This window comes from Microchirus variegatus, assembly GCF_963457635.1.
Source record: "Microchirus variegatus genome assembly, chromosome: 22".
Lineage (NCBI taxonomy): Eukaryota > Metazoa > Chordata > Actinopteri > Pleuronectiformes > Soleidae > Microchirus > Microchirus variegatus.
The window spans coordinates 3,972,099-4,044,187 of record NC_139823.1 but is presented as its reverse complement, the minus strand read 5'-3'; the positions used below and the strand labels follow the sequence as shown (position 1 = coordinate 4,044,187).

General features: G+C 40.4%; 5 protein-coding genes across 5 annotated transcripts; all 5 read right to left on the bottom strand.

Moving 5' to 3' along the window:
- Positions 1–31,736: 31,736 nt before the first annotated feature.
- On the bottom strand, positions 31,737–50,459 carry hoxd3a (homeobox D3a). Its single transcript, XM_083909024.1, has 4 exons — positions 50,338–50,459; positions 34,895–34,954; positions 32,659–33,211; positions 31,737–32,505 (listed from the first exon to the last, which is right to left on the bottom strand). Exons 3-4 carry the CDS (start codon positions 33,107–33,109, stop codon positions 31,754–31,756), a joined length of 1,203 nt encoding a protein of 400 aa, XP_083765150.1. The 5' UTR covers positions 33,110–33,211; positions 34,895–34,954; positions 50,338–50,459; the 3' UTR covers positions 31,737–31,753.
- hoxd4a (homeobox D4a) lies at positions 42,302–43,621 on the bottom strand. The gene is made up of 2 exons (XM_083908777.1): positions 43,180–43,621; positions 42,302–42,752 (listed from the first exon to the last, which is right to left on the bottom strand). Exons 1-2 carry the CDS (start codon positions 43,604–43,606, stop codon positions 42,454–42,456), a joined length of 726 nt encoding a protein of 241 aa, XP_083764903.1. The 5' UTR covers positions 43,607–43,621; the 3' UTR covers positions 42,302–42,453.
- A 4,379-nt stretch (positions 50,460–54,838) lies between the features above and the next one.
- Positions 54,839–58,841, bottom strand: hoxd9a (homeobox D9a; the record flags this gene model as incomplete). Its single annotated transcript, XM_083908326.1, is given in 3 exon segments — positions 54,839–57,681; positions 58,186–58,765; positions 58,767–58,841. Coding segments are annotated over 3 exon segments (903 nt in total). The 3' UTR covers positions 54,839–57,433.
- A 1,628-nt stretch (positions 58,842–60,469) lies between these two features.
- hoxd10a (homeobox D10a) lies at positions 60,470–63,039 on the bottom strand. The gene is made up of 2 exons (XM_083908552.1): positions 62,050–63,039; positions 60,470–61,178 (listed from the first exon to the last, which is right to left on the bottom strand). Exons 1-2 carry the CDS (start codon positions 62,831–62,833, stop codon positions 60,904–60,906), a joined length of 1,059 nt encoding a protein of 352 aa, XP_083764678.1. The 5' UTR covers positions 62,834–63,039; the 3' UTR covers positions 60,470–60,903.
- A 3,814-nt stretch (positions 63,040–66,853) lies between these two features.
- On the bottom strand, positions 66,854–68,596 carry hoxd11a (homeobox D11a; the record flags this gene model as incomplete). Its single annotated transcript, XM_083908613.1, is given in 3 exon segments — positions 66,854–67,089; positions 67,769–68,399; positions 68,402–68,596. Coding segments are annotated over 3 exon segments (1,062 nt in total).
- Between the last annotated feature and the right edge of the window lie 3,493 nt (positions 68,597–72,089).

Below are 72,089 nucleotides of genomic sequence, written 5' to 3'. Positions count from 1 at the left end.
TAATGTTTCTTCTTTGAGCACACATTTACTTTTATAAACCTCCATCATTACATAATAATTTTATTGTGACTATTATTAGTTTTTGATTCCTGTAGAATAATTCCCTGCGTGCTGTTTAGTTCCTGTGAATTCCTCTGTGGACTCGAAGTGCATGCTCCATATGCTCTGTGGCTACTGTCAAGGCAGAGTGATTAGGTGGAAGTGGAGTTTATGTAAGCAATGGTGAGCGCAAATCAGCCCCAGATCTCCCCGCAAGATGCTCACACTCACTCAGTGAGCTCGCAGCACTTTACACAGAACATTGAGATATGTGATATTAAGCACACGCCATAAAACCTTGTCCGGACCCATGTGGTTGACAACAAGTAATAGGGAACAGTCAAATATATATTCAAGTTTTCAATGAAAGCCAGTTGAAAGTGTAATGATGTTAAAGCGATGTCAGGGGAGTCCCCGCCTGATGTTTTATTGGCTGTTTATTTTATTGGAGGCTTAGCCATGAATCTAGGTAGCCTTCAGTGATATTGCCACAGTGAGGTTGAGCCCCGCAGTCTGCATGAGAGATTTTATTAGCCAAACATTTGTTTCTCCATGCAAAAAAAAAACACCCCGAACTATGTCTTTCCAGTTCAGTGGTGAAAACAACACACAGCTGTGTCCAGTCCTGAGTGAATATGTTTCTAAAATTGTGCTTTTCGTTATGTTTTATATACATTAAGACGCTACAATTTGCCGAAATGTTGTTACGAGCTTGTCACGTTGAGAAAATTAGTAAAGTAGAAATGAGGAGTTATGGTTAACGCACCAAACATTTGCTATATATATTGAGCATAATTAATTCTTATGGGATAACTGTTCTCTAGCCTGTAATAGGCGAGTTAATATCACAGCCAGTGTGAATACCGGTTTGTGCAATTGTTTAGGAGTGTTTCAAAACCCCCGGGGACTAAATATGCTTTTCCACAATTCAGAATGCTCAATTCCATAAATGTAGATGGGACGTTATAGGCAATTTCTGCTACATTTTCTCAGCTCACTAACTGTTGGCTACACTGCAATATGTAATAACTACGCCAGTAATATTTGGTCTATGGGACTAAATCCATTACAATAAGCATTTGCATAATACAGCAGCGTAGTTGCACAAATGAGGAATATGTAATGATCCAATCTGTGTGGGACAAAATGAACACCGCGAGTAAATACTCGGTGACTTCCACGCGGCTGCACATCTGATGAGAAGAACAAAAGCCATCGCTCTCGTCTTATGAATGACCTTGATCACACAGTCGCAGAGTCCGGTCAGCACTTAACTAATCAATGACCCAAGAGCTACTGTCATGAAGTGCTTTAAATTTGGAAAGCATCAGGTGTGCGTCTTAGAGGTGGTGCCCTTTGGCAGATCAGTGCGGCAGAAACACATAATCAGTAAAGTAAATACTTGTGAGCTGTTTGTGCAAACTGACAGGCCAGTGACGGATGTGGTTGCAAGAGAGTGGGCTGAATGGATGGCACAGATCGGCCCGATGAGGTCAGAAAGCAAAGCTCTCTGTGCATTTGGCTCAGCTGATCTCCAATTAAACAGGGCATTGACATCACACACGGCAGAGCAGGCCGTGTGAGCCACGACTGGATCGTTCGCCAAGACATGTCACGGACACCCTCTTAGGTTTCATCACAAACCCATTATGGTTAAAAAAGAACACAAAGAGGACAAAAGAACTGGTTGCACCTAATTTTGTCTTTATATTCCAACAAAGCCACTGGAAGCACCTTGTAGGTTAATCTCAGCAGTCATCTGCTCTGATGTTGGGTACATGATCTAGTTTCTGTCCAGGTCTGGAGCTGTCAGGCAGCTTCTGTGGCAAAACCCATCCTTTGATATCTAATTTCTGGCCTTAGAATATGAAGCCCCCCCATTCAATATATCCATGACTATTATCTATCAATTAATACATCTGTCTCCATTGTAGGGGTCCACTGCCCCTGCTCGTGGCCTGACCAGGCAGTGAACTCTTGCATTCCTAAAAAACACGGTCATCCAGCCTCTGTAATTTGTCATGTTAGAAGTTGACAGTAAAAGGTCATCCACTCCCATCGCTTTAGGCAAGAAAAAGCACCAGGATGAAAGTGTACGTTCAGATGATGCCTATTGCTGGGTTTTCCCTCTTTGTATAAGACTGTGAAGACACACACACAGACAAACACACACACACACACACACACACAGCTTTATCTAATCTAGGCCACCTATCTGTCTCATACTTTCAAGACTATCTGCAAGCAGAAGCAACAGCAGCTCCATTTTAAAGGCACTCCAGCTCCTATTAACCCACCTATTATATACCTTAAACTTCACCATATAATAAGGGGAGGTCTGTGTGACAATATTAATAATGTGTAGAGGTTGAGGCCTCCCCATATTTACTTCTGTTGTCACATTTAAATCTAATATCTGCAGACAAGAAATTCTAAGAGGCAGAAGATGAAATATAGTCATTCCTCCTGAGAGTAGCTGAGGTAAAGAAGGGACTGTGACACACAACTCTATATTCATAGTCACTGTAGATACCGTATCATGACATATGCCACCTTCTACCAGCTATATATTTTGTGTTGCAGTGTAGTTGCACATTTAGTTTCGAAGCCGACAAGCTATCCATTAAAGCGAGCCACCTCTGACTCCAGTCCAAAGAGAGGGCAGGTCTGCCAACAGCTCATCCATCATGCACAATATCAATCGATTTCCAAACATAAACAGAACAACTTTGATATAAGGGACAGCTGGATCGGTGGGGGGCACGGAAAAAGGAAATGCACTTATAGGAATCATGGGTGAACAGTCCAGCTCCTGTTGGCTGCCCTCTCTCCACAAGACTGGCATGATTTAGTTGGGTCACTCACTTCCTGCAATTATTTCACTTCCAAACACAACACCATCAGCGCCTGAAGCATCATGACACTGTGGCTCGACTCAAATGAGTTCATCTATAGCCGAGCCCGGACAACTCTTAACCCCTGTGGTGAAAACAAGTCGGTTACAAATCTGTGGTAGGCTTGAAACCGCCTTCACAGTCAAGATATAATATATTACTGTATTACACTGTTTACACTATATAATCATTTACAACATTAAGATGGTCATTTTCTGAAATTAACATACAGATTATTAGGTACACCCAGATAAACCTTATGCAGTTAATAACAGCAGAAATAAATCAATAAATAATAATTTTTTAAAAATCCTCCCTTTCACTTTTTGATGAAACTGTGGTAAAGCACATTCACCTGATTATTTTGCAGGATGCAAATTGTGTATATTCACATATTGTTTTGTTCCCCACACTCACATATAATAAGATAATCAGATATCAAATATCGTATAATAATCTGATATTTGCCTTTTGAAAAAAAAACCATGATCATTATTTATTAATCAGCTAATTGCTAATTTTCCACAGTACACAAAATATACATTAGAGAGATAGACCATTAGTGTTGTTAAAATGATTTTTGTATTATTTGTTATCATTAAATTGTAATATTTTATTGAGATGATCATCAGCTGTAAAGATTCCTAAAAATCAGCGCCGGCATCGCCCACAGAGAAACCCTGATCAGTCAACCACTATCAGAAAGCATACGCTAAATGATAGCAACACTTCAATAACCCCCAAATCCTAATTGTGGCTTGTTTTATTATTCATAATAGACGTGACTATGTCTCCAACCAATAATTACCCCTATGCCATCGCTATAGTGCACCAATGAAACAGCATACCTATGCAAAAAAAAACTAATTATGCTGCTAATGGCATGAAGGTTGAAATGGACGTAATGTTTCATACACGATGCAACATATAGAGCGTGTGCATTATGTATGTATGAGGGGACCAGTGTGTGCGACGTAAGCACTCAGGGGCTGTAGCTCAGCCACAGCAGCAGTAATATGTGGAGAAACAGACTCGACTAAGGCTGCTTTTGACATTAAAACCCATTTTATAACACTGATATACCTTCAGGTTCGCACTAAGAAAACACTTTTCATGGTCAGCCTTCTTTTAGTTCCATATTGTCCTTTGGTCAATATGCCCAGCACTGAAGGCAGATATCTTTCATTATTGAAAGACGTTAATGTTTTATTAATTATTCATTGATAATCCTCTTGAACATGATATGGAGCAATTCCGTTAAGCTACATTGAAATATTATCAATTATCGTGTTTTAATTTTTACCCAAGTGGATCCCCTATCTCCACTTACATTACCCTCCTCCATGCAGCATTAGAGAGGGGTCATTAGTGAGGACCAGAGGGAAAGCTGCACGCACAGGAGCAAATGGAAGTCATAAAGCAGCACTACTCATCGCATGGACATTACACATTGACCCTCCCAATCCCTCAGCCACTGCAATTGGCTGACAGAGTGCACCAATGACACGGTAAACCACAGGCTTTTCAAACTCAATTTAGTCTGGCATTAATTATTCCTCTAAGTATTCAATGTCCCCGTTAATATTGAAATTCATAAATGTATAAGGTTAGGGGCGAGCATGTTGTGGTACACTTACCAATGTGATGATACAATTCCCATTTGATGGTAGCTACCTAATTAAGACTAGCGAGCTGTGCAGTGCAGGACTCATATATCTTTGTTATAGCAGACAAACGCTCCCCTTGGTCCACGACCAGAGCAAGTTCAGATATTTTTTTTTGTTGACTAAAACTTCCATTAACTTTCATTTAAAATTCACTATCTACTGTATGGGGAACTACCTTTGTGTCCGTCTATATCTCGATATGCTGGACAAAAATGAATTACCTGCGTTGCTAAATTGAATTTTCTGCAGCACAGCTTCAAATCCTCAGAATGTTTGGTGCCATAAGTGGATTAAATTCTCTCTGGGATGTAAAAATATTCAATACAGCTCGCGATTTGCTCAGTTTCAGTGAAGGAGTGCACTGCTGATGCACTTTAGTCATGTCATCTAAGGTGATAAAAGTTCAGACTTTCTGCCCGAGGGCCTTATTGTTCTTTTGAACCCCTGGCCTTTAGTCCCGAGTTCAGAGGTGCAGACGCTGTTCCATCTCAAACATTAACAGCATTGCCTTGTATGCAGCATGAGAGTCCATCAGTGGAATGGCAAACTTATTTGCAAAATAATTGTAGTAGACAGGCTATGGTTTTGTGCATATTTAGAATAAATCCCAAATTACATGGTTTATAACAGTCTTTGTTTGTGGTGAGTCGGTTTAGGAGAAACAGGCTTTTAGCCAGTCCTCAACACATGCAGCAACCACTGCACAGCTGTTGTTATTTATAGCATCACACATCTGGTTCTTTTTACATGACACTTTTAGAGGAGTTGAACTTGATGACACCAAAGCCTGTGATGAGGTCGGGTGATCTGAGTACAGTCAGATCTACAGTAGATGTCTTCCAGGTGTTCTGAATATTAATCATTCCCTTTTCTTTACTTTGTTGGTTCATTAAGATTTTGTGGCAGTCCAGAAAGCAGCAGATCAGAATCTGATGTAATTCACCCCTGTAATTGGGTTATAAAAACCTGTAAACATCAGTAAGTCACTGAACATGGAGGAAAAAAAAACAGATGCTATTGACTGCAGCATTGTGTTTATAATAGATGACTGTGGAGCTAATATTTATTGATAATAAATGTTGTGTTTGTTCAGCAGCCTGAGTGAATCAAAAACAGAAATCTGACATCAAAGCAAATCTAATGGAAACTAAACGCGTCAATATGATCAACAGTTGCCATATGGTTGAACCAATGAGTGCTTTGTGATCTGACAAACACACACTGGCAGGATGACATCAATTGTTTAGGTCAAAGTTTGGTATAAAGATATGAAGAAACATATCAATAAGTACAATTATAGTCATAAATGATAAACCAGTCAGTTCCACACTATGTTATTGACCCATTAAGCCACAGGACAATGCTTCACTGTATGTGTACATCTAAGTGCAACACTATGTTTGTTAATCTCGGAAAAATCTTAAAATGTTAACAATAATCTTCATATTTTAAGGTTCAAAGAGTAAGAATAATTGACATCTAATAGAATGCAGAATTGTGACAACTCCCTTTCCTGTGTATGTCAGAGAACTATGGTGGCCTTCAAATACCAGAAAAGATGACATTACTCCATGCTTGTGTAAGTAAGCTTTTGCTTCTAAACATGAAATACACACTCCTGCTGTTCACACTGCTGTAGAGACATAGTGGGGCCAAGACGGCAGCCTCTGTAAAGCAAGACCCTTGACTAAAGTACATATAAAAGGCTTGTTATAAGGCCACAAAAAAGCAGTTTTATTTTAAAGCAATTGCACGTAAACCTCTTAAAACTGTCCATTTAACCACTATAGGTGTCACTATAACAAAATATAAACCAGTTGCAGACATCCACTCTAATCTCAACACACAAATATTTTTGCACCACTCATGAGGAGCTCTCCGCTCCATAACTCAACATTCTACTGGTATTAAAATGTCACTTCTTCTGCAACGAATCATTTCATCTCCAGCATATGGGAGGAGTGAGCGACTCGGATAACGTATAAAAGAAAATGGTGAATGCCTTTCCGTCTGCACAGTCTGTCGGGATCCAATTCTGCAATAATGGTGTGGGGCTGGTGACATTCACTGCTGATAGAGGACATCATTTCACAGGAGACCTCACAGAGCAGCTAGACCAGGAAGAATGTGGCCAGATGGAACTGGGCTGAATTGTCAACATTTCCCTGTTGACTAGCCAGCTAAGCAAGTTCTTAAACGCAGGCTGATTTTTACATTCTCACAAGCACACACACATACACATACACCAAAAAAAAAGCAGTAAAACAAAAACTAAAGTTAGTATGCTGACCCTACAGAGTGCCTCGTCTGAGAGCGAGAGGACAAAGGTGAGGATTGGCTGTAATAAAGCCGTATGCCCGCTGTTAAGAAATGAAATGTAAAGCCATCACCGTGATCCATCTTCATTAAACAATTTCCCCTCTCCCTTGCTTGTGAGGGTATCAGTTTCAGGGGGTCAGGTGTTATTTCTCCTCCTCTTGGGTGACGGCATGTGTTTAAATATACTGTAGAGCACAGCACCAGTGCGGTGCAGTGAAGCAGAGGAATGGGAGGCCATTGGTCCCGTGCCGATTGGCTGCCATTCAAGGTTACTCTTGGAGGGTTTCCCATCGCCCCCCTCTAAGTGATACATTGCAATCTGACAAATGCAAACTGTGGCATTTAGGAAAGCACTGGGAGAATGACTACTGTTGTGCTGCTAATATGGGCTCCTCGTTGCCAGACCGGATTGTTGGGCAGGCAGCTCTACCAGCCTGATGTCCATTACACAGCCAAATCATTTCATAACCGCACTGCACTGCACTTTTATCTTCTTCTTTTTTTTAAGATACTGTCCCTAAATGTTATAAACTGTTGTATGACAAGGCAATTACCTAGAAATGCAGGTAGTGCATTATAAATGCATTGGGAACCACAGTAAAACATTATAAGAAACACAAACCTGTGCAGACGCTGTGTGCTTGGGAGTAATGTGTTATTGATGAAAACGAACTTTAACATCTTTGCAACACATTGAGTTTGACTGCACACTTCCGGGTTGTGTATGGTGAGGATAAAAGTACTTTTTGTGCTATAGGTAAACAAAAGTGTGAGTGCAATGATCAGATGTTGTTTTGACAAAGTAATGATGATTTATGCTCTTTTTCCTCTGATCTACATCAGTGTGGCTTCTCTATATTTGCTGATTCACGGGGAAAACACAGTAGGACAGATCAGATGAATTGCCTTTTTCTCAAAGTCGCGTTTGTCTAAATAAGAACTCTGTGATCAATCTTCAGTCTCTCAGTTAAGTTTACCGCTATGACTGGCTCCTCGTCGTCTGAGTAATTGCTAGGCATTTTCAGATAGCTGATTGCCTCCTCACTTCGGGGCAAATCTGTTATAATTTGAGTAAGCAGGTGTACATCTCACTGCCTGGTGCATGCAGCCAAAGTAAACAGTGGAGATGAGACGTGTACATTCCTGAACTGCAGTATGCACACATTTGTCACAATACAGTAGAAATTATATGGAAGGAAATCATGTTGCATTATGCTGCAGAAAGACAAAAAAAGCAAGGGAAGTGGAGGACTTGTGGGAGAAATTTCTCTTTCGGTTCCCAAATGCACCGAGCTGTTCCCCGTGTATGGTTGCGAGGCAAACATTAATTATACCACTCACAGGAATTGCTCCGCTACCATTGTCACCGAATTACCGCCTTTCGCTACAGATCAGCTTCGTCTTCTTTAATGTGCCATTTAATGCAGTTTCTTCTAATCCAGTTCATAGATAGAGGTGAAGAGAATTGGTGCTGCGTGTGTGTTTTATGCAAATTGCCAGATGAGGTGATTAATTTATAATGGGTTTGAGTGCAATTGAAGACAGCGGGAACTGATCAAGGGCAAGGACATTATAGAATGGTACAGGCTGCATAGGGGTGGCTCTGCTTGTTCTGCACTGTGCCACAGCATGACAGTATCTCATTACATCGAGACGGAACACCTCCCCCATTGATAATGGGCATTTTTCATGAGGAGGTAACATTTTGGTCTCTTGTTGTATTTGCCTGTTCTGGGCCACACATCATTCTCTGTCCAACTAAATCATCTGTCGATCCAGCTTCATGCTCTATAATGCTCAATGTTAAAAGTCCGATTTTAGTCGAGCTAGTTTTAGGTCGGACTAACATACCTGGATAATGAGATTCATAGTCCGATTACTACTGCACGTATATGGTTAGTCGGACTGGAGTCGGATTTGGTGTTCTGCACATGCACCAAAATTTTGATCCATCGATCTAGACAACGTATAGACTGTGGAGGCAGCGTCTTTCTTCAGACAACACAGCAACCACAAGAACCATGCTAGATCTGATTTGTATCATGATTAATATGTACAGTAGGTGCAAAACATACAGAACCACAGCATGATCCATCTCACCGTCCATCTCACCATAACTTATAGAGAGATATAGCGCCACCTACGGACTCAGGAGTACACAGCCAATAAATCGATTCTTTGCACGTAAAAGTACTGATTGTACATGGTGTACTGTTCAAGCAGTACCAAAGCCTAAGCCACTTGGAGACCTTCTCATTTGCTATGGATGCTAAGTGAAATACAGAAACACACAGCTCACTAAAATGTGTTTAGCTCTTTGAAACCACACACATGGATGCACAGTATGTAGACAAACTGACATCGTCACTCAGGGTTTCTCACCCATCCTCTCACACACATGCTGTCAGTGGAAATGCAATGAGTACAAATTCCTTGCCTGAGGAAATACAACTGGAAACTCTGTTTGTATATGTTTGATGCCTTCACTGCTGTGAACTATTGAACAGGCCTGGGCAGATTTAATGTCTGTTGTGATTTCAGCTGTTCTCTGATGAAGTATAATGTGGTTTCTGAACCATTTACTTGTCTAATCTGTCAGATGATTATACCACAACAGAATATTCAGTTTTTGCTGCTACAGTCTGTAAATCTTTCTACAATTAGTCAAACAGTCAATAGTGTATTAGTATGTACATTAATGGCACTGTTGAATGTGCATATTACAAACTAAAGCACTGGTGGGGTCTTCCTGTGTCTTTAAAAAAAACTTGGGTTACCTGTAGTCTGATGGCTATCTGTGCCTACTGCACCTCATGAGCTCATTACGTTAAATATTTAAATAAGGTGGGATGATGGCATTTTCATGAATATAATGTCAGCCAATAATGTGTCTCTGCCATATATTTGCTATAAATACTGGACAGTCCTGATGTTGTGCACACATTTAAAAAGGCCATCTCAAAAGCTCTACATTTTAAAATCATGATGTGATTCATTCTGCTATCCTCCCGGGTTGCTGTTTGGAGTAAACACGTGTCATATATTTTTACTGAGAAGAGCAGGAGCCCTGAACAGCTCAAGATGCTCGGCAGAGAGACACAAAGCAGCAGTGGCACCGCTCATACCTTCAGGTGACAGAGTGCTGATGATTATAGCAAGGACAATGCCCTGCATGTGTCAAACAATTGGCAAATAATTTATGTCATTTTTTCCATTGTTATTTCCATGGAGGGCACTAACCGTGTTGCCAATATCAAACCTCCTGCAGAGGAGAGGCAAAAAAAAAAGGGTATAAGCTACAAAAGACTGATGGAGGGAGAGAGGAAGAGGGAGCGAGAGGAGTGGAATGGGGGAGGGGAATAAGTGCCAGGCTCAGCTTTTTCCTGACTGAAGATGCACAGCCATCTGTGAGGAGACAAACACACGTATGGCCATCATTTGTCCAACATCTTACGTGATGTGAAGGCTTTTCACTCGCCATGCCAACCTGTGTGGCAGATGATGTATGTGTTTCTTCAGTCCCGTGATTACTAGCATGGAGCTGCAGAGCAATGCTCTTCACCTCATCAGTTCCACAGGCTGCGCTCCAAGGTGGGTGAGGGATTCGCTGCAAGATGGCTTCTGACACACAGCACAACCAAGGCGTAGCAGCATGAATATTATACAGTGCATTTCGCCACAGCCACCCACTGTGAACAGATCAATCGAGGTGGATGAGGTGAATTAGAATTTTAATTCAGTGCCTAGGTGCAGTAATTAAAAAGAATGATTATATTTTTCCTAAATGTATGAAAAAGTGGATTATCCATTGGGGTGGTGCTTGCTGCTTGGTGGTATAAATAGTGTACAAAGTCTTTAAGAGCTTTGATGGATACGTAAAGTAACACCAGAAATAATAATTCAAAAATGTAGATTTTTTCTTTTATTCATCATAATATTTTTCAGAGCAGTGGTAGATTATATGTATATGCTCTCAAAAGTAATGCTTTGTTTATCTTACATGCTGGGCTTGATGTACATGATATTTTTGCCTCATCCTCTGCCAGACATTAATCACTGCCAGTAGTTAAGCAAGTATTATTAAGTTTCACTTAATTTGGAAAATGAAGCCTGTTGTTCCTTTTGGTCTATAATTATCTTCGATGGCTAGTAGGTGCTGCGTAACAGGCTTATCTCTGACTGATATAGCCGAAATGGAAAAGAAAAATTAGGAGAATGGTGACGAAGAACCCGGGCAACTACATGGTGCAATCAGACAAGTTGGTGATAATTGTTGTGGGAGCCACGGGAGCTATAGGCTACTTGAGAGAAAGGTAACAAACCAGCCAAACAATAGAGATGAATCACAGAGGAGGCTGTTACTGTTTCCACTGAGGCCCTATTAGACTTGGCTCACAAGGTTTATGTTTCAGCCGCAGACTCCTGGTTACAGCTTTGAAAGCCCAGGCATCATATTTTAAATCAAATCAATTCCTTTGAAAGTCAGAGATAATGTATTACATTGATGCTTTTTTTTTCTGTAAAAGATAAAGATTTGACCTTTACCAAAGGCTATATTGTAATTTTTATATACTAATCATGTTAGCCCTACGGAATAACTCCAGTGCTGAGACAATAATGTGACCAGAAGGACCAGCACAGAGCTGGACGTTTTCTAAGTTGAACGGCAGGACAGGAAGGATGTAATTGCTTTAAAGTTCACCACACAATCCAGCCGAGTGAGCTTAGTCTCAATTAGAGCACCATGGGCTGTCTGTCAACAAAAATATCTCCATTGTTTGGTGGCTTCGTCCAGACAGAGAGCAATGTTTTTGTAGGGTGACCTGGGCAACTATGCTGTGTCAACTGGTGTCAGGCTACAAGTGCAATATACCAGCCTGCCCGCAGGCTAAACCCCGGCCGAGGCCCCTTGTGTCCCAAACAACACAACCAAAGATAAAGCTCCAAGTCTCCTCCTCAACAAATACTTCTGGCTGAAAGAGCCAGAAGAAGTGGCACAGCCATGGTCACCAAACAGGCAAGGGGTCAGTCTACCACTGATCTGTCCCACAACAGAGTTGAAGTATAGATCCTGTACTAACATGCCTATGCAGGAAAGACACATGATGAATATTCTTGTTAGGAAGTTCTAACGCTAGGCGTACATACAGCTGAAATGATGACCCTCTAATACACAGATTTGTTCTTTTGTTCCTCCGGGGCAGAAGTCGAGGGGCTCTCCTCTAATGGGACACTGCACCACAGAAGAAGCTTTGTCTCTCATCAAAGAGGAGGAAGTCCTCTGCTGCTGTAACTATGTAGAGTGCCCCATGTGCATGTTACAGATGACGCTGCCGCATCTTTCTTGTTTCCAGTTAAGGGTGAAGAGGAACAAGTGAACAACTCAACCTTTAACCCTCGCATGACTTTTCAGAGCATGCGGTGATTTGTCTAAAGTTTGTGCCCTCAGAAACAATGACCGATCAGTCACTGTCCAGAGCTACAGACCATAATGAATTCTTTTACTTGAATTTTGGGATGAATTAATTTCCCGTGAACAATGAAAGTTTTTTTTTTTTTTTTTCTCTCTCTCTCGGTAACAAACCAGGCCATCCAGTTCAGTGGTTCTCAAGATGGAATGAAGGAAAAACTCATTAGGTTTCCCCTCACCTCTCTCAGCCTTGGTTGAGCTAGAGCAGGTTAAGTGTCACTCAGAAATTAGCGTTCTCCTGGTAGAGCAGTGGACGCCACATCAGCTGCTACCATTTTTGTAACTACATTAAACAAACCCTCTGAAGGCCTCAATGATGCATGCAATCTTAATTTTTATTACAGCAATTTATTATACACTCCCCAAGCTTATGACAGCCCCGACTGTCATTAACAGATTAATTATAATTTCCCCCTGCGCTCAGAGTTAAAGAGAAATGTGAATGCATACAGGCGTCCCTTTAAAACAATAAGAGCTGGGTAACTGGGTTTCATCATTCCAGTGGCTTTACCCTTCACCCTTCCTGAAAGGAAATGAAACAAAGGAACCAGCCGTGTGCTCCTGAGATTCCCCTCTGCATCCACTGGGCATAAACGAGCACCAAGGGTCCGCTAAGGCAGAGAGTGTCTGCCCAGTTCATCCAGTGCTGAGAAACTCAAAAAAGGGCAGACATGAAGGCCACCTTTTTGGTTCCACCTCCTTTGTGTCACAGTCCAAAAAATGACTATATTATGTACAATAACAAAGCTCCCACATATTTCCTAATAAATCAACACAACCGATCATCTTCATTAACCCCTCTGTTACCATCCTGTCGTCGCCGACAAGATTTGGTAAGCTTACTTTTCATAACCATAACTCCTAGACCATTTTCGAGATCTTGAAAATTAAAAATGACCCTCATGTGGAGGGTAAAGCGGTAGAAGATGGATGGATGGATACAGGAAAGCAGAGAAATAGAGCTTTGTGCCCATATACTTATCAATATGGTAGCCCCTCAGGACTTCCATGGAACAACCATCCAATCACAGACAAGATTCACGAGCGCATCACACGTTTGTGACGTCAGTACTGAAATTCCTAAACGGTTGAATAACTGCCAGGTATTGAAAGTTATAGTTATCTTGGAAAAAGGAGCAGGATGCTGAAGGATTTAAGGAAAATAGATAATTTGCAATTTTTGCAGATAGATATGGCAAACAGAATGTGATATGTGATTTGTTTTTCATCCAAGTTCAGGGCTTTTGTTGACTTCACATTGTAAATGCTGAAGGAGTTCTGCTGCTATCTGCACATACGCTCAATAAATGTTAAGTGTGTGTATTGATACTGCACAGTACAATTCACTGAAGGTCTGCATCTTCACACAGTGTGATTTACATTTGTGTAACAAGTAAGCGGTTATTTCCTGCACCAGAAAAACAAGTCGAAAGCACAGGAGCAATATTCAAACACAGATACACCCAGGTTCTTCTAAAAAAAAAAGCAAGCCAGTGCTTGTAATAGGAACATTTTGTTGAAATATATTATTGGCATGATTGTGTTTCTTTGCCCCAAGTAAGTCTGGAGCAGAACCACACATTAATAAATTCAGGTGAGGGTGATGGCAGGGTTTTTTGAAGCCGAGTGTGTGAGATATATGAGATCTGAAATTGAACCAAACAAACAAATACCAAGTGTTTTAGGCCTTTCACCCTCAAAGCAACCATTTGAACTCGGACTGCAAACTAACAATGATGTACATAATCGATTCATCTGAAAAATATTGATCTGTGTTTCCTGAACCTCAAAAGGATGATATTCTCAACCAAAATTTATCAGTTTTCTTGATTTCCTTGTTATATGGAGATAAAAATGAATGAGCAATCATTTATCATGATTAAATTCATGATTATTCCTTCATTTACTTTCAGCCTTAATTTGATCATCTTCAAAAACAAAAACATGCATGTGGTCTATAATAATATGTTTGACACATGCATAAAAAGAACTTTAGACCTGCTCGTAGCCTCTGTGTACAGCCATTCATTGAAGACCTGTCGCCTGCTAATAGAAGCAGGAGCACAGAGATGTTGAGGTCAGGTTAAGCTTAGCTAATTTGCGTTAAAGGCTTTAAGGCAAGAACATAAAAAAGGCAAGTTGCCCTTCATAAATGTAATAGCCCAATATTACACAAAGGTGGAGATTAAGCTTATTACATCACCTCCAATCATCCCTAATGACCCTCACCTGTAATTTGTACCTCATAAAAGTTCCTCACTCTCATGATTTCATCATCGTGAATAATTTAGATGGATTTAAAACCACGGGAGGAGCAGGAGTGAGTGAATGTTGGTCCATAAACATTTGTAATTTCACTTGGGACACACTGTTATATGAAGACAAAACTAATACATTATCATGATCACTGGTCATACTGTGTGATTAAAGACTCCTCAAATATATTTCCATTTCACAGTTTCACTGTTCGACATCATGTCAGCATATATTTCTTAAATTCATTCATCAACCACATGAATTTATGCCATCTTTAATAGTCGATAGTAAAACTCCACTTTCTGTCTCTCTCAGGTGCCGCTCTTCAGTTCTGTCAGACCTGGGAATGTCACTGAGCAACTCCTAATTCTCATGCACACAGTATGCAGTTTAAGCTGATGTGAAGTTATATACTCTTAATTTCTAAATGACTCTTTACATTATGGTGATGTACAGTGAATACAGTGAAGGTCACATCAGTGGGTTAAAAAACAGTTCCATGATGAGATACGATCTCTGCATTTCATATATTAGTAATGATACTATTCAGGAAATTGCTTATAATATGTATAATATCTGTACATATCTTGCAAGCTGACATATTCCGGCGTGGAACTCTTCTGCTAGCACTAATGCTTTGTTGGAGACCAGCTGTGTATAGGAAATAAAGTTTTTACTGAGTTTCGTAAAAACATGGATAGATTTAATTACCGAAATGTAGTACTTCTGTGCAGAAAAGATATGGTGACATATTTTATCATTTGCCCTTCTGTAGGTGTTACAGTCATCGTGTAATCATGTCCAACACATGCTTTCCCTTATCAAGTCAGGGGAGATGGTTTTGTACTGTGTTCATAAACTATAACTTGGAGCATTTTCTTAACTAGGAGGTCAGAAATGTCCAAATTCTAAGTTTTCTATAATGTGGCATGGTACTAATCTAAAGTGACAGGCGGTGAGAAATGACCTGTGCTGTAACCAGCAGCAGGCGGCGCAGGTTAAAGTCATAGAAGTGTAATGTTGTGTACTATTTATATACACCAGACATAATATGCAATGTCTTTTTAGTTACAACTTGTCTTTGGCTTAGTGTTACAGACACAAATGTTATCTTTATCAACTTCACATTATCCTGATCATCATCATCATCATCTAAGCAACAACACAATTCATTTCCCATCAAAAAGCCATACATCTGCCACTTTTATAAACTGTCACCACATGTATTGAATACAGAGTCTGCTAACTTTTTCAATACATGTTTTACAACTCAAATGACTTAAGTGTCTAAAGTGTAGTGCATAACTTTTAAATCTTTTGAAACAAACATCACTACTGTCAAATGAGTTCACACAATGCTGATTAAGCCCATCAGCTCTACACAACTCTCTCTGTGTTTCTCAGTACTGCAGTGTTTAGATTTTGCACTGCCTGGCAACATTTACAGTGTTGCGTACAGGTAATTTGTATCAGAGGAAACAGCAACATTGCTGTCGTACAGTACAGGTTACAGGGCTATAAACAGGTTAGAGTATGACGTGACATGCATGGTTTTGTAAAGATTAGCTTTATACTTCCTGCATGACCAGAGCGCAGACTCCATCTGACAGTCACTGAACTAAAATACAGCTTTCACAAGTGCTGTCACTAAATACAACAGACTCTTCTGTTAAATATTGATATTTTAGAAATGCCCTTGCTAAATGATAGAGATTAACGCATGTTTTCAGGATTGTTAAGTTTTGAACTGATCTACATTTCGTTATCGTGTAGTTACATTTAAATTTGTAATTTTATTTTTAAGACAGTTTAGTTTGATTCTTGTGTTGGAGAAAAAGTCTCTTACTGCCAATCAGTGGCCCGGCAGTCTGTTGACGTCATATTTTTTCGGCTCAGCTCACTTGGATCCTCGCCAGAGCAGGTACTAAACAAATGACCAAGTACAGATGCAGTCCCGTATGAAAAAGCAAACAAAAAGACTTGAGCTGTGTATAGTGGAAAAGCACCAACACATTGCCTCAGTCATGTCTGAGAGTTTTGCTTGACAGAGCCTGTTTCCAGGTGAAGGGCACACCATAACTATGTTACAACACTTCTGTTCATAAAGACCAGAGGCAGAATAATGAGATCAAAAATAACCAAAAGTTATGCACTGCAGCTTTAACACAAGAGTTTCTTGATCACCCATTCCTGCGAAACTCTAGCAGATCATTTAATCCAAGACTCTAAGCAAATCATTAGATTCTAATATCTATTAATGCACTGAAGAGAAATTTTCTTTGTGGCATTATTCTCACATTTCTTTCACATTACAGGAGTAATTTGAGCAGTTTGCAGGCCAATAATATCTCCTCATGATCATTTCTTTTGTCATTTTTGTTTAATTTCAATCCCCCACATGTGTGCGTATCTCACAGTCAAGCTACAAGTACACTGTTAAGCTGCAAGTATCCATAGCAACTGTACTTGCTTGGGGTTAAGACGCATTTAGGTGCACATGAAGCGTAAAGACGCAATTAGGTGCAAACCGACTAAGGTGAAGAAGAGTCTGTAAGAGTTGTTAACAATAAAGCAAATGACTTGTGATTGTGCCCCGAGGCTGTGTGATTCCAAGCAACGCTACAAAGCCCGCTGAAAAAAATGGTAATACTAACGGAGAAAAGTAGAAATACTGGTTCACAAAATGCTATGAGGGCATTTTCTTTAATATTCTTACAAATGTGTCAGCTCTTATTTGAAAGGTTTCCTTACCAAACCAGGGCTGCAACGATTAATCAAGTAATTCGAGTAACTCAATTAAGGCAAAAACTCTGCCTCCAGTATTCGTTTCATTCCCATCTTGCGCGTTATTTGGGATCATTGTTACACATGGACCGTTTTAGCCGATGCACACCGCACATCCGGATTTCAGCTACTACTCGATTAGAAAAATATTCGATAGCTGTAGCCCTACTCCAAACATAAAGCACAGCCACACCGCACCAACTCACACATGGTCTGGGTGACCGTAGCTAATGTCTCTTCACTACAGTCACTATTGGCTGAAGTAATTTGCAAACACAACTGCATCACAAAAGACACTGTGATCAACTCCATTCAGCACGTTAACCTGAAACAATAGTCAAACGGATGTAGACTGTGATTACACAAGCACAGCTATTATGCTCCTAATTCAGGCAGCATTCACCTCACCTCCTTCCTTTTATAGCCTCTTCATGCTTTTAACGCCAGATTTGCTGCAAGATTGACCACCGAGCTATTAACCCTAAGCTGCTGAAAGTGGAGATTTGGACTGTGCAAACTGACAAACTGAGACAACATAGCAACAATGCTATAAAACCCTCGTCTTCTCGACTGAGCCCTTGTATGGCATTTGTTGCAGCACGATGAAATAAGCGGCGTATGGTGCACTGTCTGAGGAATGCTACAAAGCACGATGTTTCATTTATGAGCTGAAAGTCACAATAGTACAGACAGACAGAGGGAGAGAGAGAGCGCTACATTTCATTAAAGTTTAATTAAGACAAATGATCTGAGAGAGCGTCGCATCTCTTAGGTTGCTTTCCCACGTCACGTGACAACCAGCTGGACACGACGACCGCCGAGGACAGAGAAGAGACACAGACAGTGGGAGGAAATGCTGCCAACCAGCAAATGGATGACAATTAACACAGAGAGTTTTTCATAGAAACTACGACAGAAAAAAAACGAAAATGTTGTCATTAGGGCTGCTAACTAATTATTGTTTTCATTATTGATTTGTTTCTTGATTAATTGATAAATTCCGTTAATAAGTTGTGGAACATCCTCAAATGTCATGATTTAGCCACAAATAAAATCTATCCAATTTACTGTCATAGTGGAGCATATTAACCAAAAAAAATACTCATTTCAGATACTGAAACTAGATAAAAGTGATGAGCTGATGATCAAAAGTAGTACTAAAGGATGAACTTGCAGTGGAAAGAGTTGTGTGAGAACGGGAATGAGAGTTCAGTGCCTCGGTTAATAGTTATCCTACTATTTTGTTTTAGTTGTGTCTTTATATTGATCACCACAGTGCATGAGATACTGCAAAGTCCAATAAGCATAAAAATTGTTCTAACAAGTTGTTAAAAAAAAAAAGCACCAACTCACCACTGCTTCACAGCATAAATCAATGTGGTGAACCTGTAAGCACACAGGTGCATATTTAAACACCCAGGAGATACAACAGGCTGCAAAAATAACATGACCCACACTCTTGCTTTTGTGCATCTTTGCAGATGCTCCAACTTCCACATGAGTTGAACTGTTTCCAGCCAAAATAGTTCTGAACCAGTTCTGAACCAAATGTCTCCCCGACATCCCATTATGTCAACATGGACATGCTATTTTAAGAAGAAGTTAGAATGGGACATAGCTACGGTTATATACACATGGAAACCGTGTTTCTTCTCAATGAAACACTACACTTTAACAGCAGCAGCAGCGTGTGGTTAAAACACAGGTGTAGGCCTACACTCACAAACAGCGTCATGCTAGTAAAAACACAACATTTACGCTAAATAGTCCACACGCGCTTTATATCTTATATTACTAAACTCACTACAGTAGCAGCAACAGCTACGGAAGCGCAAAATTATATCCACTTCCGACAGTGTACAAATAAAATGTGTCTTACCTTTGCTGACTTGTTAGCAGAACTCGCGCAACCCTTTAGCGACGCGTTTTTTTTCTGTTGTTGTTGTCTTTTTTTTAACCGGAAGTAACCGAGTAACTTCACCCTGAAACTGTACTATTGTTATTATGTTTTTTCTAATTATACTGTATATGACTATTTGTTGCTATTTATTTTCCCTTCTTTTATTTAGTGATTTTATACATTTGTCAGTGTTGGTGGACATAAATGAAATAAAGTTTAAAAATAAAAAAAAAGATATATAACCATGATGCACCAACATGCCTATACATGCTGTGCCTTTTCATCTGCTTAACTCTGAATGGAACCGTCATTTTTAAAAAAACGTGAGAGTGATACAGGTTTAGTTGCGTAGGGATAATCTTTATTCATTTTACTGTTAAATGGGAAATCGTCTTATTTATAAAGCGTTTTTTTCTTGTCTTTATTACCACTCAAAGCTGCTTTACACTACAGTTTTTGCCATTTCACCCATTCACTCACAGGCCCATCCCTTCATGTGATTAACTATAAAGACTATTTCATATTCTGCAATCCTCTAAACTCTATTATCTATTATATTATTGGCTTGCCAAAATCTTCAGATGTGACTAAATCTGGCAAAACCTGCACCATTGTTTTCCATTTTCCAAGGATGGACCTGCAACTGTAAACCACCCACAGCCTTGTGTTCACGTCCTCTTCATTTACACTAATATTGATATTAACATTAATTTCTTTCTTCATTGTTTAGCTTCTGTTGCAATTCCTGCTATTTTCTACAATTTACTATTCTGTATTTTGATCTGCTGAACCTGTTTCTGTACATGTGACACCCACTGCACATCTGGGACAGACAGGTCTCTTCACTTATAGGATAGAGGATGTCACATGATGTACAGACTGCAAAGCCCTTTGACTGAGCGACCGTGTTGTGTGTGTTTCGAGCAGAGCAATATGAAAAGAACATAGCTTTCCTAGACTAACATTCCCCCTGAATTCACACTGCAATTAGCCAGCTGTGCCAACAGGAGGAAATGAGCCAGAGTTCGAACTCAGCCGCGTTCTCTTTACAACACAATGCGAGCCTATGAATAACATTGAGAAGAGCTGATCACCATTTCGACTCACCTCTCTGTGCTTTACAGTCACATTTTACTGTCTATGGCAAACCTTATGGCCATCTGATGAATTTATGTCCAATATTCCCTCTCGTTAGCTCGTGTTTTTCTTTACTCAAGCTCCCGAGGGAAAAATCTGGCTCCTTAGCTGCTAAATGTTCCACTATGTTCAGCAGCTTGTTGCTGACTTTATCTGTCTGCTGTTGGGGTGCTGGTCAGCCAGTTTACGGTTGGGTTTATCGGAGCTATTACACAGAAAACAGCTGCTTTCTCCGTATGTGAACAACGCCGAGCAGTGGCGATGAACTAAAAACACTGAGAGTCACGAAACAATGAGCAGAGGGAGGCTTATTATAGAGGTGAAGGGAACTGAAGATACACGGGTTTATCACTACAACTGACTTTATATCACCAAAAATAACCAAAGAAGACATAAAGTCTTATGTGTTTTGCTTTTTTTTTGTTGATATTGGTGATATTGTTCAGGTCAGATTGAGAATACATGAGACACGATGACAGATATATTCATTAAGATAAAGTTCTGTGCACAGTTTGAAGAAAAAGCTCTGAGTGGAAACACTTGACTAAAGAAGTCTTTATTAATGCTTCATGTCATTTGCTTTCCTGTCAGTGCTGTCACATTAGCGAGAGTTTCTGTGCTAAGATGTCAGCAATACATTTTTCATGAGAGAAGTGTTTTGGATCGAATCTGAACCTTCATTTGGGACAAGAGTTGAGAGGATGTAACACTGAGTGGGAATTTTATGATCTGTTGAAGATATTTCCGCTGTAAGAATAAAGCCATACAGACATATACATAGTGCAACAGAACTCTTTAGAATATGGGTTTGATATAATTTGTCAATAATATCCCATTTCACATGAGCAACACGGAGGATGGTTTTGCTATGTATGCAGTCATTAGAGAGTGTGCAGATGAACATGAGGAGATTGATGGCCTTTGGCAGCACTATGTTGTTCTGTGCTGCCTGGTCATACTAAGGCAAGCTTCTTATAGTGCTTTCCCCTGGGCAAGCAAGACTATTGGTCGAAGTTCAGATATAACTTCATTTTCTATGTGGATGAAATGCACCTTAAGGGCAGAGGCAGTAAGTGGAGGAGAGGACGGCGCTCGTTCGGCAGAATCTGTGTTTCCAGCTCACACAGATGCTCGATGAGTCAGAGGCTGGGGCATAAAAGAAATCCATTGTGGCCGTGGAGCCTGACTGCTGACAGAAATTAAATTGTGTCCACTGACTTTTCATATAGCAACCCAAGGTCTGTGTCAATAGTGCCAGCGTCTCAATACCATTACTGAGCAGGCAGAAAAGCCTTTTTGTTTGTACTCCAAATGTCAACCCCTCGGTTTCCTTTATCTTACTCTCACACATGAGCAACTTCTAATAAAGCAAGAACATTGTAATTTTCAGCCGTGAAATATAAAGACAATCAACATAACAGGCACGATATTGGCATGAGCGTTTAATAATAAAGGTTCCTGTGTGTGCGTGTTGTGTGCAGTTTACTGTTTTAAAAGAAATGAACACATGAGGTGTCCAGATAAGCATAAGTCATTTAAAAACATTCCATGAAGATCAGGAAATCACTGTACGTTTACAAACTAATTTGTTTCTTCTGTCTTTTGTTTATCCAGCCTTGTTTTTTTCTGTAAATCCTGCAGCTCTGACGTGAGTTGTTAGTACAGTAACACTAAGGCAAATGTCTTTTCATGCGTGGCCAATTTAAAACATAAGCTATGTAAATATCCTACAGGGGGCTTTCTGCACCTTTTCAGTATGAATAGCATGTTAGATGTTCGTGAAACAAGTGTTTTAAGGTTTAGAATGCTAAGCTAATTAAAATACCATTACCTTCGGTCATGGAAAAACTCACAGATGTCAACGATAGGATGAAATACAAAAAAAATGCACTAAGGATGCAGGATATTTAACATAAAGTGATAACTAATCTTCTGCTTGAATATAAAACATGCACATTTTGTAGGATAACATTTTATCCAAATTTTGGTATAAGCGTTGGACAATACAAACTTATCGTCTTCTCTTTCCTTTTTTCGGAGAAATCCCAAAGATCAAAACATAGCGATGCAGGGTCTGAAAGGATGTGACCAGATGTAGCTTCAGTTTTTAAATCAGTCTTTCTCTGATAGCCACGGTGAACCATTGTCTGTATATTTTTTAAAACATATCTGAACAGACCCTGCCATGAAATCTTGATCAACAAGACAAGATAGTCTCGTCTCTAACTCACGTGGACCTCCAGAGACACAGATACAGTGCTCCAACGAATATCAGATTGACAGATTGATACATGGGAATCCCAGACGTGTTGATAGTAGCAATCTGTATGGAACACAACCCAGAACAGCAAAGAGAAATTACTTTTTTTTTTTGATGCATGGATCCCGCTGTTGAGCCTAGTTCATGGAAAGTTCAGTTGAGCGGCGGGCTCTGTCATGGTCCTTTTGAATAGATTCTCTCTCCACTATCTCTCTGGCAGGCCCAGAGTAATGGATGAGGTGCAAGATTCGAACAAAGAGCACATCTGCATCTACACGATAAAGTGTTTCACAAAGGAGAGGCAGTTTTCTTTGAACAACAAGACTCTTGGATTTTCCCACACATGGTCTTCATAAACAGCTGAGGTCCAGAAAAACGTTCATCTTCTGAGGTAAACTGTTAAATATATGTATACAAGCCCGACTGTAATAAAACTGTGTTGGTTGCAGTGCGGACTCAAAATCTAATTTAGCTGCAAACAGATGCTCACACAGACAGCCATTCATGCGCTTTCACAACAGACCACAGCACAATATCACATAATGAGAAAGTATTTGACTAACACTTTTGGAATAATGGTGTGGCCACTCGTTTAAACTGTTCTGAGATACGTTTCCTCTTTGCCTTTGGTCCATTATTGAGAACATGTCATTGCTCAGGGTAGACAGTATTGTGTAATTGACTGGCTGGCCCTGAGGCAACTGGAGATGTTAGGCATCTCTGTGGTCACACCTCAGCGCCTCACAGTTGGCAAGGCTATGCTTGCAACAAATCACACTCCACTGACAGCCACGCTCGTCTTTTGCTGCTCACATCCTGTGGAACTGCAGCAACAGCAACAAAAAAACCAGCCTAAAAGGCAAGGACAGCACATTTAAATATCACTTAGAATCAAAAAAAACATTTTTTTTTTTGCCTAACTTTACCTGCAGATAAGGTCCCACTTGTTCCATTCAGAGAGCTGTGAGCACATGGTAGAGGCACTTACCCTCCCAGTAACCTTAGAGGTGGCTATAGGAAACCTCTGCTCCAGCAAATGGGGAAGGTCTGGTGGGGGAAATGTATTGTCTGGGCACTCCAGAGAGAGAACAGATGGGGACATGCTCCTGTTGTTGGGCCAACAGGACACTTGAACAAGCAGATTGCACATTTACATTTGTGCCTCTGAACTGGAGACATTACGAGCCAGCACTTTAAACAGAACAGCGCGCATTGTTGCGTCCAACATGCAGAGTTCAGGACAGATGCAGAGGTTCCCTGCAGTAATTCGCCAGTATCAATGTCATCTAAACTGGAATGGTTTGACTGAACAGACCGAAAAATGCAGAATTATCTTCATGAAATCAGTTTTTCTTTTCAGGACAGAGAAAGGACTATATAGCATCAATCCCCGAAACACAAATGTATTCAAAAGATACCTGGTGGTCAGGGTGCATCCTGAAATCCTGCAGTTTGATTTAATTCCATCTATCATTATTCTCTTTGGCAAACACAATGCCATTGGTTCCCAGAAGAATTATAGGGCAGCACTGCAGAAGACAAACAATTTACTGGCACTTTGCTTCGCTGAACAACACTGTCAGGCTGCCAGGAACCATCCATTCTAAACAATACATGTTTTAGTCTCCAAGCTGCACATTTCTTGGATACAATAACTCATGGTATTCATATAAGCGCTTAAGTTACCTCAGCTCCTTAAGATAATAGAAGCAGTTCATACACTGGAAAAGACTATTCTCATCTCTCTTTTCTCAGTCAATGGTCAAATCATAGATCAAATGAGCAGACAGGATGTGTTGGGGAAAATACCATCATCTCCCACACCTCTATTCAATATACTGTGTTCTAAACTAGCTCACCTTTAAAGAGGGAGAGCAGATAAGATTCTTCTTGGCAGCCTTTTCTGCATTAACTCCCTCTCCTACAGCGTGTAAATTAAGTGGGGAGCTAGTGCTAGTGTGCTGAAGCAGGAATGTGGGCCTGAGGCAGAGCGGAGCAGAGCAGTGGGATGCTCCGAGGGAGCCGGAGGCCACATTATGCTGCAGCAGAGCCAGAGAGCTCAGAGTCTGACAGCCCCGCGCCCTCGGTGGACACACCAGGACCACTGCCACCGTATTCTCGGGACATTTACATTATTCAAAGATAAATGCATTGTCAATTTTGTGTCTCCCAGCACTAGATATGTGTGCCGCTTCGCTCCTCCTGCAGCCAAAGGTGGGCTCACCTCCACCCAATGCAAGACATGCTACAAATGAAATCAAATGTCTTTCTCAGCGGTGCAGAATTACTTAACCCTGCATGCTCTCCTCAGTGCTGTTGGATTTCAGGTTGTAATGCAGAGGTCTGTCGGTACAGAGAACAATAGAGAAGGAGGAAATACTCCCTGGGATTTAGCTACTTTAACAATGTGGCACCGTAGCTCGGAAAACGCCATAGAATGAGAATTTCAAACCCAACTGTATGTTCTCCAAACATTTGATCACCAAAAGTATAATCACATGTAAAAAATAAGCATCATTTCATGTTAAATTGTAATAAATGGGTCTTTATCCGTCTATATTCTCTACTCAGGCGGTGCTATTTGAAATGTTAAAGATTCCAATTTAGCTGCCTATGGAAGACGAATTAAGGTAATATGAATTTAAACTTCACATTAGTGCCAAGCTGTAAAACCACACACCAGATGTCAGACTCTATCTATACTTTTCAATGGGCATAAAGTAAGATTAATTGGTGGTAAAGGGTTATAATTTCAGATTTAAATACTATATTTTAATATTATATACCATACCACGGTGAGCATGGGTATTTTGTCCAATAAACAAAAGAGAATGTCTCTTATCTGCCTCTCTTATCGATGAGTCTCAATCCTCTGTCTTCACCGACCTTCAAAACGACTGCACTTGTTGACATGTCGCATATAATGAACAGTGTCACTGTCGTTTGTTTTGAGTCAATCCTGCGGCTCTAAATCCTCACTAGGACACTAACTGTGCATCAATCTGCTGCAGACAACGGTCCCTGAACAAATGCAGGATTGATACAGTACATGTGTGCACAGTAAATCTGCATGTACAGATCCAGTGAAGCAGGATCACTGATGAAAAGAAAAGTTCTGCAGGACAAGACTGTGGGGGATGAACGGAGAAACTTCCCTCCCATGAATGAATTGTTAACTTTAACACTGAAACTTATGAATATAGTTATTCATTCAACAATCCATCTCTCATATCTGAAAGTCATAGACTATTTTACTGAAATAATGTGCCTGGGATTACAAATGAAAACCACACAGGATCATTCTTTATCCCGCAGACAGATTAAATTCCAAACCTTGTTACTGTAATAGGCACACTTGTAGCTCGCCATGAATTAGAGCTCTAATTATATTAGGTACTATTTTAAACAAAATAACACATTTCTTATGATCCATAGGTGTAATTTATAGCAAAGCCAGGTTCATTTTCCTGGGCAATCAATTTCGTGGTGTAGCAGAAGACTAATATAATTATGTAAAGTGCTGAGAGCTGAGTATCGCAGTCAGCACAGAAGGGTTTTTTTTCGAAGATAAATGAAGATGCAATTTATTCACTCATAATTTCACACAGAAAATGCTGTGAAAGAAATCCATAGGAGCATCAGAAAAGGGTAGAGGCTCTAATGCTTTTTGATATAGACTACCCAGTGCATTGTAGTCAAGGCTCAGGGTAATGTATGAGTTACTTCAGGTTTCCTCACATCACTGGGCCATCTTTCACACGAGGAAGGAGGAGAAGAGTCTTTTGGCCAAGCCCTCTAAATCATACCCAGAGGAGCGAGTCATTTATTATAGTTACAATTATATCAATATCACTAACACATAAGAGCTGCGATAAATCCACGCACATCACTTTCTGTGACAACACGCGTGATCAATGTGGGCTCCTCGGCTTCTGTTTTTCTTGGTGGTTTTGGCTGCAGGTTTCTTGAAATAAAAAAGATGTGTGATGAATAAGCAGCGGTTTAAACGCAGCAGCCAGATTCTCTCAGTCTGTCTTCAGCAGTGAGTTTGAAAACACTAACCCATGCATATATGTCTGCACGTGCAAAACAAAGGACCACATATGCTTTGTATGAGGAATGCTTTTCAGTTATGGGGGTAGATGCATTCTGCTGGGGGGGGGGGGGGATCTGACAGGTATCATCATTTTAATATTCTATAAACTTCATATGTGGACTGTGCAGAATAAAGAGGAGTCTTTACCTTTATTAGGTATTGTTTTTCTTGGTGGGAAGGTGGGGCCGGGGATGTTTCCTCCTGTAATTATACTGTATATGTTTCCAGTGTGTGCGGTCAGCACAGGAACAGATGGACCTAAGCAACAAATAATGAGTTTTCACACGGATGTGATGTAACCCATGCAGCTAGTGGTTGTGAAGTCTGCTTCCTTCCAGAGGGAGGAATACAGTGTGTGTAGACTCGAGTTGGCAAACAACATAGATGCCCCCACTGTGAACACAGTGTCTGCCTCCTCTGATCGTTCACATGTACGCACAGTGGAGCGGAATCGTTAATGACAGCAGAGGCCAGGCGACAGGAAGGACTTCTGACAACGGTGTCCTCCGACATTCACATCCTCTGTCGGTGTTTACAGACGCTCAGAGTGTGTGTGATACAGATCATTTTTCCTCCCTCCTCTTATCTGATGCCAAACAATTACTGCATATTCCCATTAACTGAGCACCGAATGGGAAAATAAATGAAATTGTGGCTGTCAGTTTAACAGACTGAAGAAAAATATGGGATAAAAAACCTTTATCTAGAAGAGGGGTTGTCACTCCTCCTGGGGGAGCCACTGTCCTGCATGTTTTGGATGTTTCCCTGCTCCAACACACCTGATTCAAATGGTCAGGTCGTCATTAAGCTCTGCTGAAGTCTGATATGTGTTTGAATCAGGTGTGTTGGAGCAGGGAAACATCCAAAACATGCAGGACAGTGGCTCCTCAGGACCAGGAGTGACAAACCCTGATCTAGAATGTGCCCTGTGTAGTTTAGAGAGAGAAGACAGAGAGTGAGCAACTGTACAGCAATTTTATTTAAAAAACAAACAAACAGGTTTTCAGATATTGATAAATTAGTTTATTTAGTTTAGTTCATTTTTTTGTTATTATACATGAAAAAAATAACTAGCAATTGTTATTTTAGTACTTTTTAAATCACAGATCAAGGCACTAAGGTTAATCTGTACAAATATAATCATATTATATCATATTTTTAATGGTTTTATTCTTTATTAAGAGGTATAGAAGCATGTACACTTATTCAAATATACACAGTTAGGTATCTGTCATCAAAAAAAAACTGGAAACAATAGAACGAAATTGAAGTTAATTTAAGGTGGATTTCACCTCTTTTTTTGAATAGTTTTAAATAAATATCTTTGTTAACACCAGTCACGTTTACTAATATTGAACTTAACAATAACTTTGGCTTCTTACAATATTCACACAGAGTTATGAATCCGGGTTACACACATTAACATTAACCTATACCACTCCACATATAGTTTATAGTGGAGTGACGCTGCGTTAAAACCATATAAGCAGACCTTCAGACCTCCACGATCGCCTTCTCACATCCGGTGTGGTCGAGAGATGAAGAGATGAAAAGGAAAATCCTCTTTTTGTGGACACTTCCTTTTACCGCGTTGTATCTTGCTTCTATGGGTCCGAAGATATAATCCACAACACTTTTAATACTTTTAATATATATATATAAATATATATATATGACATGTAACTACTGCTCCGTCTAGTCTCCAGAGCAGCTAAAAACTAAACCCCCCCCTTGGGATGCAGGCTGCTTGCTGAGAGGAATCATCGCGATATGTTGAGATGCTGCTGACGCGCACATCAACTTTCTTCTTTTCCTCTGGCTGCAACACGTTGGCGCGATGGTGAATCACAGAGTTCCAGTCCAATATTACCAAATTCTACAAAGATCTAGTGAGCACCTTCTCTCACTTCATAACACCATGAAGCACACGCGGATCCATTGTTACAAGCTGAGTCGTCTTCACCCTGGGTTTATAAGAAACAAACAAACAACAACAACAACAAAACCAGGAAGACAATAAAATGTTTTAAATGAGATTAAATACAAATACCGTGTTGTCCTGTGTTGTGTGTTCTTGCCCTGCTCTCATTAATTCTTCGCTTACAGTAGGAGTACACTTCCCCATATGTAAACATTACCCTCCACTGAGAAGGCGTGGTCTGATCTGCTCTCGTCCAATCAGAGACGCTCATCTGAGGTCCCAGCTGCACTGGCTGCTCCCAACAAAGCATCTCACATCTCTATAGAAACTATACTAAATCAAACAACAACAACAATAATAATAATGATAATATCTTAAAATTGTTTCAGACACATATTTGGTTACAAAAACACAACATATTCATACTTAAATAACTGTTCCTTATTAATTATGCAAACACAATATTCTTGTTAAACCACAAAATAAACCATGTTGCTGTTGTTTGTTTATTGCATGAAAGAGTCGAGTTTCAAACTTGAAGTTAGTTAGTTGTGGTCTCTGTGCTTCTACTTACCATTTTAGAGTTAATTCATTTTGTAACATTATAATAAGATAAATGATTTATTTTTCATATTAAATGAGATTCCACAGCCTTTTTTTAAGAATTAAATGTATTTTTGCATCCTCCTGTTTCCATCTGGGTCAGCTTTGTTTAATGCATAATAGACCAGATCTCAAAGAATATTGCATATTATTATTTTTTTGTAATGACTTGAATGTCTCAATGAACCACAGCAGAGGCAGAGGATAGATGAAAGAAAGAGCTCACCCAGGGTTAAAATGGCCGCCATCCACTGAGCACTCAGATGATTTGTAGCCAATTGTAATGGCTCGTATCTGAATCCCAGGCTGGATTTAGTCATAAAATAAAGATCTGCCTTTAAAGTGTTTAGGAGTCACAGTCACTTCTTCTGCCTCTGCGAGCATCTCTGAAGCACTGTGTCTGGGAGACACGCGCAGATTTAAAGCCACTGATTATTTCTTTGACACCAGTTTCATTTGCCTTGATGCGCTCTTAAATTCAAAGGATATATCATCTCAGACAAAAAAAAAAAAAAAAAAAAGATGTGAAAGCAGTGGGATCCTCTTCTCCCCCACCATTAAAGATTGGCCTGCTCAGTTTGAAACGTGCTGCTTGGATTTGGAATGCAAATGCTTTGTTCATGAGGAGGAGGGATCAGCGAGGAGTCTGAAAGCGACGAGTTTTTGATTAATGAGCTTTGAAATGGCTCTCCAGGAGCAATAAAGGATGAACTGCGCGCGCTCTCTCTCCCTCACACACACACTCACACACACACACACAGGCATCCATCCATCCATCGTTGCATCATTTCCAGTGTCAAACAAGCACCAAAATTGTGCTTCTTCTTCTTCTTCTTGCTTTATTGTCACTAATCTGTCCGTCATGTATACACACAGCCATTATCAAACGATGCATGTTGCTGCTTCCTCACATGTGTGCAGATTATTTTGAAAATTATTCTCAGTATGCAGCAGTCAATTAGAGCAGCCACTGATTAGGCGTTGGTGTATAGGAGAATTGAACCCATTCTCTTGTGCCAGCAGATAGGAAGGTAATCATGTGGCCAATTCTGGGGGGGGGGGGGGATGATGTGACATGTGCGAGATGCAATAAGCCCATGCACTCACTTCCCTTCAATAAAATATCAATAATCTCCAGAGCCTTTTATTTCGCTGAAATGCACTTTGCATTGGAGGCACAGAGCGCGCCTGATGAGTTTTAGATATGATGGTGTCTAATTATTGATTAGTTGGTCCTGTTTGGTCTGTACAGTAGAGCAGTGAGTCAATAAGCCTCATCTCTATACTGTTAACCTGACAGTTTCACTGCAGGGAGCAGCATCTGAAGGAGGAATTCAAATAATCACAGGCAGTGGATGAGGATTTTCACACACACAAGAACAGAAAACAACAAAAAAGCAATAATAATAATAAAAAAGGGACAAGTTTGAGCACTTTATTTACAAAATGTTAAACACAATAAAATATAACATTTCGATATCATTAGGGTTTCGTAAATTTATGGATATTCTGCTCAATGGAAAAACAATGGAAGACAAATAAAATATAGCAATGAACTACACAAAATGACATGCTGGTGTGTATAATATTTGATACTTCGATAGTCTACGTTTTGCTTAAGGTCCGACATAAGATTAACCATGGACATACTGTATAGTGACGTTTATACACTATCAAATGCCCCATTTATCCCAGATTTACTATTAGAAATGCTCTTTTTCAACAATACACTGCGAGTCATAGCATTTTCCAAAAACCCTGTTTTGCCAACACTTCCAAGTGCACACTGATCTGTCCAATCTTACAAAAAAATAATAATCCCACAATCATAAATACTCGCATATAAACGATAAATAATGTGCAATACAAAAGGATTTAAATAATAAATAGTAGGGGGGGGGGGGTCATATGCTAGTACGAAAGATTATGCAGCATAATACAAAATAAATAAATAGGATGCCCGTAAGGAAAGTGAGAACAGACGAAAAAGGTCCCTAAAAATCGTTCTCTCTAATAATGATTTTTTTTTTTCTACTTTCGTGATCTACAAGACTTACCTTCAAGTAACGGCGGGAAATATTCAGTCAAAAAACGAAATGCGCATTGCACTTGAGAAAAGGAAACGAATTAAACAACTGACCACCAGGCTAGTCTGCCTCTGCGCATCCCCAAATATTCAAGAGAAATGGACAAAGCTGTATTATTTAGAAAATAATTACACAATAGCATTAATAGTAATATCAATAATACTGTAATAATACACACGACTCGCTTGGAGCGCAGTTATTAGACTAGTGAGGTAATAAAAAGAGCGCAACGTAATTTGGCACACACATACATACATACATACATACATACACACGCGCGCGTGCACGCGCACAGGCGCGCACACAGAGACATACACAGATTACAAATGCGTGAGTTTCGGTGCTTCCTGAATCCGTCCCTGAGACGCTTGGTGAGAGGTGAGGTCTGTGTATGTGGGATGTGGATCACAGGGTCCGTGGTGGTGGTTTCCTGGGATCTGAGCGGCACAGCTGTAGTCCACACTGGTGGATGACGGGTGGGGGAGATGGCCGAGGTTGAACATGGGGCCCGAGGCTGGCATGGAATCAACAAAATTCCCACCCACATAAACGGGGCTGCCTTGCAAATTGGCGTTGGCAAAGCCGCCGTTGCTCTGCATGCTGTGGTGTTCGTACTCGGAGCCCGGGTACCTCTTCTGCTGCGGGATGCAGCCGCCCAAGGGCGCCGTGTACGCGGCCAAGCCGTACATGTTCTGCTGGGGTTTGGCGAAGGACGGGGGCGAGGGCGCGTCATAGCTGAGGCTGTTCACGTTTTGGTGCTGGCCAGAGTATCCAATGTGATTTGGGCCACTCAGCGGCGGGCTTCTATCCGGGGAGTGCCCCAGGGGAGAGTGCGCGAGCCCTTTAGACTTCTGGTCCTTTTTGTATTTCATCCTCCTGTTCTGAAACCAGATCTTTATTTGACGCTCGGTGAGATTCAATAGGTTCGCCATCTCCACTCTCCGAGGGCGACACAGATAGCGGTTAAAGTGAAACTCCTTCTCCAGCTCCACGAGTTGCGCGCTGGTATAAGCAGTTCTGACCCGTTTGGACGCAGGTCCGGGTGGACTCTTCTCATCGCTCACCTCACCACCTGTGAATGGACACATGGGTTCATGAATACATGAGCATCTTAGCATATGTGTTAGCCATAGCATTACCTGTTCAAAAAAGCACAACTACCCCCCACCACCACTACACACACACACACACATACACACACATTGCTCCATCATGGCCTCTATACCTGCAGTAGTGCAGTTGTTGCCCTTCTTCGCGTTCTGCCTGCTCTCCTTCATCCAGGGGAATATCTGCTTGGTGAGCACTGGTGTGCCACTGCTGATGCCGCTGCCAGATGGAGATTTTTTCTTCTGGGCTGCAGGGCTGTTGGAGCTGGGAGAAGATGCAGACAGTGGAGGCGCCTGCTGCTCCCCAATACTCGTGGCTTGGCTGCTGCCATTGCTTTGACTGCTGCTGCTGCTGCTCTGCCGCATGCAGTCACCGTTCAGGTCACTGTCTTTGAGAGCTGGTGGTCGCACAGCAGAGGTCTGGATGGGACACACTGGGCCCTGATAGTCGCTCTCAATGTTAGATGTGGGGTAGGACTGGTGTGCGGGGCCATAGGTGTAAGAGTCTGGTTTGGGGTAAGTGTAGCTTCCAAACAGTCCAGAGTTATCGTAATATGTTGCCTTCTGCATTTTGTTGATTCAAAGCAAATAAACCAGTGCGGCTCTATCCAATGGCATGGGTGTTGTTTATTCACGTGATTGGTGTTCCCCACCGTCGCTCCAGACTGTGACCTACAAACAGAAACACCAACAGACTCATGAATGAGGCCTTCAGCTCGTTAGAGATCCACCAATTTCTTCAATCGAATCTTCACAATGAAACAATTCACGAGAATCAATCAGCTCAGCTCTGGATTAAATCTGTTACCAACTGTCCCTGTAGAACAGGGTTACATCACATATATGCAGCACCCCCCCCCCCCCCCCTCAAAATCCAAGCTGTCCACATGACTCAGTTTCTGCCACAAAACAGTTAAAGTTTAACTTGTGCTCAAATGACCCTCTGGGAAGCTTTAGGAGTCCCTCAGAAACGAGCTGAATCAGCATTTGACACACACACACACACAATAGCCCTTTCACTAATCACGAGGCCCGACAAAGGCCGTCATGCATTGTTCCCTGTAGCAGAAATATAGCCCACCAAGGCCGCGCGCACGCATTTGGATCACATGATTCTTATACGCGTAAAAGGGAAGGGAAGCAAAATGGTTAAATAGTGAAACCCTTCACTGGCTGTTATTAATGTTAGTAGCAGACGTGTGTGTGTGTGTGTGTGTGTGTGTGTGTGTGTGTGTGTGTGTGTGTGTGTGTGTGTGTGTGTGTGTGTGTGTGTGTGTGTGTGTGTGTGTGTGTGTGTGTGTGTGTGTGTGTGTGTGTGTGTGTGTCAGTGTGGGGGGTGGGGTCATGGAGTATTTAATTAGACTTTCTACATCAAACCCATACAACAGATATGTTTTGCTTTTTTTTGGTTAGGTTTTATTTTCAGACTTTTCATTCAATCATTCATTAAAAAAAATTTTTTTTTTACAAAATTATAAATAAATTCAGTTAAAAAAGCAAAAGTTGTCGTGGATATTTTTATTTTTATTTACTTTGGTTTTACGCATGAAACAGAGCACTCGTGTCAGACATTTCACTTAAAGAAAATATCAAAGGAGCCTGTACTGTATGTTGGTGGCTTGAGGAGGCGCAGTCTGCGCCGTGCATAACAATTGCACCTGTCAGTGTGGACCGCGGCGAAATTTATGACCGCAAATGTTATGGTTGTAAACGGCCGCGCGGAGGAATGAAAAGCAAAACACTCCTCGAGACCCGCAGCCTTCAGAAGTGTAAAACCGAGCGTAGGAGGAAACACAGGGAAAGAATTTCATACTCTCACCCATACAGAGGCTCGGTTTATAAATGATGCCTCCATTCTGGCTCAGTGCGAGGCTGCAGCCACACACACACACACACACACACCGAGGCGACACTGGACACTGGAAGCGTCCAGTCTGCTGCCGACAAACAGGCAGGGAGTATTGGCGAAGGCGCGTCTGATCTGATAGTCCCTGGTTAAAGTGTGGGAAATCTGCCATGAAGTGGTGAAAATCTTCCTATTTTTGCTCCATGTTTTTTTGTTATATTTTACAGTTTTCCCTTTTTTTCTTCATAGTAAACAATAGCGTAAAGATAATCAGGCCTTATTTGGGTGGCTGTGCTGGCGAAAGGAGAGGAAAGCACCTATTTAAATCTGCGTAAATAATTACACGTCCAGGTTAAGTTAAAGTCATCCCTCATGTCTGTTTTCGTGATTTAAGCCTCGTGCGAAACTCCGAGCGCGTTAATATGCAGCCTAATAACAAATCACCCTTTCACCTGGTTAGCAGTCGCCTGTGTTGTCTGTACTCCCTTCATTAAAGAAGTGTTACTCACCGAAATCTGCGCAGAGCTCTTTTATTTCCCTCACGCATTCATCACTGCTCTCACCTCGACCTGGAAAGGAAATAGAGTTCAATAAAAAAAATGTCTTTGTGTTATAGATTTGATTTTTTTACAGGCTGTAAAAATCCAGAGCTTGCTGTGAATAAAAAATATATATTTATTTGATAGATTGAAATAAGCATTTTTATATATATTAACAAATCCAGCTTAAATAATAGCACATCATTTTGGTTTGTTTACATTTTTTAACCAATTGTTCCTGAACTCACCATATATGATAGTTGTTTTTTTTTAACTCTGCTTTCAATGGCCTGACAGTGAAAAGTCCTGCATGTGCACTTTAATACAAAGAGCCAGGCCAAATATTTAGCAGCCATAAGCTTTTTTAGGTGACCCTCGGGTCATTCAGCATTAAGTCAAAGTTTAATGAACAACGAGGAGTTTGGCTTCAAGTAAAACCCAAGAAGTGAAGTGAATTCAAAGCAGCTTTTCACTTCTGAGAGAAACACATGGAGAAGATGCTGGAGCGACGACAATGAATACGAAAATTCATAAGGAACTAAAACTATGGAAATACTTTTTTTATTCTTATTTCTTTTTCCCTTTTAGTGTGAAAATAATTGTCTCATCTGCTCATGTTTGAGGATAATTATTTTTTTTTAAATATCATCATCATCATCATGGAGATTTAACATTCCTTCGTTGTGGAATATTTGGTTTAAACTGGTCGATAATCTGCGCCTCAAGTGCGTTTCGAGCACACTGGGCTACTAGTAACAGACATGGTCCTCTTTTCAAACAGCAGTGTTTTTCGCCTACGCGCTGTTACGGTAAGTTTACTGCGCACAAAGGGCCGAGCTCACTGTGGAGTGTTATTATCTCGCGTCGTTTGTTCAAAGGTCTGCTACTATATCGAGCCAAACAACACCGAGAGGCATTTATATTCATATTTATAATCTGTGAAAATAACAATCTACAGTTTAAAAATAATATAATTGCTCCTGATGTGGTAAAAAAATAAATGCCAGGTTGTTGTTTTTCATTGGCGAATACACAGGCAATTTTTTTTGTGCAATTTTGTAATTGCACTAAAATGTTGCTTTGCTCCAGTGCTGATATTGCTCGAAAATGACCAGCAATTATGGAGAAACTATGCTGAAAAAGACGCACAATCAAACCGCTTTTAAATAAATATGCAAAATAAAAGTTATTATTATTATTATATTAAATTGTGTCAGCGACTAAGGCCTGATCTTTAATCCTACACAAACAACACAGACAGAAAATAATTTTAACATGCGCCACAATTAGGAGTAAAACATAGGGCTAAACCTGAGAAGTGTCCAAATAGTAGTAAAATATAAGTATTTGCCTTTGTCCTGGTTGATTATACAGTCCGGTAATCCTTTAAAACATCCAATATGAATTCATGTATAATATAAGGTTGCAGGATAACAAAGCCATATACAACTGAAACCACATAAATCACGGCAAACGCCACTGTGACGATAAGACAACAAATTAATGTGATTTACGATCCAAGAGGCAAAAAAGAAAAGTTCCTCCCCTACTTCTTCTCCCTCCGAGACGGCTTTGGAAATCAGCTGAAAAGCGCAGGGCAGCTCAGGCTCTATCTGTCGATAATTTTGAATTGAACGCGCCTTTCCCCCCCAAAAAAACAAAAACAAGACAAAAAAAAATATCCCACAAAGAGAATAGGAGTCTACTTTTGAAGAGAAGTCGCATTTGGAACTCCATATCCGCAGGATTGCGCGCATGCAGGCGAGAGCGACATTAACAAGCATCACCTCCTTGAATGGAATAAATCATAAATATTCCCTTGCATTATATTAACCCGTGGTTAAAGGTTGCTTTGTGCCGTGCAGTTGCTTACCTGTGCATCAATTCATCATAAAGCAGTTCCACCTTCTCAGTCTCAGCTCCTTTGCACACAGTCTCTAGAATAAATCCTTCACCCTTTGTCTGCAGACAATGCTGTCCTAAACCTGATCTTGCTGTTTTTCAGACATTTCCATATACCAATGGAGACAGTATTCCCGAAAGAATGGAAGGACTCACATTCAACTACCAATAAAAAGCGAACGAGGTATCCTTATTCCAGGAGAAGAAGAAAAAAAAAAGTCCCTGGCAATCAATCACCCATTGAAATATTCAGGAAATATTCAGAAAGTGATACAGGCATTTGCAGCTATAACATTAGGATTTTTTGTGTGGGGGGGTTTTCAGGGAGCTTTATGGTGACAAATAAAGGCGCTGCCTTAAGATACAAGCATATTTGTTCACGTGATTGTCCCCTTATTCATCCAACCCTTACCTCACCAATCCATTTTGATAAAGGGTGGCGTTTATTTCCTCCTCAACTGTGTGAAAATGTTCCACTGCCCATTTCTTTTAATCTGCCCTTGAACTGCGAGCATTGCACCTCGCCTGCACTTCAGTATTTACACACACACAGAGAGCAGATATATGCTCTTGTTTGGGTTTTTACTATAAATACAAGAATATTAAATAATGTGTGCATTTATTTTTTACATTTTAGAGAAGTGTCCATTTATTTGGCTAAATTTACCCACATTTATCAGTGATTTTCACAATAAATTTGGCCTTTTCAGCTCAGCACATAAAACATTATTTATTATTATTAACACTACTAATACTAATAGGGGTTTCAATTCCTATTCCCTGTTTAGTCGCACAATAACACAGTTAGTGTGGGATGTGCACATTTTTGAAAGTGATTTATGAAACGAATGACGTGTGGGTTTGGGACTGGATTGTATTCAAATAAACCACATTATCATCTTTTGTTTGTTGTGTCTGTCCTCACACTCTGCTCCAACACAAAGAGTGACAGCCATGTTTTTTTTTCTCCTTCTTCTCCTTCTTCTTCCCTGCATTGTTTTCTATATCCATCACAGTAAGAAGAGAGATTGTGAGAATGAAATAGCACCATTCCCTGTTTGATAAGCACTAAATGAATGGATAAATAACAACATTGATAAAGACCAGATTGGATTGGAAGAGGGAGATTTGGAGCCGCAGAGAGCGTCGGCTGCAGCTTCAGCGGTGGTTATCTTTGCTGAGAAGAAGAAGAAGGAGAAGAAGAGGGGATGCAGCAGACTGGTAGCGTCGCAGCATATGTTCAGAGGGTAATAAAAGTGAAAGATTTACAGTTTTCGCCCGGCCCCCCAACAGCCTCGCACCCTTTCAGGAATTACTGAGAATGATTTACAAGGAGGCAGAACTGTCAGTGTTGCCCGAAACTTCCACTGCCTCCAAGAAATCACAAATCAGATCATTCCATCTAACAATAAAAACAAGCAGAAACAGACTGTCCCACAAAGCTTTAAAGGGAAGATAAATAAGCAGTTATTTGTCCGATATGAGAGGGGGAAAATCCACCATTCACCAAAGGTATGTTCACATATATACAAGCCATACAAGACAAGAGCGTGTTTCATTCAAATAGTTATTGTCAGAAATAAATAAAATATTATTTAGCTCCTTCTATAAAAAAAAAAAAAGTTGTTTAAATTGTGTCAAATTTGGATTTAACAATACGCGAATAAAGAATAACGAGCACTGAGTCCGAGGTCGCATTTATACAGAGTGAGCCTCAATAAATACACGTCAGTGTCTCTTCATTTGCACCATATATCACATCAAGCCCTTTGGAGACAAATGCGCAAAGAGCAAAACCTCGAGCTTTTCTTTAAAAAAAAAAAGAAAAAAGAATAAAATCTATGTTTGTTTGTTGTTTTTTTGTCCTCCCCTAAAAAGAAAACAAAGACAGAGATGCATGCACACACACAACAACAACAGCGACCAGAGAACCACAGGCTGCACAATTCTGCTCAGAGCGCACACATCAAAGGGAGCAATCTATCAAATATCACGACATTTGATATCGTCATTGAGCAGCTCGGGCAACATGAAAAATGCTGAAATATTTACCTACCCAAGCATCCATCGGTTCGGGCGTGTTGCTAAAGTGCGAGGGCTTGCGGTTGCGCCGGGAATCGGATATTATTTTCTTGGGGGATCTCTTCAGTTTTCAAGTCTGATAGAGTCCTTGCGATTAATGACGACGCCGTGTTTCTAGGGGGACGTGCTGCATTAATTATTTAGACAATCACGTGGTCGAGAATGGAGAGCGGAGTGGTATAGTCTCTGGATTATATCTGTGAATGCAGACAGCGCACTTTCATATATCTTAGGGGGCTGTGGTCTGTCTGGCTCAGAGAAGCTTCTGCGAAACCAGCTGGAAATCAAATATGGCCCCGGATGGAGAGTAAGAGACGTTGTATTCCTGCACTGGGTGCAGTGTCATTGAAAATGGCACTGCCTTTGGCTCCCATTTATTGCTGTTCACACATGTAGGTCAGTGTGGCTACACACTGCACAGTGTAATAGGCTATTCTGACCTGAGATCAGCTGAGGAGGAGGAGGGGGGGAGAGAGAAACTGCGTTATGATATATTTATTTCTCAGATAATGGTCTTATCAAGATTATATATATATATTAAATGGCTTTTAAATAATAAATGATAAATAAAGCTGAGTGCTTGTGTTCAGACTGTGCAGCAGATGTATATAAAGTATATAAAGTATAGGTTAGTTGTCCAAATGTCAGCACCCCCCCCCCCCCTCTCTCCCCCCTCTCCTCCCCCCTCTCATCCTCTCTTCAGCATCTATGCACAGATCATTGATGGCAGCATGGTGGATCGGTGGCATCACTTTGTCTCAGCTTCTCTATGACTCTATATGTGACACTCGCTCGAGACATGTGAGCGCCTATATGGTGCACGCCTGCGTGTCCGCAAATGGTCAGTGGGGATCAGGCAGTGGTCAAAACATTGGGAGAGAGTGCGCGTCTGTTTTATTTGGATCAGAAGTGAATCCTGCTCTGTGGAGGGTGGGAGGTCAGTGTTGCAGTGGGGTCATCTCCAATAAAGATGAGACAATATCAGGGCCAGTGCGTGGAATATGTCATGTGTGTGTGTGTGTGTGTGTTGATGCTGAGGCGATGAAAGTGGGGGAAGTCTGGGTTTTGGAGTGAGATAAATAACCCTAAAAACTTGTTTTTTTTGTCACATTGAGAGTGATGGAGTAAATGAACTGTTGTGTTATGTGTGTTTGTTCCAAATAAGTTGCATTTGTGTGGAAATAAACTTTAAATTTACAGAATTGTGTCAAAGCTTTTGTGCAATACGTGGTTTTCACGGAAACACAATCTCGTTGGAAAGATCATCCGAGGATGTTTTTACGCACAGCGTGTGCGAAACCACGGGTGAAAATTGGGGCAGAGCTCAAGAAAAACTGAAAGTTGATAGTTTTATAAGTTCTATTTCACTGATTCGTTAAATGTGGCACATTTGTGTTTTCACTTGTCCTACTTGAGGCCGGATTTTTTTGCCCGGGCAGAGCACATTTGGTGCGTTTAGGGAGCGAGATCTCCTCCATATGGTGATTTCACACCAAGAGTTCCAAAAGGCGCAAAACAAACACAACTCGATAATAATTTATGGCTAAATGATTCTAAAATTCTTTTTTTTGCGTGTGTGTGGGAAGGCTGAGAAAATATTTAATCCTGTTAGTTAGATAAATAATTTCATTTAAATAATTTCCCGAGTTAAAGAATAATCACGATCACGACAAACAATGAAATGCATAATCAGTAGAAATCTTTATTTCTTTCCAATATACTTCTCACATCTCAAAAATGCACAATACAAAGTAGAAAGCATGTACAAAAATAAAACCAAGAACACGAGGAGACAAATGCACAAATGCAGAACCTTTTTTGGGGGTCGTGTGTTTGGTATAAATACTGTTTTACGGAGGAAAAAACGCGTGTTTCCACGCACTGACTCTTACTTTGTGTTTTGTGGGATTTTTTTTTAAAGAAGAAGAATCTTTCTCCAAAAGAAAAAGAAGAAAAGGCGCCTGGGAGAGAAAATGCTGCCTGTCCGGCGGGTCAGGGGGTGCTGGGGTCAGTCCTTGCGGCTGAAACGTGTCCTCTGCGTGAACCTGCCACTGCTGCTTTGTCGACCTTCGGTTGAAATACCTTTTCAAGTGTCTCATGGTGAAGACTTCACAGAGAAGACCTCCTCGTATCTGGGAGAGCTTCTGGGCCTTTTTTTTTTTTTTTTTTTTAAAGTTGTTTTGTGTCCGAAGACAATAACAGTGTAAAACAAGAAATATCTGTCTTGCAACGTGACGTGAACGCGCCCCCCCCCCCCCCCCCCCCACACACACACACACACTCAGTTTGCCTAATGAAAAACTATAATATCCAACCCCCGCCCTCCTCACACATTAACTAAGACTAAAACTTTTTTTTTGTTGCATAAAGCCATGCTAATAATGCACAAGAGTTCAAACATATTTGTCGAGTAATTAAAAGTTTAACGAATGCTCTTATAATTAAATTGCATGTGTGCTATATGAATTAAAAAAAAACAATGTACACTTTCGTTTTTTAAATAAATAAATGACGTGGAAGAAGGAAAAAATATACAATTATAATCCTAAATATTCCGGATTTGATTATTTCCGAGGAGAAACATCCAAATATCAAATATCGATGCCATGCAGGAACAAATGATCTTTCATGTAAGAGTTTGAAATGGCACGAGAGAGAGAGAGAGAGTAAGAGAGAGAGAAGGAGAGAGAGAGAGCCTCTGAAAATGTACACTGTTTACAGAGATGTCAGGAGAGATTTATAAGGGCACTCAGAATAGTACGCACACAGGAATGTCTCGCTTTCGGGAATCATATTTAGGCTAAAGAGAGAAAAATAATAATTTTCTTCAAGGCTTTATTGTACAAAATAAGTTAAAAACATATACAAGTCACAAAGACACGTAGGACTGAAATATTCAGCGGGAATTTTTGCAGTTTACGAAAAAAGTAGGTTGTGTTTGGCGTGCTTTTATGCAAATAATGCTTCAAGTATATATATATATGTATATATAGATCTATATATGTTTGTGCGTTTATTTATTTATTGTGCGTTTGATAGAAAAAACAACTGAAATAATGACATTTCTTGTGTGTGTGTGAGTGTGTGTGTGTGTGTGTGTGTGTGTGTGTAATTCGAAAGAAGGGCTTCCCTGTTCTGACTACAGATGTTCCAGTCTGTAAATCACCGTGAATCCACGTTGGAGGAACTTTTGTTTAAATCCATGAAATCAGCCGAGGTTGATGATTAAAATGTCCTCAAAGGTGAAGAAAAAAACAACAAAAAATAAAAATAATAAAAATGGAAAAACAAAACAAAAAAGTTTGGATGTATTTGTGTCTCTGGTGAAATAATAATAATTAAAAAAGAGTTTCAGTTACAAAGACTGATTGGTTTTTCTGACTCTTGAAGTCAACACTGCTGGGGTCACTTTTTTTTAGTTAAATTAAAAAAATATATAAAGAGATGGAAAAAAACCGACATCAGTCCATGCAAAAGTCAGGCAACCGTTGTCTTTTTTTTGTATGTACAGTTAATTTGTAAAGATGGGACAGCCTCCCCTCTCTTTATAATGCTGTGATATCAGTCTGGTTATCCTTCTGGATGCTTTGCAGATGGCTGGGAGCTGGTGCAGATCTGCCCTTGGTGTTGGGTAGCTTGTGATCTTTCTTCCATTTCATCCGTCTGTTCTGAAACCAGATTTTAATCTGCCTCTCGGAGAGACAAAGCGTGTGGGCAATCTCGATCCGCCGCCGCCTGGTTAGATACCTGTTAAAATGGAACTCCTTCTCCAGCTCCAAGACCTGCTGCCGAGTATAAGCTGTTCTGGAGCGTTTGGGCTCCGAGCCTGTGTAATCTGGGTTGACTGTGGAGAAAGAAAACAAACAAACAAAACAAAACAAAAAAAGAAAAGAAAGAAACAAGGGTCACCAAATGTGTCCAGTGAAGCATGCAGGCAAAAACAAAAGTAGAGCAGTGCTCTTTTATTTATTATTTACCCGGGACGCTCAAACTTTTTAAAGACACGTGAACGCAGCACAGCAGATCATCACTGATTTTTAAGTGCATTTAAACAGATTTAACTTCGCGATATTACATGCGGTCAATAGGTGTTTCCAGGAGCTCTCAGGCGCTCACCTCGCGGCCTGTTTCCTCAGCTATAAAAATTTATGACTTGTGTAATTGGCGAGGCCTTTCAAAGACTCCCATAAATATTACACTGAATGATTTCTAAACTAGTGCCCTCTCATAAGACAAGAAGAAGAAGAAGAAGAAGAAGAAGAGGATCTTACCAGTATTTACGTGGACTTTCTTCATCCAGGGATAAACTACTGCAGGCTGCTTGGCTTGTATCCCATTTTGGCTCTTTGTGTTTTGCTGCTGTCCACAAGTCCGGGGTCCGGCGGACACTGGGACCGGAGGGCTCTGCTCAGTCTGTGCGTTAAAAGGACTCGCGTGGCCGGATCTCTCCTGCACATGACCCCGTGGCTGCACAGTGGAGTCCTGCACAGTGGAGTCCTGCACAGTGGTGCAGCTGAAGGGCTGCTCCGTGTAGTTTGGCCGTGGGTAGATCCCTGGATGCTGAAAGTCTGTGCCCTGCGAGGGACTGTAGTAGTCCGAGCCCTGCTCAGGTATGTAGCTATTTTGTGAATATTCCTCGCAGGGAGGAAATTTCGGGTCCACATACTTAGAGTTCACCATATACGAACTCATGGCCATTAATTTCTGAAGGTAGAAAATACTAATTTTTCTCGAGTTGTCTTTTTTTCCTCCCTCCATAAAGCCCTCCTACTTGGTGTCAACTGAATAAAGTTAGCGAACCATGTGACCAGATCGGCCAATGGAGGTGATGCTGGTCCATACGCGAGTAAACATACAAGTAAGAGCAATATTGTCTGATTTAAGATGCATCCAGGGAATAATAATGTCAGATTATAAAATATTACAGTTAAATGTCAGTGTTTAAGTTTGACAGAAAAACAAAACAAGCTGGAAAACACACAAATAAAACAAAACTCTGTGTTTTATTCCAATTAAAAAGTGTCAAAATGCATAATTAAAAATGAAAAGCCAATGGTTATGCTGTTGTTTTATCTAAACACATTTAACCACATCTTCTTCTTTTTTTTAAAGTGTAACTTGAAGGCGCAGTGTTCAACAGAGAAACAAACAAAAGATACAAAAAGCCCCTCGGCATAAAAGCAGCGAATAATGACTGAGGACAATTGATGGACACTGTCTTTGTCAAGAAGGGGTCATCCAAAAGTTACACCAATCTCATCACTTCATCTTCTCTCATCCCTTTGACCAAAAAGAACCGTCTCAGGAGCCGATTGGCCAAAAGCAGCAGCAGCAGCAGCAGCAGCAGCCTCTGGGAATCAATAATGCAGAGACAGAAAACGAGCCACAGGAGAGAGAAGCTACAGCTGGAGAGGACTCAGGCTTAGTTTCTATTACCAAATCATTTCCTTTCCAACATATAAACACAACCACAGCCTGTAAGTCCTAATCACGGCCATTTCCACGCGAAACACTTTGGATCAGATTCCCACAAAGACAAAGATATAGAGTTTCAAACTGCGCCCTGAGCCTTGTCCTTATGAAGTATGTGCTGCTGTCAGTTTGACTCTCCTTCACACAGGAGGCTCCTGTCACTGCAGCCTCTGACCGCACGTCGAGCTCAAAAAGAACCCATCAAAGTCAATAAAAACACATCGAAGTTTTTTCATCGACCATATACTCCCCTAGAATCGAATCTGTGACTGGGGTTTCATCACACAAATTCGGTTCTACAGGGTATATATAGACGACGGGTAACAACACAGCTCACTCTCAGTTCCTCCTCACCAGCAAAAATAAATACATTAAAAAAAAAAAAGAACCCACACTAAGGCCTTTACACTTTGAGCCAAACATCACTGAACCTCACAGCCAACACAAACCATGACAGGAGCAAAGTAAAAGAGGCGTCCATCACATCCAGACTGCACTGAAAACCACTTTTTCCAACATAATTAGATACTTTTTCTTATTAAAACAACTTTCTCTTTCGTTTTCAGGATGTTTCTTGAATGCATAAGCTTCATTTGTGAGTATTTAATTGTTAAACAGCAGCTTCAGACGTCATGTCAGCTGCAGCTTCTCAGAGTCTATGACAGCATCCTCTCTCTCTCGTTTTGGTGACAATTTTGTCGTTGGTGCAGAAATGGTCACACAGTAGCTTCTTGAGTCATGTCAGCTGCATCTTCTCAAAGTGTATTGCCCCCACATGATAGTGCTGCCTGGGGCCATCCCTGTCCATGTGTCTCCTCCAAAAAAAAAATGAGCCAGTGAACTCAGATTAACCCATGATCCAAGTTGAATAATTATTAGAAAGAATATAAGTCCATATATAAGAATATAAGTCCATTTTTAGCTCCAATATCAGCATGAACGACAAAACTGCATGCAGGCCAGTAACAAGAAGACTTTACCAAGCAGAGTCTGAGGCCAGAGGCCACACAGGTCAAACCAAATCATTTACAAACTTATCAAAAAAATTCCATTATTTTGCTCTCGTTGACAGCTCAATGGGTGCAAAAGTTTACCAATTCCTCGTCTGCCATTAACTAAACCAGCATGGCAACCACTACGAATTCTTTCTGTCCATTAGATTTTTACAAATGGATCAAAGCTGGGAATATTTAAATGTGTAAATATACTTTATTTACTTTTTAAAATCTATATTTTAGTAAGGGGAAAGTCTTAACACAAATAAAACTAGAGATATAATCATTAGTGTTGTGTCATTTCCTGTGAGACTTTGAGTTAGTAATAATTAGATTAAACATAATTTGATTAAAATGTCCGGATGAATTTGTCTTGATGACAAAATATTGCACGTGGGCTAAAATGTAAAATTTAGGGGGAAAGTTTGAATATAAATAGGGCCAAACATACAAATACAGATTTAAATAAGAAGAAATAAACGAAATATGTGTGATTGTTTTCTGGATGATGTGCAAATATGCGCAGCCTGGCACGAGGATGAAACCCAGGTTTGATATTTATAATTAAATAGATATATTATTAAAATCTAACCTATATTTCAAACTGAGAGTTTCTAAAAGTGTTTAAGAGTGGAAAAATAAAACAAATTTGTACTTTTATGCGTTTATCTTCACATTGGCACACATCATGTTTCAGCCTGCGATTGTCAATTTAAATCAGATTAAAAATCATTCGTTTCCTGCACAATAGTTTTGTGACACAAAATACAAAGTCGTAATAAATTCGTTCTTGATCTTCACATTTCAATATTAGTGAGACAGCCTGACCTGCCTTTCACCTTGCCCCCGCGAGCCCTTCAGACGGGTCAAAGCCGAGATACGCAACAAAAGAAAGATAAAGTCAGCGTTTCCTGGCAGCTTGACTTCAGCTAAAAGGCTAAATGCTTCGGCTCGACTGCTTTCCCATTTCAATTACGGGCTTCTTTTCTACTTAAGGAATTACTTTTCACGTTGTGTTGGAGCGCCAGAAAAAACACGAGGCCTATTTAATGTCATTTGTGGCACTAATAATTGAGATGGTTTTCCTCCCACTGTCAATAATAATAATAATAATAATAGTAATACGTGTTTAATACGCGTGTTAAATAAGTAAATACATAAATAAAATAATAAATAAATAAATATACTGAATCTCTAACAGGAACATTGAATTTGAAGGCCTTTAAAGTAAAAACACTGGGCCCATAAAAGTGACGTAGTGACCAAACCCTTTTATTGACGTAAACCATGGACTGTTTTTGTTGTTGTTTGTCATTTACATTTAAAAAATAAAATAAAATAAACTGACGCACAAACAAATTGTAAATCATTTTGTTTACATTCCGCATGGATTTAATTAATTCTTGAAGAGGCCTATACATCAGCAGCATTTTCAAAATGTGCGATTTGATTCCAAGCAAATAAGTGAAGCCCAGTGATATGAAGCGACTGAACCATACAGCAGTGGAAAAACAACAACATCCAAACAAAAACAAGCTCAGTGTGCAAAGAGAAAGACGAGGCAGTTTCCAAACCAGCAGCTCGTCTTTATCTCTGGGACTATCACGCACTGTTGCACCATTGACAGTATGTAGCGCGAGGTACGCTATGCGTATGACATCACACGCCCCATGCATACCACGAGCATAATGATAAAACTCTAGCTTACCACAGAGACTGCAACACATGGCACCGCGCGCAACAAACACATCCATGCTGAAGGGGAGAAAAAGTCTGTGCCCGCCACTGCAGTTGGCTGCCAAATGAAGCTCTATTCCAACCCATCTGGACGCTCTTACTAATACACAATGAGAATTATATTTTGGCTTGTCAAGTCTCAGGCCATAAAACAAACTTTAATGGCGTCACGTGTTTCCTCACAGCCATTCACAAGGGCGCGCTGGCCCATAAATAACCCTCAAAGTTGCACTTACTCAATAACGCCGATTAGGCTGATGTGCCCTGAGTAAAGTCACAGGAAGCTGGGAGCATGGCACACATGGGAAACAGCACTGCACAGATAACACACACTACTTTTTATGTTGTTTTAGTTATAGTTTAACAAACTGTAATCAGCATATAGGAATAAATGTTTCATAAATATTAATAAACCCATTTAAATCAAATGTGTTTTCCTCCTCACAGCACAAACATGATTGGGATATTTTACTGGAGCAATTCCACCTCCAAAGTGCGAACATAAACATCGACCATGCGTCACCGAATGCTGCTAAAAATTCATTTCTCTCCCCAGTGAACCTGCCACAATAAGACTGATGTCATTCAGGCTTCCGGGCCAATCCCTGCGCGCAGAGAGACAGTTAGCCCCTCCCCTCTCTTCCTGCCCAAACTGAAGAGAGAGAAAGAGAGAGGGCTGATGATGGTTGGTGTGTGCTCATGTTTGGATGGCTGCCTCTGTGGAGCAGGTATATAGTGTGATAAATGATGAGGAGGGTAAAATGAAATCAGAGGCTTGTCAATTTTTAAATGCACGTCCTCATGAAAACTTATTTCCCTGATGTTAAAAAAAAAAGCCTTCTGGGTATATTTGACAAACATCTGCACTCACACATTCCCAGCTATTAATAGATGACTAGTGATGTTTATGATTTCATTTTTTATTTCTTTTGCAATTTAATGGTTTTTAAAATCACCAGATGCTGCACTATAGCAGCTATCTCTGTTTACTTTAACATCATTATCATAATATCATCCTCTTCATCCTGAGGTGAGTATTATGTGTCTTTAAAAATGACTATAAATATGGATGAAAATATAATAAACAGTTGCCGTCACTGTGTGCAACAGTTACCCTTATAATAAACTGTCCTCTGTCTGTATAAATATTAATGCATAAGCATTGATTAAATAATAACCAGCTGTTTATTTCCCCCTTTTCACTGGAGCAATGGGAAGCAGCCATTTTGACAGTATGTCACAGGAGGAAAAGCACATGTATGATGGCTGAGTTCCATTTATAGCCTCCTCACAATCATACTGCATGCATGTTGTTTCCTGACCTACATAAACGCAACAGAAGCCATAGGTAAGGTGACAAATAACCACTTATTTTTTCCTCCCCTGGTGAAACGTAAATAGGCCATTGTGATACAAACATGCATGTTCTTAAACAGCATCATCATCATCATCACCATGTATGAGGTTCATCACACAGCTGCTGCACAAACTCAACAAAAAAAACACTTAATAAGCCGGTCACGTGACCATGGTGCGTCAGCCAATCACTGCGCCCAGGAAGCTGCCGGTCAAGGCGCGCTGACTGCAGGCAGAGAGGCCGAGTGTTGGGCAACAGCGCCTTCTGCTGGAATTTTAACGACTTCCCTTCTCTATTGTCCACTGTAAAAAATATCAATCAAAGCAAAAAAAAAAAAACAAGCTTCCTCAAAGAATCTTAAATGTCATTAGATTATCGACACACATGAGCGAAGAGGAAGAGGACAGTGCGTTTTTAAAATGGGGAATAGATGAATCAGATATTTGATCAATTATGTTCAGGTCTCTAAAAATCAGTGTTGTATTAATACTTGATTTAAATGTTGTTTAAATTAGATATTGAAACGAATCAAAGTGCAGCTGACACCAAAGAAGGGTCGAAAAGACTTTCGTGATTTCTGAAACTGAAATAAATTGAATAAATCATTGATTCCCAAGATAAAAAAAAAGAAAAGAAAAAAAGAGTAAAGTTGAACATGCAGATGCTAATCAAAACCAGCAAATTCAGCAGATACAGAAAATGGAAATTTGTTCATAACGTGACAAAAATCACTTGGTTTATCTGACTGGAAAATTAATACAAAAAAAGATAAATGCAATGCGAAAAACTATTAAATGTATGATGTTTCCAATGTCTATATATATATATATATATATATATATGTATGTAAATAAAGACGTTTGAAAAACATTTCTGTCACACAATAATCCAAAAGATTCTACAATATGACCAGAGGATATGAGGGGATTTCATAAAGGGTGGAGATGAAACCACATCCTCTTAAAACTCATATCTGTAAAAAATGTTTTCAAGGCCTGTGGCCAGACATTTGCTCTTCTTCTTAAACACTAACACTATCACATACAAGAGGAAATATACAGAAGCTACGTGCACTGACTAATTAAAGAAAACCGCCTGAGTGCGGTCTTATTTCCTCAGGTTTTCAGTGTTGCCTCTTTTCCAGGGTCCATTTTGTCGCATTGCAGTGAGGCTGTAAATACTTTCGCAGCTGCCTGTCAGCCAACAGTGAAATACTGTCTTTGTTCACTTGGCCCCATCTCCAGGCAGCTGAACACTGCTATGAAAACTGAGCCTGCTTTGCCATGCAGACGTGCATGTGTGCAAATACAGCAACGCGGATTTGTACTGTGTCGATGGATAGTGCAGCATTTTTCTCTCTCTTTTTTTTTTTGTTGGCAAGTGTGTGCAGATATGACGGGGGGCTCATCCTGCAGATGTTCTAGTGCAGCTGGACAAAAAAAAACCTGAATGTCAACTATGAGAAGGCGAAGGGAAACGAAAAAGTCGATTCAAATCGAAATCTCTAAAGGGAAACGTTGGTTAAAAACGAGAAGCTTGAAAAACACTGCACTCAAAACCTCACACTTACCGAGCCACAATCAGTATATATATGATGAACATTCAAACACAACTCCATATAAATATTTAAAAAACATTTGCGTTTATTATTGGAGCATAATTCTCTGTCAAACATAACCACCAGCCTTTATATGGCTGCGTAAAAACAACAGCTTGAAATGCGTAAATTCACCAAAATGACCTGAGAGCTTGTGAGGCTTCAGCTCATTTACATGACTAATGAAACAGGAAGCTGTCAAAGTTCACATGCAGACGCACACGCAGACGTGAATAAAGGCTGCGAACATCATCAGAGTGAAAGTTCATACCTGTATCCGGGATGTAATCCATGTTCATTCGCTCAGGTTTACCGATGCGCCGCATCTCGGTGATGAGAGCTCGTGCTGCGGTGTGCATGTCGAGGTCAGACACTGACAAAGTTGAAACGCAACCCTCTCTCTCTTGTCATCCAGGAGAGCGAGAGCAGAGCTGTTCCGCAAAAAAAAAAAAAAAAAAAAAAGATACGTACACAGTTTCGCACGTTTATGGAACGAATGACAGGATTAGGATTTTTTTTTTTTTTTTTTTAAGAAAGCGGACCGTGGCGCATCGGTTTGAGCAGCATAGACGCAGAATGCAGTGGGAAAAAAATCGCCTGGGAAATCAGGAAAAGAGCCATGAAGACGTTTGCCTCTCACACATGACCAGTGGCATCCAATGACAGGCGATGGAGGCACATAAAAAGGTCTATTACCAAGTTGTAAATTTTCCTCTCACAAAAAGGAATTTCGACTGCAGCAATTCTCCCCATCTTTGCGCATAATAGCAGAGAAGCCCCTCCGTGTTCTTTAGGCGAGAGAGAGAAGAGAAAAACACTCTGTAGTCCTCCCTCTTTGACATGTTCTGTTGCGGTTGCTCGACCATCAAATATCTGAAGTAACACATTCTAGTCTTAAATGTTTTCGTTTGCAACAAACATGTTTGTAAAGAAATAACGTCCTATTTTATTCGTATTTTTTGTATTGATCTCCTTTTGTTGGCTGCATCGTGATAATGCGGTCTTTGTTTACAACAGATTAAGGCCAAACTATTTATATGTTAAAATTTGAATGACAAAAGCTACAGCACAATTCTTACGTTATTATTTTTCACATCGAATTAAAAAAAAAAAAATGTTGCACAAACTGCGAACGACCAGATTGGGCGTTTTTCCTGCTCATTTATGTTCTCTTTTCTCAGAAATAGGCCTATATGCAGGAAAAGGTCACGTGATGAAAGCCTTGCGATAAAATGAGCCTGATACCGGTTTGTATGTTTAATAAAAGGGAAATAATAAAACACAGTTAAACGTGTTATTTCTGACTCACATTATGACACTGGCCTCCTCTGTCCTGACGCACAGTAAACATGTATCTCTATTAACTCCTCGAGGCACAAGTTTATTAGATTATTGGTGCATTTGGTTATTTTTCCCCCCCACAAAACATTGATGTGCAGAAGAAAATGAAGAGATTGTTAGGTTTTGTGCAGTCAAGAGAAAATTGTTTCATTTCAGTCTCGTTTATCTGGTTACACACATGCCAGAGTCTGCGCGTGCGATTTATAGTCCTGTCTCTGGTTTCCTGTGTGTGTGTGTGTGTGTGTGTGTGTGTGTGTGTGTGTGTGTGTGTGTGTGTGTGTGTGTGTGTGTGTGTGTGTGTGTGTGTGTGTGTGTGTGTGTGTGTGTGTGTGTGTGTGTGTGCGTGTGTGTGCGTGTGTGTGCGTGTGTGTGTGTTAGACTGTGAGCAAGAAAACTATCTTTGTGAGGACATTTTCACTGGTCCCCACAACCATAAAGGACTCTTTTAGGGTTAAAGTTAGAACTGGGTTTAATCTGGGATTAGGGTTAGGGTTCCATTTATCTGTGGTGGTTAACATTGGGGTTAGGTTTTGGCGTATATGAGTGTCCTTAGTGAGAATGCTGTTTTAGGGTGTGTGTGTGTGGGGTGTGGGTGTGTGTGTGTGTGTGTGTGTGTGTGTGTGTGTGTGTGTGTGTGTGTGTGTGTGTGTGTGTGTGTGTGTGTGTGTGTGTGTGTGTGTGTGTGTGTGTGTGTGTGTGTGTGTTGTAGGACATCAGGATGTATTGCATTACACAACTATGGCAGTATTGTAAATCTATACACCAGTGTAATCTGGTGGGATTTACGTGGCTCTACTGTGGTGTGTGTGTGTGGGGGGGGGGGTAATCCGGATTATGGACCATTTTAGACTTGTCTATTCGTCCTTCTGTGTGTTTGTTTGTAAGGTTTCCGCCTTTTATTTGGGATTCACTGATGGAGGGGTGACGGAGAGAGAGAGAGATAGAGAGAGAGAGAGAGAGAGAGAGAGAGAGAGAGAGAGAGAGAGAGAGAGAGAGAGAGAGAGAGAGAGAGAGAGGCGCCACGTTGCACTCGAATCTCGTGTGATGTTATGCTGCTGGGCCAGTCCACAATAAATTAATGATGGGGAGCCAAAGACTATAGGGAAATAAATAAATAATATGAAAAATTAATTGTGTCTCTCTCTATATATATATGTATGTATGTGTGTGTGTGTGTGTGTGTGTTTCTTATAACATTCCCAATGGGCCTAATTTTATTTAAAAATAAACATATAATAAAGTATAACATTCACAAGGATGTGTGTGTGTTGGGGGTGTTGGGTGTGTGTGTGTGTGTGTGTGTGTGTGTGTGTGTGTGTGTGTGTGTGTGTGTGTGTGTGTGTGTGTGTGTGTGTGTGTGTGTGTGTGTGTGTGTGTGTGTGTGTGTGTGTGTGTGTGTGTGTGTGTGTGTGTGTGTGTGTGTGTGTGTGTGTGTATTCTCAGTAGTGACATTGCGCACAGCTGCCACCGTGTTAGTCCACTGATAGAATGTGTGCGTGCTGGCAAACAGCAGCTCTGCACGTCTCACTGCGGAGGCTCCAAGTTCTCCTTTAAATTCATGACTTCTGTTTTTTTTTTTGTCTCCTGTTATTAAATGTTTAACATAATAGGTCACATTATTTTCAAATAAAACCAACCAGGCAGGTCAATATACGATCTACCTATGTGCCCAAAGTTTGTTTTGAGCTTCAAACGCTCCTCAAATTCAAGTTGTCATAGTATTTATTTGAGTTAATACAAATAAAATGTAATGTAAATGTAATGAGTGAATGTATCTGAGAGAGAGTGTATAACATGTACTCGTGGCTCAGATGTTCTGCTTTGACTCTCATCACAAAGATCGTATTGTACCACAGTGCGGCCTGATTCCTCTGAAGTTTACGCAGAAAACATGTATAGATAATAACAACGCTTTTTCTTACACTCCTTTTCCACGTAACGTCAGTTACAGTGAGGCAGATAATGTAATTTCACTGTCTCTGTGTGTGTGTGTGTAGTTTGATGTCAGAGGCGCCAGAAATATATATATATAAAAAACACCATTGTTGTGATTTTAAAAGCAAGAGTGTAAATTAATCATCTGAAGTTAATATGAGGATTTCACAGGATTAGAACGACACAAAAGCCGAACCGATGGATTTTCTTCTCTCTCTAAAAAAAATGCAACATCAGCGAAAATCGCACAATTTTGTCATTGTTTTCTAACTCTGTATCGTCTCGCGCTTTCTTTTGATGCTGCATCCACAAAACCGCAAAATCAGTGCCGCGTCTTTATCTCTTGTAACCTTCATAGAGCAGCTACATTACAGTATATACTGAGGAAAATAGAGCCGAATAATACATTACAACGTTGCATCTTAGATTCTTAAAGATCCAGTGTTTGGCATATATTTAAAATAAAATAAAACAATTCTATTTCTTAGATGGGTTGTATATGGATTGTGAATATATATATGAGGAGCTGAGGCTGCCATCTTGGACCACCATGTTTTTACAATAGCTCACAATGGACAAACTTAATATCTTGTGAGTTTTGACGCAAACTGAAGGTTAGTATCATGCAACTCCATTGATAAACGTGAATCCACGAAATAAACCACCAACAATTGCTGAACTAACATCACAAACAGCCATGATCGTGGCCTTCTTTGCACTTCCATATTATAATACAACATGCAATACTGTTTTTAATGGGGAGTCTTTTGGGATTGAGCCCCTGTCCGTGACGCTCAGCTCATTACACCATGGCCTACATGCAGCCTTGACAGAAATAAACACTGGAGAAGAGGAGGAGGAGAAAAAAAGGGGCCAGTGGACGTGCGTGGATCATCAAACAGAGTGTAACACGAACACAGCTGATGGTGAGAGTGAAATAGCTGACCCCGTTCGTGCGAACCTGCAATGGCAGACACATGACCGAGCGCGGAGGCGCAGCGACGATGACGCACGGACATCTGCACGTATATGCGGGCGATTGCATTTATCTCCCTCATTATCAATCAAACAATTGATGCGCGTGAACTGCGCGTGTAATCGTGTGGAGGTCAAGTTTGCAGCACTTTGTCCAACAGTATGTTCGGTAGGTGACGTCATGTATCGTCTTCACGTTTATGTCAGAACAATAATCAATTAAGCATTTTCTCCAAATATTTTAAATATTTTTTTTCCTCACTGTTTGGATAATTTTAACGATATGGAGCCTCGTGACAACCTTCACTTCATTTGACTTAAATATTATAAACAGTGTATGTGTGTGTGTGTGTGTGTGTGTGTGTGTGTGTGTGTGTGTGTGTGTGTGTGTGTGTGTGTGTGTGTGTGTGTGTGTGTGTGTGTGTGTGTGTGTGTGTGTGTGTGTGTGTGTGTGTGTGTGTGTAGAGTAAATAAATAAACAATAAACAATATGGAGTCGTGTGTTTTTTAATGTCTTTTGAAATCACAAAGGGTTGTTGTGCATTGATGACGTCACACGTTTAAGTGTATAGTCTATACATTTGTGTCTAAATCCCGGGAAAAACGTCAGGAAAATGTATTTGTCCATGACTATTTGTCTAAATACTGTATTGTCTCATAAATAAAATAATAAAAAAACATGGATCACTGTATCATCTTTTAATCTTTTTTCAGTAGTGTATATGTTGGGCCTCGTTTTGAAGTTTTGACTCTTTCAGACACAATAAACACTAAATTCGCCCTAAATGCGTTTGAGTTCATGAATTTTAAATTTTTAAAAATAACTATTGAATAGTTATTTTTAACGAGTTATCTGTCACTTTTGTACAGTGTTGTGTGTAAAAAATGGAGCAGGCACCATTTGGAACACAGGACAAAAAATAACAATAATAATAATAATAATACCTTCCCAAATGCCCAATAAAGCGCCACCTCTGTGCTCATCATTGCTTATCTGTGTTTGTATGTGATTTCAAATAAATAAATCCACAGTGTTGTGTGCTCTTAATAAAAAGCAGAGGCTGTAGTGTAGAGAGTCGCTGTTCTACGTTTGGTAGCGGAGCGTCCATGAAATATAAGCCTGTCATCAAGTATTTTCATGAGGGCCTGTATAGAGTCTTTACTGCGTGGTACAACAGCAGCAGCCACTGTGCTGTGCAGACTTTTACATAAACATTAAATCTGTTGGATTAAGCTCACAAGACGTTGAGAGGGGGAGATTAAAAGAATGAATCCTTAAGTGAAGGTTCATTTCTTTTGTTTGTGATAAACTGGACTAATCCTGTATTTTTTTTTTTTTTTGTACAGGTTAAATTGGATGGACTGCTATTTAATATATAAAAAAATGAGACGCATGGAAATAAAACAAAAAAAATATCTATATCAACAACCTTTACTGCAAAAACACAGAACAAGAGGTTTTTAGGCTTTCTGTTGTCAAATGTATTAGTTTTTTTGCAGCCTCATCAAATTAACCTTCTTAAAAATGGATCTTAAATGTTCATAAAGTATATTTTTCTTAATAAAGATCAATGAAAGCATGAGTGCATGATCCATGTGTTTGTCTGCATGTTCCTCCAGCTGTGAATCAACTGCTGTGACCGAGACTAAAAGGACAACATCGCCCTCTAGCGCTCCCATTACTTCCCCCCAACCAGTGCTGCAATAGGCAAATTGTATATATTTAAAACTGCAATTATTTATCATTTAAGTTACGATCGAACTGCTGCCTTTAAACACGTCATCACTATAATTAATAGGTCCAACATTTTTGAGAAATGTAATCCCAGCCTGTGTGAGGTAAAAAAGTTGGTTTTAAATTGGCAAAGTTAAGACTGCATCAGTCAAAGTTAAGTTTTTTTGTGTGTGTGTGTTTTCTTCGTCCCCATCGGTGGGAAATGGAGTTGGTGAATAAACGTGACCATTATGGTTGTGGGGGTGATTTCCTCTGAAACAATCCATTGAGCAGACACCCGGTGGAGAGAGGGGGAAAAAAGTGTCCACATTCTGTTTGTCAGCAACAGACGCAAACGCCCAAAGAAAGAAGGGGATTTCAAAGGAGAGTGTAATTGCTGGCCGGGCCCATAAACTCATTTAGCCCAGACGTCTAGCCATTTCTATAGCTTTATTGGCCCACGTTCCTTCCTGCTTTAAAGTAATTATTCGTACAAGTTGAACAATAAATTGGAAATCGGCAGCGACACCTCTCCCATGTCGTAAACACTTTATTACTTGTTTTTCTACGTTTTCCAAAGTACTTTTTTTTTAGAAGAGTGAAATTCAATAACAGTATTTAACTTTAACTTTGATTGCATTCAAATTGAGAAATCTGCCAGTGTGGGACTGACTTTTTTGTGTGTGTATTATTTTGCCTGCAGGACAACTGTGCTGGAGTCAGGCAGTGTTTGTGTAAACAAGGCCTCGGGAAATAAATTTTGATGAGAGAAAATCTAATAAAATAACAAAACATTAGAGTAGCAGCGCAGAGAGAATTTAAATTGTTTTTTTTTGGTTTGTTTTGCTTTTTTAAAGGGAAAAAATCGCAATGACAGAGTTATTTAACCTGATTGTTATAAATCTGCACTGACGCAGCATTTTTTGCATGTGTGTGCGCGTGTGGTGACACAACAGTGTTCAAAGTAGTTGCAACTGTGAAAGTGTTTATATATTTATACACACACACACACACACACTCCATTTCGTAACAACTGTAAAAGCAAAACACAACATGGACACGTTTTCTATTTTTCTTTTTTCTTTTTTTTAAACAAAGCTGGAAATCCGTGAACATCCCAGTTTGTGACGGTGTAAACTTGTAAAACAAAAACAAAAACAAAAAAAGAAAAATCCAACGTATCCTTTGTGCACCAGTCACTTCCCTGCACATTGGCCATCAAATTACTCAATGTTTAAGTTTTTAAGACGCCTAAGAAGATGGCTACCGGGGCTCCTGCAGGAAAAAATAAAATAAAATAATTGTGAAATGTTCACGTCATGGCTTTGTTGGTAGAAACGTCAAGAATGTATGAAATGGCAGAAGCAGCAGCAGCAGCAGCAGCAGCAGCAGTCCCGTGCGCTCATAGCTGCTCCTTGCCGCCGCTCCTCTCCCTGTTCATCTTCTTCATTTTCATCCTTCTGTTCTGGAACCAGATCTTCACTTGTCTCTCGGTCAGGGTGAGAATGCGGGCCACCTCGTAGCGCCGGTCTCTGGTCAGATACATGTTGAAGAGGAACTCCTTCTCCAGCTCGAGAGTCTGATATTTGGTGTACGGGCACCGCTTCTTCCTCGTGGAGCGCGCGTGGATCCAGTTCGCTGCTGGGTTGTCTGGGGGTGGAGGTGGTGGTGGGGGGGAAAACAATACACAGTAAATAAATAAATAAATAAATAAATAAATAGATATGGAGGCACTGGGAATATAAATTTAATGACTTCTTTCTGGAGCATGGTAAGGACACTGCTCTGGTTGCAGGGAACCAGAAGCAGAAATATAATAGTCAGTGCGTAAAGATGACTTTTTTACACTTGCTCCCAATTTTCCCCTATAAATACAAGAAAGTGAATGTTCCCCAACTCCAGCCTGCAGCTAAAGATCCTATCGACATGGAGCATTGTGTATCTATTTGGAGTGTCCCGTGACATGAAAGAGTTTAGGATCCTCTGTAAAAAACCCTGCTAGGGTTGAAGTTTTTTTTTTCTCCCTCTCTCTCCTTCCCTAGCCGCGCTATAGCTCGAGACACTTTTATAGGTTAGTAAAACCTCCAGTTTTACACACCCAGCTCATACAGTTCTTGAGGTTGTAAATCATTACCGGCTATTTCGTTTACTTACTTGGGTCAAGTTGTGGTTGTTTCTCCTCTTTGGACTCGCTGTGGCTCGAATGCTCACTTCCACTGTGCTCTTTGCTCGCCTTCTCCGCGCACTCGGACGCTCCTCCGCACGTGAACTCCGACGGCCGAGCTTCTGCCTCCAACGCGTCGCATTCGGCGGCTTTCGGCGGCTGCAGCAGCGCCTCGGGCTTCGTCCCGTACGAGCTGCGACTGCTGGCGTGGAATCCGGCGGCGAAGGAAACGTGGTTCGAGATGGGCTCCATCCACGAGCGGACCCCGACATATCTGCCGTCTGACGCGGGCAGATGGGACTGGTGGTGGTGGTGGTGGTGGTGCACGTACGGATGATAAATCCCCTGCGGATGAACCGAGGACCACGACGACGAGAAAACGGCGGACTTTGGTGCAAAATTGCACGAGGAGAAGTCTGCGTTGTCCCCGGCACCTGGCGGCCTCGGGGTCACCGTGTGCGGAGCCTGAAGGAAGCGAGCACCGTACACATCCTCCGGCTCCTGCCCCATGACCGCGTCCACATAGCAGTTACTGAGAGTGCCACTGGAAGACATTTTTGATCTCTTCCTACTCATATAATAAGGGTTGCACTGTTACGGGAAGCTTCCCTCTATGAACAATCATGGTATTTTTGCTGGCCTGCATCTACAGGGATTGGTTACATGGATCACGTGGTCATATTTACCAATACAGCAAGTAAATCAATCCTGCCCTTGCTCTCTCTCTCTCTCTCTCTCCCTCCCTCTCTCACTCTCTCTCTTTTTTCCTCCACCAGGTTTAATTTCGCTTTTCATTTCACAAGTAATAATAATAATAATAAAAGTCTCGCACATGTGACTGCAGGGCGAAAAGAATCGCTCAAATAAATGCAAATTTTTTTTTTTTTCTTCTTCTAGGTTTCTCGCGAGCCTGTGGCTGCAGGATGTTGCAACAAAAAAAGGAATAGGACACCCCCTCCTCCTACACACACACACACACACACACATACTCATATACACTGCAAGACGGATTTCCCTGCATCTTAATGTTTGAGAAAAGTCTTATAATACCGTCCTGATACCCCTCCATGCCAGTAAAATGCTTTATAGACTGGCGGAGTCCTCGTAAAAATAGATGTAATAACATGCTGTAAAATAACAGACGCCATTTCCCTTTCACAAATGCGGCCCAGTCCATTGTTAACATTTCGCCGAGGAAACATATTTTCTGGCTTTGTTTAATTTTTGCAAAGTTGAACAGGAAGTGGCAGTTGTGAAAATGATTGTGTTAATTCAAAGAAGGGCCATCATGCCTTTATATGCATCAATAAATGTTTTATGAGGTGCGTGTGATTATACACGCCGTCAATAAAAGAAGAGAAGACTTGCAGGAGCAGAGTGCATCTGTCTGTTGCTGTTTGAAAGATGGGATTCAAGTGGAATAATGTCACTTTATTTCATTATTTTTTAGTTTAGTTTGGTGAATTTGAGTGCATGAAATGACGTTTTAAGACATGGGGGAAAAGAAAAAAGTCTGCAAATTATGGCACTATATAACAAATAAGGATTTAAAAAAATATATGTCAAATATTCTGCACAATGAGGAGAAAGAGAGTGTCTGCAGAGGCCTGTGCAGCTCGGAGAGGAAGAGCTGATTCCTGTCTGCGAATTTGTGCTTGAACATAACTTACGCAGCCTTTTATAGTCAATAATGAAGAGGCCTGGAAATAAAAACAAATACAAACCCCTTCATTTGACATTTCTCGAGTCTTATTTTGACTATTTTTGACACTATTTTGCTCCTAATTCCAATATGTTGTTTTCATGTTACCTTTGTGAAACATAATAAAATATTAATACGCACTTGTACTGGCAGCACACAATAATAATACAAATGAATAAATAAAATAATAATAATGGAAGATAGAAGACGTCACGTGTTCTAAATTAGTTAAAATTAGAAACACTCTATAGGAAACACTTTCGGATTTGACTAAACTCCATCAAGCTCGTTAAGGAAATGCTTGATTTATTCCTTATGTTACGCACAGAAAAATAATAATACAACACTTGGCCACCAATTATAGACGAGGAAGACGTGTACAACAACAACAATAACAACAAAAAAAGGGAAAACAAACTTATTTGACAATCATATTTATTGCAAGATATACATGCCACAAACATGCAGTAAAATTCACAGATCAACACCGTTTTTCCGCCACTTTAGGCCCACATAGAAACACTTCACCATAGAGCAAATGTCTGGCACTCACTGTAAAACAAAACGCTGCACTATCACGACAATAAATGTGCTTTCATGACTCAAATAAAGCAACATCTTTCAACAAAGCGAACTCACCACCCCTGACACAATAGAATAGAATCCATGTCCACGGACAGAGGAGGAGGAAGAGGAGGAAGAGGATGAAGAGGAGGAGGAGGAGGAGGAGGGGGGAGAGACGAAGTCTACTTCTCCAATAATTTAAAAACAAAACGCGTTACCCTGATGTGACAAAAACAAACAGAATCAAACATATATAGGCCACGAGACGCCACACAAAGTACTAAAATGGCATATATATATATAGTCACAGTTTCGCTGAAATTAAAAGATGAACGTCCAATGCCACCAAAAGCATCAAACTGAACACTAGAGACATACAAATAATAATAATAATAATAATAATTATAATAACAATCAAAAGAAACCACTGACAAATGCGAGCTCACGAAAAGGTGAGGTTTGAGGTCAGTTCACGGATGCGGTTTTCCCTGTTCATTTTCTTCAGTTTCATCCTGCGGTTCTGGAACCAGATCTTGACCTGCCTGTCGGTGAGGTTGACGCCCCTGCTGATCTCTAGGCGGCGCTCTCGGGTCAGATACATATTGAAGAGGAACTCCTTCTCCAACTCCAGGGTCTGGTGCTTTGTGTAGGGGCATCTTTTCTTCCTGCCACTCTTGGCTGTTAACCAGTTGCTCGTCGGCGGGTCACTCTTACAGTCTGTGGGAGAAAGGAAAAGAAAGCGTGAGACACACACACACACGGACACACACATGCATGCAAGCGTGTATTTTTAGGCTTTTTGTCTCTGCAGTGGGATTCCAACTTCAAGCACATCTCACCTGCTGCTGCACATTTCACCTCTGGGAAATAACACACAATATAAACGCCTTCCCAGAATAATTAATATCCAGGGGATGTTATTAGTCACGAGCATGCCACCACTAATAAAAGAGAAATGAAATGAAACCTCAGCTGATCAAAGCGCACATGCACCGGGAATACACCTTCATACACAGCCTGAGACGTGTGAGAGAGAAAAAACACACACACACACACACACAACAACCCACTAATTTCATTAAATATTAAAAGCATCAACGTGTAATTAATGTCGTCTATCATTAAGCAGTTATTCAATCTCAAATAGCGTGGGTTCTATTTGTATTTGTGGTGCAGATGTGCACTGAACTGAGCATGCACCACATCTGGAGCTGCAAATGCACCATTTTTGCAGGCGAATGTTGAATTTAGAACAGCAAACGTGCAAAGTATTAGCAGTGCAGCTTACACGGTTCTTGCTGGAAACATGTGGCACACTTCTAAATATAAAGCTATCGAAAGTGGACTAAGTCTAAGCAAGAATACATTTTTTTTTCTTTTTAAAGAAAGGAGTTGTGGTGCCTCAGCATGCCTCATGTATGCAGCCTGGTTTTAAAAAAAAAAAGCCTATGACTGCAACCTGAGAAAGACTCTCATTAAACATTACGACTTTCGGGGTTGTTTGTGTTTTATACTTGGTTTTATGATGCTACAGCCTTCTCAACACTGCAGCGCCACAAGATAAAAGCTTTCATTGTAGCCAACCCACCTTTGCCTTTCTGCTGCTGCTGCTGCTGCTGCAGCTCAGGGCTGGACACAGGCGCGTCCACGGTGCAGCTTTTCTCCTCACAGCCGGACTTTGGGTCCGGACTTTCCGCGCGGACCGGAGTCCTCGAGGTCTCGGAATCCTGCTGCCGGACGTCTTCACTTTTCTTTTCCACCTCTGCAAAATTAGAGGACGATGATGAAGAGGAGGAGGCGGAGGAAGCGGACTGCGGCTTCGGGGTGAGCCGACTGAGCTGCATCAATGTGGGGTTCGGACTCGGCGGCTCGTGGCAGTAGTTTTCCTGATGCTTTCCATTCGCATAAGTTTGGCTCAGTCTGAAATATCCCGGTACCGGGATCTCCGGACCGTCTGCGGGACAGGACTCGGGGAGCACGTTAGAGTAAGCGGGCACTTCTGTCACGCTGACTTTCTGCACTCTCTTATCGGAGTACATGCAGCAGTTACTCTCTTCCTTTATGCTCTGTGAAAACGAACAGTTTGTCATCTGAGTGGACGGCTCTATTCTGCAGGCTCTGCTCGGGTCAGTCCAGTTATCTATCTGAGGTATGTACGAGTGGACATTCATGCCCATGTTTTGGTGGCCGACCTCCCCTCTTTTGCCGAAAGACGGCAGGAGTCCACAGGTTTGCATTCCGTAAGTTCCCATTTCGGAGCCGGACGGCATGTACATGTTGCTGCTGGAGTAAAAGCTGTCCGTCCTGCACGCGCCAATGAGCGAGTCCACTAGAAATGTGTTTGCCGCAGGAGAGCTAGTGGGGAAGGACATTTTGGGGGGTAAAGTTCTTTGGAGGAGAGAGATGTCCTTTGTAGGCTGACATATCTATAGGAAAAACCATCTCCGTGTAAGTCAGGATGCCTCCCGACCACATGACAAGCCCACCAATGAGATTTGAAAATGGCCTTGAGACGCAGCCTCCTCTCCGCTGCACACGCTCTCGTGCACTGCGGATGCAGACGTGGTCAACAGCGACACCTACGACACGGACTTGAAATTGGTCTGCGGGCTCGTGCAGACGCACGGGGCCATCGCGGGACTTTTGCACAGAGGCTGTTCCAAAAAAACAACAACAAAAAAAACGGAGGCAATTATCGCAGAATAAATAAATAAATAAATAATAAAATATAAAATAAAATGGAAATTTGAATCAGAAGCAGTGCGTGTTTTCATTTGGGTCTCTCCTGTTCAACGACCCCAGTGACGTGTGACGTGTTTTCAAAAACGCCAAAAGGACATTTGTCTCTTTGTGTGTGTGTGTGTGTGTGTGTGTGTGTGTGTGTGTGTGTGTGTGTGTGTGTGTGTGTGTGTGTGTATGTGTGCTTTCTTCATGGCGCATAGGCAACAACTAGACTGTGTCAATGAAACAAACCACCACTGTATATTTGTATTTATATATCATTCCACCAACGACATTTTACATTACTTTAATTAATTTCACACACACAGACTATATGCACACACACACACACACACGTGTATATGTGTTTTTAAGTTAATCAAGGTAATGTAAACTGTATATATATTAATAGAATGTACACAAACATATAACAGATACTGTATTAATTTGGAAACAAATGAATAAAGTGGGCCATAATTATATGATGTAATATATTTTCTTAATTAATCCAGAAGAGTTTGTTAATTTTGTTAACTTGTGCCAAATTCAATCGAAATGTCAAAAGAGAAATGTCTTCTTTCTTCTTCTTTTTTGCCAGATGTAAGAATTCCAGTAAAGAGCCTGTGCAGGGAAATGTCAGTCCACCATTTCCAAACTTAAATCAGCCATTTGAAGGTCTCTTCTGCATGAAGGTCAACATTAGAGCTTTACAGCCATGAAATAAATCCACTTAATCCAGATAGAAATGTGCCTTTTATTATTACACACATTATTAACGGCAATGTCGCTGTTTGCATTTTGTCACAAGTGTAGTTTTTGACGTAAGAATACAAAGTTTAGTTTAAAAAAAGGAAAAAATGAAAGAACGTGGTGGTCACATGAATATTTCTGCTTAGGGTTCCATTGTTTTTGTCTCCAATGAGGACAAATGTGTACAAGATAAAGACTGAGGAAAATGAAAATAAAATCACCTTGTGCTGGGAAAAATAAACCGAGCAAAAATCGATTAGTCTTTATGTCTTATAATGAAAATAATAAAAACATGCAGTGGGTTTTGAAATAAATTTATCTTTGGTATCGATGCGACAAGTTTAAAATCAACAGACGTAACAAAGTGTTCGAAATGTGTAAACACTGTCTTATGCAAACCAACAACATTGCGGGATTCACACAACAAAAACACAGGCCTGTTTATTATCCCTCCCTTTTTATTACGAAATAACTTTGGAGAATCCATTAACCACAGCCCATCATATTTAATATTATTCTTAAACTGGTCAATAAAGAAAAGAACTGAGATCTTTGACTGAAACTGAGACATTTGACAACACGAACATCCGTTTTGCTTTAATTATTATTATTATTATTATTATTTTTCTTTTTTTTTTCCTTCGACAATCACTCAGAGATAACATTGTTTTTTGTTTTTTTTACATCAGGCGCACTAAAACTATTTAATATGGTAGTATATTATTCATGTATACGCAATATAATATTATTATAATACTTGTAAAATGGCATATGGATGATTAAAATATAAGGATACAAAAAAATAACATTGGAAGTTTAAAGAAAGTGGGGGCGACGCGGACATTGAAAAGAGAAATTTGGAAACTAAAACAAGGCCTTTAGTGAAGGAGCTCAGCTCAAACATTTCAAATGTAAGTAGATAGAAATTAAGAAGTAATAACAACAAACTCAAATGATATTTAAAAACAAAAACAAAGGGTATTTGTGTCTATAATCAGCACGATGCCTTATATCAGTGGCCTATAAGTCTGTGTGGCCTTCAGGTACACATCGAGGTTTATAAAGTTCACATGACAAAAAAGACAGTGGAGGAATTATATTTTCTTTTGTTTCCCTTGCACTTTTAAAACCCTTGAACGTGACTGACGAATGTAATTGCTGTGGGAAAGACAGCACGGAGGTTTTTGCTTCATGTAAACACAGCAACGAGTGAAATAATACAAATAAAAAAGATAATGTGCTACAACATTTAACAATTTTTTCTCCAGATCTAAAGAGAAAACGCACATTTTTCAATTGTATGGTTTCACACCATGCAGGAAATGTGCCCCTTTTTTTTCAAACCAAAAATTCAACTGTGACGAAAACAGCGTATTTATGGCTGGTGTATGAGTGTAGTTGAAATGAAAATAAAAAAAAATCTTTATAAAAGAAAAACTGTATTGAAGGGAGTTTTCCTTCACTGACTCATTTCCGTGCAGGGTGAAGCTGCATGGGTGTCAATTTGGCTGAACTCTGCATTTCCAAACCTCGAGCCCAAGCAGCAAGTCTGCCCCCATGTGGATACACCGAGAAACGGAGTGAAACGCTCAACACAGTTGGTCATGTCATTTCACTGTAGGACATGATGACAACCCAATTAAACGCTTAATGAAACCTCAGTTTTCGAACAGCCATTGTGGGCAAGTATACCGAATGAAATAAGCATTAATCCCGCTCTAATGTTTTCGAGAATGTCGCTGAAAACAGGAGGAGCGAGGCCTAATTGTTGCTGCAGACACTTGAAGCGAAAATTAAAACACACACACACACACACACACACACACACACACATATATATATATATATAGTTGCATCACAAGCATTAGATGTGAATTTAATGCATTTATTTTGTTGATCCATTAGAAAAATAAGAATACTAGCCTAGTGCTGCTGTGATGTGTGGAGCGAAGGTTTTACTTCCTGCATATCAAGCTCTCACCTGCATTAATTAAAGAGCAAAATCCGTTTTTTTCCCTCTGCCTCCGCCTCCCTTGTTATATTTAGAAACCATCTTCCTCTGCAGCAGATCCACAGCCACATTACGCCCATTATTAATTCTACGCGAGCACATAAACTTGAAAGATTACTTATCTTTTCAAATGGCGGTCCTCATCAAAATATATTCCATTGTTCCCCAGTTAACCCTGCAACAGTTCAGTCACAGGGAGGCTAAATATAGACGGAAATCTCTTGGATTCTCCACACATTTTGTAGCCTGACGTGAAACTACACTGTGAGTCAAGAAAATAAAAAAGTCTTCTTGTGGTCTGGGGGGGGCTGGGACACCAAAGTCCAATAGCCCCCTATTTAGACATTTACAGCTACGTTTATTGTACTGTCTAGACGGTTCAAGGTTTAGTAAACACCACAGTGTTAGAAAGAAAAGGAAATAACGGGAGCATCAGGCCTGCAATCAGCAAACCCCTCTGCACTCTGTGCACGTGAACATGTTCACACCACTTGGTTCATGTGACAAGTTTCGTGACTAAAATACTTGATTATTATTTTTTTGTTTGTTTTGTTTCGTGTCTACTTAATTTCACACCACAACGTACATTACATGCGTCTTTATAAATGCACATTACAGTACACAGTTAAGGAAGAAGGCTACACATACGTTTATATAAATAATTTGAAAAACGCTGCACGCGCATTGGTGGGAAATACGTGTTGCCAATTACGCGGTAAAAATATAGGAACACAAAAATAAATAAATGCAAGAAAACAAAAGGTGGCACCTTGTTTGTTATTTTTAAATGCCATATGTTTGTGGAATAAACAGTTTGAAGAGAATGAGTCAAATATACAGAGTCTTTACGTGTGTGTGTGTGAGTGTGTGTAGGTGTGTGTGTGTGAGTGTGTGTTGCCATGTCAGAATATCAGAATAAAGGATTCCCGGTGAAATACTGTAGACGGTCGCGGTTGAGCTTTTTCTCCTTCATTCGTCTGTTCTGGAACCAAATCTTCACCTGTCGGTCAGACAGGTTTAACATCCTGGACAACTGCAGCCGCTTCTCTTTGTTAATGTACACGTTGAAGAAAAACTCTCGTTCAAGTTCTCGGATCTGGTATTTGGAGTAAGGACACCTCTTCTTCCTGGACTTGGTGGATGAACCTGCACGAGGAGCAGGAGGACACACACACACACACAACACGTGAACAAAAATGAAGACACATGAAGTGATGAGATTTCAACAGAAGTCCAGGGAATGTGTTTACATGCATTTATTTATTCTTTCAAGCACAAAGGCCTCCCCCCTACTCTCTCTTCTCACACACACACACACACACACACACACACACACACACATGTCCACATACACACACACACACACACCATGACCACCAAAGGAATTTGCATTAAAATGAACTTTACTGCACTGAATGTTAAGCACACTCCCAGTTACAAAAATCACACTGTAGCATATATAATATATATATAACCTATAAATATTTTTGCTATATCTGAATAACATGCAACATTAACTTCCATAAAAAATGTGCCAATTTAATCAATTTCCTCTCATTGCAAATCAATTCCAACAACGTCGCCTCGTTACTAGACGCCAGGTAACCTTTAAACTACGCTTACTTGACTCTCTCCATTGTAAATACCTTTACAAGCGTAAAGTAAGTCTTATTGGGATATAAAAGCTTTTGCATGCTTATAAAGAGACACATAACCCGGGACAGCGACAGTGCATGGGGCACATGAGTGCAGCAGTCTACACTCTCCATTGTCTCAAAGGTAGCACCTTATATCCAAGACAAAGGGGATAAAAAATGATACCCACTCTGTTGGTTGTTCTTGTCGCCGCAGTTGGAGGATGAGTCCTCGTCCACGCTCGCGCTCGGATCCGCTTTGTGCTCCTCCTGCTGCTGCTGCTGCTCCACTTTGGTTAAAGGCTCCTCGTTTTCTGTAGCATCTCCCGGAGCAGCACAGTCTGTCTTTTGTTTGGGGAGCTCCGCGCTGAGCTTGTCCGGGTTAGGGGGGTCAAAAAACTGGTCGAAGCCCTGGGGGAGAACCCCGTTTCGACCGACACCGGCGAAGAAATTGCACGGCGAGCTCGTACCTCCGTGGTGGCCGTACAAGGACTCGTTTTTGAAGATCACTTCCGCCCTGCTGCTGCTGGAGGACTGGATCAAGTCCCGGTGCATTATCTCGTCCGAGTAGTAGGACGCGTAATTGCCCCTGTAGTGCCATTTGCTGGGGTGGTCCAGTCCATAATCCCTGAAAGCGACTTCTCGAACAGGTTGGACCTGGGCTAGGTTTGGAGAATAGGGGAAATTAACCTGGCACGAAGTAGTCTGCGGTAAAAACGAGGACACTGATGTGAAATCGGGCGTCGAAACGTAATAAGTACAGCTCGGTAAATACATATTTGACGCACAGCTGCGATCATCGTACTCCGTCATATCTCTTCTTCCCTTTCCCTCTTTGCATGGGAGGAGAGGAATTGGCAGCGCGACTGTGTTAAACTTTGTCCATCTGTAGCACCACGGGCGCGTGGAAAGACCCCGCCAGGGAGAAAAAATCGGAAACGTAGGCAGACCTGCAATACATCTTGATCGATTCTTGAGGTAATTGCGTCATGTGATCCAGCTAAGAAATTACCATACATAATATCAGTCATTAAAACCTGTCCGGAGAAACTCATGTGAGCGCGTGCGAGAGACTTCATTGGCTCCCTGAGTGCAGAGGAAACTCCTCTCCAGCCTTCTTACCCTATAGCTCACGCAAAAGGAAAAAAAAGAAAAAAAAATTGTGAACCACCGATGGAATATTTGATTTAAAGCATTCCAGCAGCGCAAACCTCGTCGTGTAATGATATGTAATGACAACCGCAAAGCCTCATTCCTCAATCTGCACACGTTTTGGAGGAGGAGGCTTGCGTGTATAGCAGCAATAGACTGGAAACGTTGGAGTTGACCTCCATAGGCTTTTTCTGCAAAGCATGGTGGAATAATGGCACCAAGGCCATGGAAGCACAGTATCTGCACCGCTGCTGCTGCTGCTTCATGGTGCAGACATGAAGACTGCAGAATTGTCTGTGATTCACGAGCGACTCATTAACTGGGTTTTTTATGCAAATACATTTTAAGGTTCATTGCATATAACACACACACACACACACACAGCGCCATGATGGTTGGAGGACAGTTAAATACATACACAGACACGAGCAGTGGGAAATATTTAAAATTCAGAGTCAGAAAACGTGCAAAAAGAAGCGGATGCGCCACAAAATAAATAATAAAAGAACCAAAAAAAACTGCTGTGGTGCCATAAATTCAAATATAAATACATTCTATCGCAGAGCCCAGGTGTGCAGCAGCTTTAAAACCTGTTTGCAGCAGATTGTTGAAACATTTGTTGCCTTGTTTTTCATTGTGGTGAGTTGAACGCATTTCCAAACAGCCAAATCAAACAGGCGACGACAGTTTAGATTGTGCAAAAAAAAAAAAAGTTGATTTGGGGTCTGGAAAAAACAAACCAAACATCAACCAAGTCGACAGCAAACACCAATCACCGAATCACAGCATTGCCAAGTCCAAAAAATGTAGCTCTGACCGTCTGTGGTCTAGGTGATGTCCAACAAGAATTCACCAACAAGCCTCTGCACCCAATTCCTTTTATTGCACCAAAGCAGCCATAGCTGCAGTGTTTAGGCCTCCCTCCTTCTCTGTTGTGGGATAAACGGAGTTAAAACTCTGCTGAACGGATAACCCCCACACCTCCAAGCTTCGACCTATTATTTTCTCTTATGTGAGTATAATGTTTATGCCCCTTTTTTTCGTCGTCACAACTAGAAAAGTTTAGAAAAAATAATTGAAATAATAATAATTAAAAAAAAAAAAAAGCTTGATATTTTTGGGTTCCACAAATCGGCCAAAAGGTGAAGTGTAAACTGTGCGTCTCCAGTAGAAACAGTGTTGTTTTGGTCAGACAGAACAGATTCCTCACAGCTTTAAGTTTGAAGGTCACACACAATGTGGAAGAAGCTCAAAGGCGACTGGGTTTATTGTTATTGGGGGTAAAATCTGCTTTGTGGCTTCGGCTTCTCTCTCTCCAGCCCTTCACTATATCCCGTTAAAAGCCCTCGGCTACAGCTAACGGTCAAAAACACACACACACACACACAAACAACTATTTACTACTAATCTGCAAATTAAAGTGGTGAAAACTTAACTTTTTACAACCGCATAAGAGGGAATTGTTTTCATTTAAGAGACAAAAAAAGTTAATGCGACCTGTTGCTCACCAGTCTGTCTAAAACTTTCCAAGTTTCAGCCTTTGTATTTTATTTATTTTATTTTTGTATTTGGAAAATTGTCATTTAAATAGTTTTGACTATATTATTATATTTATTGTGCATTGTATTATAATTATTGTTTAAGTTTTTCTCTTTTATGGTAAAAAAAAAAAAAAAAGAGTATGTACAGGTAGCAGACATATAACTGTTCAACAATATAAATATATGGTATAAATATACAATACGTATATGGAATTATTCACTTTAATAATTCATATTTAAAATGGTACAAAAACGAGTGTTTTGGCGTTTATGTAAAGGCTTAAATATTTGTTGCTGCAGAGCCATATTTTCTGTGCGTAATACTGAGACTCATTTTAAAAACCCCATATTTATGGGGAATATAATATATATTTAACTATTCTTTTACAGAAACTGCATGTGTATATATCCTCACAAAAGTATTATGGGAAGTATCAATGCTCATCCTACTAACTTGACCTTAACTTTGTTTTGGCGCCCCCACTATCTTTAGGAGCCTGAGCTACATGACGCAGTCTGTCTGCGTTTGGCTGTAAAGCAATAAAGCAACAAATACTAAAGGGGAAGAAACGTTGTATTGCTCACCGAGAAAAGTCTGTGTGGCTGTGCAGAATAGTCTGAGCAATAAAGGCTGCATGAGTAGGTGAAAGAAGGTGGTGGTGGTGTGGTGGAGGATTTTAAAAGTGACACAGAAGCATCAAGCTGGAAAACAACCGGCCTGTACGTGCAGGACACGAGAAGAGCGCACACGACTTATAATATTGGGGAAAAATACAAGACTCTGAAGATCAAAAGGGACACAATCATGCTTTGAGGCTTTAAAAAAAAAGAACGTATTGCAGATAAATGGATAAAACAGATCTATGACAAGCATCGCTTCATGATTCGCTACAATTTGAGTGACTTAAATGAAAATATAACAACACTGCAGTGTTACAGGAGCTGCTGTAATGATGTGATGATGACGAGATGATGATGATGATATAATGGGAGGAGCTTTTAATAGATTCAGTCTCCTGTAAGGTTCCATGTCTAGTATTCGACTTTTCACTGTAGTGAGAATTAAACATTTGTCGCATCTAACAAAACCAACATGGAAAACAATAGCGTTTTTGGTGTAGGCTATATGCCACTGAAGAAAACAGCGACGTGTTTACTTGTGTGTATACTGTATATAGCGACGCTATTGTCGTGTATCTTGTTGTCATTTGTTTCTGATTCTTGCACATATATAATAGTATTTAATAGTCCTCATTTCCTTACGTGTTGGCTGCTGTAACACTACACATTTACTCATGTGGGACGAATAAAGGACTATCTTATATATATATATCATATAGCTTATATAAATATACATAGACACATATGGCACACGACGTCACCAAAATATCTTCCATTACGCACACAGAAAAAAAAACATTTTGCGCATAAGCGAGCTTAAAAAACACACGTAATGTGTAACACACACAAAACACAGTGCAATCGACATTTGTATGTTTGAATTGTGAGTTAAACCAGATCCATTTGGTCACCCTGGCATGTGAAGGGCTTTGACTGTGACTGGAAGCTGCTGCTGTGCAGTGTATTTACTGTGAGGAGGAATCAGGCATCTGCCATGCACTCAGGACGAAAGCTAAATACAAGAGAACACACAAAACCCCTAGAAAATACACAAATATAAAGAGTTATATCAAAGTATAGTTTGACGCATTTGTATATTAGTTTAGATTTAAGATTAAAAGTGGATGGATATGCGTCTTTTTGGTAAATCGGCCTGTGCTGTGTTTGACTATATTTCTCCCTCGTCTGTTTGACTGGA

Excerpts from the sequence above, each read along its gene's own strand:
- hoxd3a (XM_083909024.1), bottom strand. The coding sequence starts at position 33,109 with ATGCAGAAGGCAACATATTACGATAACTCTGGACTGTTTGGAAGCTAC. Across the intron at positions 32,506-32,658 it reads CAACAACTGCACTACTGCAG|GTGGTGAGGTGAGCGATGAG; the intron begins GTATAGAGGCCA and ends GTCCATTCACAG.
- hoxd4a (XM_083908777.1), bottom strand. The coding sequence starts at position 43,606 with ATGGCCATGAGTTCGTATATGGTGAACTCTAAGTATGTGGACCCGAAA. Across the intron at positions 42,753-43,179 it reads GAAAGTCCACGTAAATACTG|TCAACCCAGATTACACAGGC; the intron begins GTAAGATCCTCT and ends CTTTCTCCACAG.
- hoxd10a (XM_083908552.1), bottom strand. The coding sequence starts at position 62,833 with ATGTCCTTCCCCACTAGCTCTCCTGCGGCAAACACATTTCTAGTGGAC. Across the intron at positions 61,179-62,049 it reads GCAGCAGCAGAAAGGCAAAG|ACTGTAAGAGTGACCCGCCG; the intron begins GTGGGTTGGCTA and ends TTTCTCCCACAG.